A 72,089-nucleotide genomic window follows, 5' to 3' on the forward strand; every position below is an offset into this window, starting at 1 on the left:
ATATAAAATACTTCAAAGTCTATGACATTCTCAAATCACATCAAATTTATTTCTACATTCACTTCGCATTCTAAGCAAAAACTCAATAAGTGGAACAATTTGTCTTAATTGCTATCTCCCTTTCTTTCCAGTATTCTTTTTATATTTGTCATCGCTCCTTCAGGATGAGAACATTTTAAAAACATTTATTAGCTCTAGGTTTGAAGACCTTGCTTTAGATAATGACAATATTGCATTGATAAAAAATAGTAATTCCTTATCAGAAGTGTTGGTAACAATTTCTTACTTGCATATGAGTCAAATTCAATAGATAAGGGTTCTGCATCCCTGTCTGGGAAGTGGAAAAAGACCTTCCCAATTTTCATTTTTATATACAAGTGGGCATAAGATCAATAATCATAGCCATACACATTTTTGTTGTTATTCATTGGGCATACTCATTCTTTCAGGGATCAGAGCTCTATATTGAGTAAAAGATGCTTATATATCAAGTGAAAGATGTTAACATATAATCTTCTACTGGAAGGAAATGTTCTGTTTTGATCTAAGGAACAGAAAAGGCAGGAGCTGCAGTTTTCACTTTTAGTAAAAAGATAATCTATTTATTCATTCTGATTCTCCTTCTGAGAAACAGAACAGCTGCCTTCATCATATTCATTGCATTTCCACCTTCCCAGCCTCAGAGGTGACTGACAATTTTTTCAGACATTTGGATCCATCTGTTTACTTTCCAGTTAGCATAAAGAGGAAGAAAATGCATATAGTTTTTAGCATTCTGTTGATTCCAAGCTGGTAGTTTTTGTCTGTTGCTTGTTTATTTTGGACTAGTATTTGTTTTGTGTGTGACTGCAAGAAGTTCCATGCCATCCAGTCAGGAGAGTTTCTTCCTCATAATTGTCACCTTATTATACTTTCCCTTAGTTAAGGACTTAATTTCTTTTTAAAAAATTATTTATTTATTTTTATTGGAATATATTGCTTCACAATGTTTGTTAGTTTCAACTATACAAACGAAGTTTATCAGCTATGTGCATACATATATCCTCTCCCTCTTGGATGTCTTTCCCATCACAACCCCCATACCAACCATCTAGGTCATTGCAGAGCACAGAGCTGAGCTCCCTGTGCAGGTTCCCTCTAGCTATCTATTTTACCCTTGATAGTCATTTGCAATGATATGGATGGACCTAGAGTCTGTCATATAGAGCAAAGTCAGAAACAGAAAAACAAATATTGTTTATTGACACATGTATGTAGAATCTAGACAAGAGAACAGAGGAAATTAAGTCCATGGAAGGAATAGATGTGCAGACATAGAGAACAGATGTGAGGACACAGAGAGGGGAAGGTGGGATGAATTGGGAGACTGAGTTTGACATAAATACACTACCAAGGGCTTACTTTCTGAATCAGTTGACCAGTCAGTCAGCAATATTCATTCACTTAATAATATTTATTATATAGTAGGTACTCAGCTGGGTCCTACTGATAAAGAGTAAATTTAAAAATGAGACAATCTTTGCTCTGTGAACCTTTGAAGAAGTCAAATTATGGACTGAGGTTGAAAATAGGTGCTCTTTCCTTCGGAAGGCAGGGGAGGCAGCAAAGCCTCTCTAAATAGTTAGTACTTAGGGTAAACTTTTTTAATAAAAGAAAAATGATTTACCAATTAAAATGTGGAGAGGACAAAGAAGAAGAAGATCGTTCCAGGAATAGAGAAGAGTATGTTCAAAGGACCTGAGATAAAGAAAAAAAAAAAAAAAAGAATCATCAAGAAACTCAAAGGAGATAGCAATAGCTAGAGCTAGTTAACTGTGTGAGAATGACCACTTAAATTACTTTAAAATTTTTAAGATGATTAACTCTTTAGGAACAGTATTTTTACTTTAAATGGAGAATGGAAAATGATTTGGAAGAGGCAAGAGTAGAAGAGGAGAGTCCAGGTACGAGGATGATTGCGGCAGGATGGACTCCCATCTAGAGCTTGTTTAGATGTTAACACTGATGACACCACACGCCAGGAGGGTATGAAAATCAGGCAGGGTGAACAGCTGGTTTCTCCCCTGTGGACAGATACTCCAAAAATAGCAGGAGAAAGAACTGAGCCCTGCCCAGATTAAAGATAGAGACCATGTATTTCCAATTCTCAAAGTCAAGGAGAACTTCCCAACTACACATGTGCAGAAAAGCTTCTTGAAGATCAAAAATAGGGGGCATCACCTTATAGTAAGTGATGCCAACCTTCTCATAGGTCTCTTTGCTAGAATCCAACTTTACTAAGAGATGTGTATGCACACAGGGGGGGGCCTGGAGATACACCAAATATACACTCATAACTAGGCAAAGCAAGATGACTGGCCAAAGGAAAGTCAAAAGAAATACCCCTAAAAGTGATACAAACTACCATAATGGTATAACTCTCTCTCTGAGTCCATCTGTTTGTCCGTTCCAATGTATCCTTTCTCCTAATAAAACTTCAGTTGTTTCACTACTATCCATCTCCATGTGGAAATTCTTATCTGCACAGCTGATGGGCCAGGCCTTTGCCACTGGACACTGGCCCCTGATAAGTTAGTGGCTAAGAGTCAGCACTCTCACTGCCACAGCACGACCTCAGTCTCTGTCCGGGAACGCCTGCTTCAGGTTGCTGCAGGTTGAGGCCGCCTTGGATCAAAAAGATTTATTATGCACAAAATGAAGCTTTCCCAGAGGACTGTGTGGATACCAAGCAGCTCTGAAAATGGCTTGAGAAAAAAATGAAAAGAAACTGACCTGTCAGTTTTATGGTATGTTAAGTGATAGAGCCAGGGCAAGGGTTCCTGTGTGTTGTCTTCGTAGTGCTAAAGGGGCAGGGGGAGAAAGACAGGAAGGAACTCAGTCTGCCTTCTTTATCTATAGTAACAAATCTGAAATTTATGGACTTATGGGGAATAGCTAGCTAGCAAAGTCACTTCAGTCATATCCAATTCTTTGTGACTCTATGGAATGTAGCCCACCAGGCTCCTATGTCCATGGGATTCTCCAGGCAAGAATACTGGAGTGGGTTGCCATACCCTCCTCCAACTTGAGGATCTTCCCAACTCAAGGATCGAACCCACATCTCTTACTCACCTGCTTTGGCAGGCAGGTTCTTACCACTAGCATCACCTGGGGAGCCCTTATTAAGGCACATCAAGTATCAATATTGACCCTTTAAAATAGCATAAGCTTTCTTAAAAATAGCATAAGCCCATTTGAACTGGTTTGTGAAACATTTTAAAGATTAAGTGCAATGGCCTAGTAGTAGTCCTCAAAGATTTCCAATCCCTAATCCCCAAACCTGTAATTATGTTAAATTAAATGGCAAAGGGGAACTTTGCAGAGGTAATTAAATTTAAGTCTGAGTTAAAGAGATTAGCTAGAGTTAGCCAGGTGGTTCAAAACTAATAATGCTAATCCTTTAACGTGGAAAATGTTTCCTGTCTGGCATTAGAAAGAGACATGATGTAAGAAAGTGGCTAATTGTGACACAACATTGCTAGTTTAGCAACTGGAGGAAGGATGTCACAAGCCAAGGAATGTAAGAAACTCTTAAAAGATGAAGGGCAAGTGATTTTTTTTCCTCTGAGCCTCCCCAAAAGGAACATAGGCCTGCCAACAGCATGGCTTCAGCCCAGCGACCCCATGTCAGACTACTCAACCATACAGCTATAACACAACTTATGTGTGTTGTTTTAAGCCACTAAATTTGTGATAATTTGTTGCAGCATCAATAGAAAACTAATATACTAAAAAAGAGGAAGATTAAAATGAATCATACTTTACTATTGTCTCTTTACTAGTGAGTTTTAAAAGCAAAAATTGCATGTCTAAATATTTTTGTATATTTAGTAGACATGGAAAAATTGTTTATAAACAACCACAGGTTTTGTGAATTATGTTTAATGGTTTCTTCTCTAAAGTTTTAAAAAATGTTGGAATATGTAAATGGACTTTTAAGAATGCTTATTCTTGCTTTTGCAAATTGAGCCTCATTAAAGCTTTTAACAATAAAATGCACATGAATATTTATTTTCTCAGCAGTGCTTATAAGGAGAGTGTCTCTTGACTTCTACAAACAAAATTTCAAGTCTAAGAATCATTAACACAAAGTTAAAATCCCTTAAATTGCTACTGAAACCTACTTTGAAGCATCTATTTTTCCTTGTGTCTAAACTCCAGGTAAGTGTTCCTCATATGGTGAGGACATTTTTCATCTCATAAACTTTCTTTATAAGTCTAAAACAAAAAAATTAAATAAAATTTTATGTTCTGACTTGATGAAGAGCACAGAAATTTAAAAAAGTTTTAATCAGTCTTCCCAAAGAAAGTCTTTTCTTTCTTCTTTACTCACAGGTTACTGATTCTTCTTCTTCTTCTTTTTTTTTTTTTTTTAACCATTTTTATGGTTTGTTCTCCACTCTCTCCTCTCTCCTTGGTCAAATAATATTTAGTTATGTTTTGATTATGGTTACTTTGTTACACATATAACTGAATATATATCCAACACATTCATTGAGTGTCTATTACACACAGTTCCCTGGTGGCTCAGAGGTTAAAGTGTCTGCCTGCAATGTGGGAGACCTGGGTTCGATCCCTGGGTTGGGAAGATCCCCTGGAGAAGGAAATGGCAACCCACTCCAGTATTGTTGCCTGGAGAATCCCATGGACAGAGGAGCCTGGTGGGCTACAGTCCACGGGGTTGCAAAGAGTCGGACACGACTTCACTTTCACTTTCATTTTCAGGACAAATAGATGCTTTAAGAAAAAAGCACAAAATTCCTTCCATCATGAAACCTGCATCTTAATGACTAGAGAACAAGCCAATACTTAAATGAAACATCTACTTAAAATAAGATGAAAGCTGTGGAGAAAAATAAGGTAGGAGGAGGGGAATGCTGGTGAGAAGAGTGCTTTTGGAATTCTGAATATGATGTTCAGGGAAGTCCTCAATGAGATGACATCTGAGCAAACAGGTAAAAGAGATGAGAGAAAAATCTGTGCACAAGGCTGAGATGCGACTGTTCCTGGAGATCTGCAGGAATATCAAAGAGCCAGGGTGTCTCAAGCAGAAAGACAGGGGAAAAAAGCTTGGGAGCCAGTGCTGCCTGATCGTCAAAGTCACATGACTGAAGCTTCAGAACTCTCACTTTAGGGACGTTTCCAGGATTCTAAAGAATCCCATAAAATCTTTTCAGTATTATTAATATATGCGCTATGAGATTTATGCAATTCTCCAGCTTAGTTGTTTATTTTTGGTTGCACTGTACCTTCATTGTTGCCTGTAGGCTTTCCCTAGTTGGGGTAAAAGAGAGCTACACTCTAGTTGTGTGTTGGCTTCTCATTGCAGTGGCTTCTCTTGTTGCAGAGCATGGGCTCTAGGCATGCGGGCTCAGTAGTTGTCCTGCATGGGCTTAGTTGCCACTGCTACTGCTACTGCTAATTCACTTCAGTCGTGTCCGACTCTGTGCGACCCCATAGACGGCAGCCCACCAGGCTCTCCCGTCCCTGGGATTCTCCAGGCAAGAACACTGGAGTGGGTTGCCATTTCCTTCTCCACAAGGTATATGAAATATGAAATATTCCAGGACAAGGGATTGAACCTGTGTCCCCTGCATTGGCAGGTAGATTCTTAATCTTTGGACCACTTTGGACGTCCCAGCTTTTTAAAATTAGCGAGTTGTGAGTATGGTATCATTCTGCAGATGTATATTTCCTTTAGTATCTAAATTTGTATTTGTAATTGATTATACAGATACTTAAAGAAAATATTCAGTTCATTCATAATCTGGGGACCCCTGCCTAGGAGGTGAGAGACAGGAAAGGGCAAAGATTAGGATAGATAGGGAGCAGAGATGAAGAGGAAGGTATTTACTTTTAAATACTCTGCTTAATGCATCACATGTTGATTAGTGAGTTCTGCGCTCATCCAGTCAGGAGAAAATGATAAAATGATGATGGTAAATATGGTGCCATATGAAACGGGACAGATGTGGCTTTCAACCACAATTTGGAATTAGAAAGTATAATCTCTTATTCACAGAATCTTATAAATCCTTTAAAGAATTGATAGGAATACCAAGAGAACCAATTTAACCAACTTGGCAGTCACTGAGGAGAATACAATGAAAACAATAAATGGTGCTGATTGTAACTCAGAGAATCAGCAAACCTAAATCTTAAAGCGAAAGTTGAATTGAAAAATGTGTTTGATGGTCTCTGTATGTGTTTCTTTTCTTAAAGACAGCAAGCAAGCTGTTTTATTATACAGAAAGAAGCCAGATCCCAAATTTGACCAGACAGTCAGTAAAAAATAATTTGAGAGTTGATTTTCATGACTATGTGTACACAAATCAAATGTTCTACATTCACACTAACAGTGGCTGGAATGCAAAAACAACACATGACTTTGGGGACTTGGCCAGCTTATCTTCTGCGATTTTCAGACATGTGCTTTTTACTTATTTATTTATTTTTAATTTTGGCTTTAAATCCTGTTTACTTCACTTGATTAGACAAGGGTCTGTAAAGGAATAGAAAATATAAACACTACCAAATGATATCGAGTGGGACCATTCTGAGATTTTCAGTGTTATCAAATATAGGAAAGAATACTGTCAGCAACTCAATACAAGCTCTGCCAAGATTAAAATCTCTTCTTATATCAGAGAAAATAGTATAACATAAATCATTTTCTAGATATTAAATTAAGTAAGGAAATGAATCTCTTTATAGACACACACACACATATGAGTTTCCCAGGTGGCCCTAGAGGTAAAGAACTTGCCTGTCGATACAGTATATGTAGGAGATGTGGGTTCAATCCCTGGGTCGGAAGATCCCCTGGAGAAGGTTATAGCTACCCACTCCATTATTCTTGCATGGAGAATACAATGCACAGAGAAGCCTGTTGGGCTACAGTCCATGGGGTCACAAAGAGTCAGACAGGATTGAAATGACTTAGAATGAGTGCATGCATACACACAAATATGCAATATATATCTATTGAGTGACTTATCTTTACCAATTATCAAATATAATGTAAAAACAGGCTCTTAAATTTATTAAACTTTATAAAACATGAGTGTAAACCTAGAATCTGACTTCCTGTAAATATATATTTTAAAAATAAAAAATTAAAATGTATGTTTAATTGAGACAAACATCAAGGAGGTCTCTTCTAGATAGTCTGAGATAATTTAAATAGAAAAATGATTTGTTTTATTATTTTTGGTCTATAGATAATCTACACTTTATTGGGTTAAATTTGACAATTGATATTTTTACAAATAAATTATGCTTTTCATTGTTTTAAATATATATTTGACTGTGTTGGGTCACAGTTGTGCACATAGGAACTTTGCTGTGTCATACGGGATCTTTCCTTGTGGAACACAATTTCTCTAGTTGTGGCACTTGGGCTCAATGGTTGCAGCATGCTGGCTTAGTTTCTCATTGACATGTGGAATCTTGGTTCCACAAACAGGGATCAAACCAATGTGCTTTGCATTGCAAGGTGGTACTTAACCACTAGGCTACCAGGAAAGTCCTGCATTTCATTTAAAGATGTAAATATAGCCCCATATATATGTGTATATATACATATATATATATATATATAGTGGAATAAGAGTTATTTTTCTTTGAGGAAAATGGGATTAAATTATCCTCAAAGAGTTCAATTCTTCCCTCAGATCTTTAACTATACATTCTGTAGTATAAACATGGTAAGAATTCAGCTTCTCTGGTGGCTCAGTGGTAAAGAAAATGCCTGCCAATACAGGAGGCATAGCTTCGATCCCTGGGTTGGGAAGATCCCCTGGAGAAGTAAATGGCAACCCACTCCAGTATTCTTGCCTGGGAAATCCCATGGACAGTGGAGCCTGGTGACCTACAGTCCAACTGATTGCAAAAGAGTCTTACGTGATTTAATGATGAAAGAATGACAACACATGACAAATAATGCCAGAGAAAGATATGATAAAATATTACACCTATACTCTTAACAACAGAATCTAAATGTGCGTTAACTTTAATTTGACAGTTATTGAAATGCATTCATGTGGGCATGCTCTTTTAAGTGAAAGTTGCTCAATCATGGCCAACTCTTTGTGACTCCATGGCCTATACAGTCCATGGAATTCTCCAGACCAGAATACTCCAGGCCAGAAGATTTCCTTTCTCCAGGGGATCTTCCCAACCTAGGAATCAAACCCAGATCTCCCGCACTGCGGGGAGATTCTTTACCAGCTGAGCCGCAAGGAAAGCCCGAGAATACTGAAATGCGTAGCCTTCTCCAGCAGATCTTCCTGACCCAAGAATCAAACCGGGGTTTCCTTCATTGCAGGCAGATTCTTTACCAACTGAGCTATCAGGGAAGCCCGCATGCTCTTTTAAAGTGGTATGGAGAACAGTGTGGAGATTCCTTAAAAAATTGCAAATAGAACTACCTTATGACCCAGCAATCCCACTTCTGGGCATACACACCGAGGAAACCAGAATTGAAAGAGACACATGTACCCCAATGTTCATCGCAGCACTGTTTATAATAGCCAGGACATGGAAACAACCTAGATGTCCATCAGCAGATGAATGGATAAGAAAGCTGTGGTACATATACACAATGGAGTATTACTCAGCCGTTAAAAGGAATTCATTTGAATCAGTTCTGATGAGATGGATGAAACTGGAGCCGATTATACAGAGTGAAGTAAGCCAGAAAGAAAAACACCAATACAGTATACTAACACATATATATGGAATTTAGGAAGATGGCAATGATGACCCTGTATGCAAGACAGGGAAAGAGACACAGATGTGTATAACGGACTTTTGGATTCAGAGGGAGAGGGAGAGGGTGGGATGATTTGGGAGAATGACATTCTAACATGCATACTATCATGTGAATTGAATCGCCAGTCTATGTCTGACGCAGGATGCAGCATGCTTGGGGCTGGTGCATGGGGATGACCCAGAGAGATGTTTTGGGGAGGGAGGTGGGAGGGGGGTTCATGTTTGGGAATGCATGTAAGAATTAAAGATTTTAAAATTAAAAAATAATAAAAAAAAAGGAAAAAAAAATAAAGTGGTCACAAAAGAACTTTTCTATTTAACAAGTGGAAATTGCATTACAGTTTTGGTACTTTGTATATTTTAAGAAGAAGAAAGAATTTCAAGATGTATATCGATTTTAAAATAGCAACTTTGCAATAGGACAACGCAGCATGTCAATAGGAAGGAAAAATCTCCGAAAAATTCGTTCATATTTAGAGTTTCAATGGAAAATAACTGTAACGCTCTTTGAGTCTATATTCTCAACACAGATTTCCCGCTCTCTATTGCAGAAGTGTTCTTTGGTGGCTGCTCTCTGCTGATTAAAAAAAAAAAAAAAAGAAGAAGAAGAAACAATTTGACAATTTGCTCAGTTGTTTCTGGCTCTTTGGGATCCCATGAACTGTAGCCCACCAGGCTCCTCTGTCCATGCGAGTTCCTGGGGCAAGAATATTGGTGGGTCACTATTTCCTTCTCCCGGGGATCTTCACACAGTGATTGGGTGTCCTAGCATTTCAGGCAGTTTCTTTATCATCTGAGTCCCCAAGAAAGCCTAGGAGTCAATTCTGGCTGGGAGTTTGGGCAGGGATCCAAGTCTGCTCAAATATAAAACTATCTGACCAACTTTTGAAAGAAACCAGGAAAACAACACCTTCTGATATGGATTTTGTTCTCAGTTAAATTTGTTCTGATTTGATGGATAAAACAAATCATATAGATATGAATGTAATGCTTATATTATAAATTATGATGTTAATTTCAGAATGTATCTTTGGAACAAGTCTAATAAAAGGGAAATTTGGTACTGAACACTTGAATTAACAAAATGAAAACAAAACAGTGAAGAGTTGAATATATTTTGAGCATTGAAATATGAAGTCACATATATATTATATATATTATAATATTTCACACAATACATCTACCAATAATAAACATCTTTATTCTTCCCTGGTATGGGGGGCCATGCATACTAGATTTTGCTGAAAAACTGTGTGAAAAGCAAAGTCATCAACCACTTTGTCCATGGGTGTATGATTTATTAATTTGAAATTTAGAATTTGTTTCAAATTAGATGAGAGATACTAATAAATATTGTAAATTTTAATCATCTGGCATGTTATTCAGTGTGCTTCAGTATTCCAGAATTGGAATTCCAGTACTCTCAGAATTGGGAGGATTGGCTATAAGTCAGAAAAAATAACAAGAAATAAGGACCTTCTGCCTCTATTATTATAGTCCTTTGCAATTGATACCCATTTCAAGCAATGTTTACCAGAAATTTAAACTGGATTACATATTATTTATGTCCATAACTAAGAAAAAATTGTAATTACAATTCTACTTTTGATTTGAGAATTTCACTGTTTTGTTGGTTTAGTCACTAATATAAACTGCTTTGTTTCTTGTAGTTTGTTTAAAAAAAAGTGTGATTGGTTAATTTCTAGGTGCAAATAAGAAATGAGATTCTACTTCTCAAATTATATTTCAGTTTGAATTAAAGCCTTCATGTTTATTGGAATAAACATATTGGAATAAAAATATTGGAATAAACATGAAATAAAATAAGTCTGAGCCTCCTGGCCAGAGGCCAGTTTTCTTTGTTGTGCTTTAAACCATCAGTATGGGAAATAAGCTATGCAAATAGCTTAAACTCAGGAGGTAGGGAGTGTTTCACTGAAGTAGAGCTGAACTTGATTCCTATTCTACAGAATAACTTTGAAAGTTATTTGGACAGCATTTATTAATATATTTTGTCCTAAGCAAAAAGTCAGTGATACAAGACACTATGTATGGCAAACAGCAAAATCAAAGAAAAAAGAATATGAATAAAAGTGTCCTGGTTTCTTCTTCTGGTAGAAGTAGCATTTTCTAGTGGTTAAAGTGCAGGCTGTTAATTCAGGCTATTTTATTGGTTTAATTAATTTATTTATTTTATTTGGAGGCTAATTACTTTACAATATTGTGGTGGTTTTTGCCATACATTGACATGAATCAGCCATGGGTGTACATGTGTTCCCCCTCATGTCTCGAACCCCTCTTCCACCTCCCTTCCCATCCCATCCCTCTGGGCTGTCCCAGTGCACTGGCTTTGAAACCCTATCCTAATACATACCCCCACCCCCAGCTGTAGGATTTGCTGGTTACCTCACTTCATTTCACTTTAGTTTTCTCAATTGTGGAGCAGGGACAATTGTAGACCTACTTCATTGATATGATGTGAGAACTCAAAAGAATTTACAAATAATTTAAAAAAGATCTGTACTACTCATAAAATGTACTGCTGACCAGTGTTGATCTGCAAACTGTGTGTGTGTGTATGTGTTCTTGCATGTTTGTGCTCAGTCGTGTCCAACTCTTTGCGACCCCATGGATTATAACCCACCAGGCTCCTCTATCCATGAAATTTTCCAGGCAAGAATAGGTTGTCATTTCCTTCTCCAGGAGGGTTACCATTTCCTTCTTCAGGAGATCTTCCACACCCAGGAATTGAACCTGTATCTCTTGTGTTTCCTGCTTTGGCAGACAGGTTACTTACCAGCTGAGCCTTGAGCAAGTACAAAATTTTAGAGTAAGCATTAGAAATTTTACAGAATAATTCTGACTATTGACTGTAGTAATAGCAAAATTAGATTGTATTCTTTTTAAATTTTTCATTTTCTCAAAATTTATGTTTTCTATTTTACAAAAGAATTAGTCTATGATTATTCCACTTTAACAACACTAACAAAAACAAAAAAGCCCTTCTCCTAAAATATTTTGAGAGGCGCTGTCCTAAAATTCTTAGAAAATTCCTTCCCATATGGTAAGTGCTCAATGACAGTATTAACAAAATAAAGAAAAAAAAAGTATGTTATTGATACTAAAACAGGTAAACCAGTAAACAGATCACAAGCCATAGTAGAAACTATCATCATACCATCACCCCCCACATGCATACTTTGATTGCCCATGACATTCTACACAGATCAATCACTTTTTATTCAACTATTCTTCTCAGCTGTCAAATAATTACTAATCTTTCATCACATTCTTATGAATCCTGATATTAGCTGCCTCTTAAAATGTAACAGTTTTTCCCCATGAGTTTTTATCAAGTTAATATTTTGGAGATTACAGATGATAAACTTTAATTATGGAAACTTTAATTTCCATTATGGCATGTATTACATTTTTCTTAGTATGACTTATCTATTATAAAAATAACATATGCTCATAAAATCAAAGTGATACAGAAGTTGGTAAAGATGTAAATAACAGCACCCTTACAACTCAGTCCCATACGTGTCACCACAGTGCCCTATTATTGAGTTCAGTTCAGTCGTTCAGTCATTTCTGACTTTTTTCACCCTTGCTAGCAGTTTGGAATGAATTCTTCTAGTCATTTAGCCAGTATTTAGAAGCTGCCAGTAGCTGTGTTTGGTTTTAATTTAATAAGGAAATCCCCATCAATTTAGTGTAGTTTTTATCAAGTAGAACAATGTATGTATCAGCAACTTAAGTAATTAAATAAAAGGAATGTTCCTGGAAGAGTTTCTGGTAAAGAGTTAGTAATCAATGTTGTCATGATAGAGTCCGTTCCTAGTAGGTTGTTAAGAAGTCTAGGGGTCCCCAAGGAGATAGGGGTCTGGAATTGTTAAGGAGGAAGAAAGTTCAGTTCAGTTCAGTTCAGTCGCTCAGTTGTGTCCAACTCTTTGTGACCCCATGAATCTCAGCATGTCAGGCCTCCCTGTCCATCACCATCTCCCAGAGTTCACCCAGACTCACGTCCATTGAGTCCATGATGTCATCCAGCCATCTCATCCTGGGTCGTCCCCTTCTCCTCCTGCCCTCAATCTCTCCCAGCATCAGAGTCTTTTCCAATGAGTCAACTCTTCGCATGAGGTGGCCAAAGTGCTGGAGCTTCAGCTTTAGCAACATTCCTTCCAAAGAAATCCTAGGGCTGATCTTCAGAATGGACTGGTTGGATCTCCTTGCAGTCCAAGGCACTCTCAAGAGTCTTCTCCAACACCACAGTTCAAACACATCAATTCTTCGGCCCTCAGCCTTCTTCACAGTCCAACTCTCACATCCATACATGACCACAGGAAAACCATAGCCTTGACTAGATGGACCTTAGTCGGCAAAGTAATGTCCCTGCTTTTGAATAGACTATCTAGGTTGTTCGTAACTTTTCTTCCAAGGAGTAGGCGTCTTTTAATTTCATGGCTGCAGTCACCATCTGCAGTGAAGAAAGGACAAATATTTTTTTCCCCTCTACATTCTTTAGGATTATACACCAACAATGTATCCTGCTTGAGGACAGTTTCTCCTTCCTGAAAATCTTCTGGCTAATCCTGTTATCTTAAAATGTAAATTATGGGGAGTGGGTCTGGTAAGATCTTTACAACCTCCAGAGATTCTTTTGATTCATTGTAATAACTAATTAAAAGGTGAAGTGAAATCTCTCAGTCATGTCCCACTCTTTGCGACCCCATGGACTGTAGCCTACCAGGTTCTTTCACCCATGGGATTTTCCAGGCAAGAATACTGGAGTGGGTTGCTATATAACTCCACTGCTAACACTAGCAAGAGGGTATTCTTTCTGCCCCCTTCTGATATCTATGTCAGAAGCTTTCTCTATCTCTTTTATACTTTAATAAAAACTTTATTACACCAAAGCTCTGAGCAATCAAGCCTTATCTCTGGCACCAGATTGAATTCTTCTCCTCCAGAGGCCAAGAATCCCAGCATCTTTCATGGTTCAGCAACAAACTTTCAGTCATTTCTTATGTTATTCATATGATGGTTATTACTATCATTATGTTTGTTTTTATTGTAGCTCTTTCACTATCAAAACACATGAACATGCTAGCATTTTTCCTATTCTTCATGTATCAGACATCGACACTGGAAATTATCCATCTTATTTAAATGTATATCAATATAATTGATAATCCAGTTAGCTTTGCAGTCTTTTTCTAAAAAATATTTTTATTGGAGTATGGTTGACTTGCAATGTTGTGTTAGTTCCAAGTATACAGCAAAGTGATTCAGTTATGCATATAAATATATCTATTCCTTTTCAAATTCTTTTTTTTTTAATATATATTCTTAATGGTCATTTTTGTTACCTTATTTTTCTTCTGTGTCTAGCCCTTTCTATGGATCATGTTATTAGTCTATCTTTAAAATTCTTTCTCCTTTGTTGGTTTGTCCTCTCTTTACTCCCTTCTGTTTCTTTCTAATCTTTCTGTTTTTCCTTTCTTTCTAATCTTCCAAGGAGATCCAACCAGTTAATCCTAAAGAAAATCAGCCCTGAATATTCATTGGAAGGACTGATGCTGAAGCTGAAACTCCAATACTTTGGCCACCTGATGCGAAGAACTGACTCAAAGACACTGATGCTGGGCAAGATTGAAGGTGGGAGAAGGGGATGACAGAGGATGAGGTTGGATGGCATCACTGATTCAAAGGACATGAGTTTGAGAAAGCTCTGGGAGTTGGTGATGGACAGGGAGGCCTATTGTACTGCAGTCCATGGGGTCGCAGAGTCGGGCATGACTCAGCGACTGAACTGAATTCCTGTATCCTGAGTAGGGTGTGAGGGAGCCATGCTTTGAGTGTATTTTTACTGTTGCATTTAAGGAAATTTTCAAGATAAGGGTTTCTGTAATGCATGAACCAGTTTCGCCACAGTGATTGATCTTAACATGATTTTTAAAAACAGACATATCGTGCCTGCTGGAGATATGCAATAGAAGTATACACCTCTGCTTAGCTGATATTCTTGCCAAAACAGCCTATGCATCATGAAGCGCCTAAATTTAACTACCAGTTTATAGGAAATACAAGGAACCGATGAATATATATTAAGTGATGCTTCATGAAACAGAATACATAATCAGGAATGTCTATGGAGTCAGTCACCTGATTACTTCAGAAACTGTTATAGATATTAATTTATAAGCAATATAGCAATCAAATATAAGCTGTAGGGATTTTTTTTTTTTCATTTCATCTTGATTTAAACAAACTAAATACCAAAAGTGTGTGAGACATTTGATGAAATATGAACAGTGACTCAATATGAAGTTACATTAGGCATGATAATGGTTTCATGACCAGATTTAAAATATTATCTCTTAAAGATACATATTAATAAAAACTTATGGATACAATGACAAAGGTTTTGGGATTTGCCCTGGATTTGGAGGAGACAAGGGCAGTGGTGACAACTGAGTAATTGCAGGTGGAATATACCGAATATAAATGATCACATTTTGATGATTGTTGAAGCTAGGTGATGAGTACCAAGAATTCCACTGCATTATTGGTCACTTTTGGTAGACATTTTAGAATAAAAAATTAATAAATCATTACAGAAAAGCTGGATTATTTGGAGGATAAGACAGGTTTACCATATAAAACTAAAAATGAATATCACTTTATGCTTATGTATAAAAATCTCACACAATAAGGACTTAAATGCCAAAAGTAAAAGTATCAATACAAATAAGATGAAGGGGAAAGTTTCTATTACATAGATAGGGAGCATTCTAAAAAAACAGATGGGCTGATGGGCTTAGATAGTATGTCTAATGAAAAGATTTCAGTTTAACTAAGAACACTGAACAAAATTAAAAGATAAATGACTGTGTGGTAATATTTGTAATGTATCAAACTGACAAGAATATAAAAGAATGTAAAAATAATTCTTTCAAGTCAATAAAGAAGATGTAAGAAAATTCATGATAAAATTTGTTATACTAGACAGAATTTTAATAATTTTGAAGAGAATGTAAAAAATACTAATGCAGGATTGAAGAGAGTGTGTGTTTAAAAATCTGCTGATAAAAAGCATGTTTGTCAATATATTTGCTTGTGTTGGGCTTTTTAGAGGATGGGCAGGATTTGAACCAAAACAGTGTAATTTTAGGCACCAAGAAAAACTGACAAGCTTACTGAAGTGAAATTAATATATGTTTGTGTGAAAAAGGAGTTAGTGATATGACTGGGCTTGATTTATAAAATCGTTTATAGCCCTGAGCAGAATATAAGAACGTGGTAGAGAATAGATCTGGGGGATGAGGGGAAGAGTCAAGGGCATAATCTTTACTTGGTAATATATCTAGTGAACAAGAGCAGATCAATCCATTAAAAAATGGCAAGCAAGCTGATAAAGCATGTCAGTCTGGTTCTGGTCCATGTCCCAAGTGCAAGTAAAGTTTCAGCAAGCAAAGATGATTACCTTGACAGTGAACTGACCCTAGATAACCTCTGGCACCACTTATTCTGTAGGACCATAAAGGTATGCAGGCTTTTGTGGCCAAATATTTGAGGAACTGTCAGCATATTATGTGAGTTAAGTATTACATTTTACTTTTTGGAAGAAAACCATAACTACAAAAATTATTGGGCCAGTAGGTTGAATTTTCTTTCTTTCTTTTTTTTAAATTTTTTATTTTAGACTTTAGAAGCATTCTTCTGTATCTGTTATAATTTTTTAAAGCTTATATATATACTCTACATATATTTGTAGGCATTCAGTTGAAAAACTTCATTTTTATACAAGAGGAAGCAGATTTCCAGATAGACAGAAAAATTTCTACAGGGTCATAAATCTAGCCAGTAGGAGATCATGATGTAAGTGCTTGGCTAAGTCCAAATGAACAGGCCATAACACAAAGGCCTCCCATGATCATGACATACTTTATATTCTCTTTTTGCTATAGTTTCACAGGCTCCTTAGAGAAGCTGAAATTATAAAAGACTTCTTAAAATTGAACATATTGCAAAGTTGTAGCCTACACTGAAATAGAGTAGCTGTCAGTGTACATTTTAGATCAGCTATAACTCAATTTGCTCATAACTATTTTTCAGAAGCACAATTGTACAGGGTATCAACTACACACAATGCTCAAACCCAGAAAGCATCTAAAACAGTAGCCAAGTTTGATACATAAGAAAAAAACACCTCCTAAAATGTGCATGTTAAGTGTCAGTTCAATTCAGTGGCTTAGTCGTGTCCAACTCTTTGCGACCCCATGAATCTCAGCATGCCAGGCCTCCCTGTCCATCACCAACTCCCAGAGTTCACTCAGACTCACATCCATCGAGTGAGTGATGCCATCCAGCCATCTCATCCTCTGTCATTCCCTTCTCCTACTGCCCCCAATCCTCCCAGCATCAAAGTCTTTTCCAACGAGTCAGCTTCGCATGAGGTGGCCAAAGTACTGGAGCTTCAGCTTTAGCATCATTCCTTCCAAAGAAATCCCAGGGCTGATCTCCTTCAGAATGGACTGGTTGAATCTCCTTGCAGTCCAAGGGACTCTCAAGAGTCTTCTCTAACACCACAGTTCAAAAGCATCAATTCTTCAGCGCTCAGCCTTCTTCACAGTTCAACTCTCACATCCATACATGACTACTGGAGAAATCATAGCCGTGACTAGATGGACTTTAGTCGGCAAAGTAATTAATGTCTCTGCTTTTGAATATGCTATCTAGGTTGGTCATAACTTTTCTTCCAAGGAGTGTCTTTTAATTTCATGGCTGCAGTCACCATCTGCAGTGTTTTTGTCAAAACAAAGTTTGACACTGTTTCCACTGTTTCCCCATCTATTTCCCATGAAGTGATGGGACTGGATGCCATGATCTTCACTTTCTGAATGTTGAGCATTAAGCCAACTTTTTCATTCCCCTCTTTCACTTTCATCAAGAGCCTTTTTAGTTCCTCTTCACTTTCTGCCAGAAGGGTGGTGTCGTCTGAATATCTGAGGTTATTGATATTTCTCCTATCAATCTTAATTCCAGCTTGTGTTACTTCCAGTCCAGCATTACTCATGATGTATTCTGCATATAAGTTAAATAAGTAGGGTGACAATATACAGCCTTGACATACTCCTAACAACAACCAGTCTGTTGTTCCATGTCCAGTTCTAACTGTTGCTTCCTGACCTGCATACAGATTTCTCCAGAGGCAGGGAAGGTGGTCTGGTATTCCCATCTCTTTCAGAATTTTCCAGTTTATTGTGATCCACAAAATCAAAGGCTTTGGCATAGTCAATAAAGCAGAAGTAGATGTTTTTCTGGAACTCTCTTGCTTTTGTGTTGATCCAGCGGATATTGGCAATTTGACCTATGGTTCCTCTGCCTTTTCTAAAAGCAGCTTGAACATCTGGAAGTTCACGGTTCACGTATTGCTGAAGCCTGGCTTGGAGAATTTTGAGCATTACTTTACTAGCATGTGAGATGAGTACAATTGTGCAGTAGTTTGAGCATTCTTTGGCATTGCCTTTCTTTGGAATTGGAATGAAAACTGACTTTTCCAGTCCTGTGGCCACTGCTCGATTTTCCAAATGTGCTGGCATATTGAGTGCAGCACTTTCACAGCATCATCTTTCAGGATTTGAAATAGCTCCACTGGAATTCCATCACCTCCACTAGCTTTGTTCATATGATGCTTTCTAAGGCCCTGTTGACTTCACATTCCAGGATGTCTGGCTCTAGGTGAGTGATCACACCATCGTGATTATCTTGGTCATGAAGATCTTTTTTGTATAGTATTCCTGTCACCTCTTCTTAATATCTTCTCCTTCTGTTAGGTCCAGACCATTTCTTTCCTTTATCGAGCCCATCTTTGCATGAAATGTTCCCTTGGTATCTCTAATTTTCTTGAAGAGATCTCTAGTCTTTTCCATTCTGTTCTTTTCCTCTATTTCTTTACATTGATCACTGAAGAAGGCTTTCTTATTTCTTCTTGCTATTCTTTGAAACTCTGTATTCAGATACTTATATCTTTCCTTTTCTCCTTGGCTTTTCACCTCTCTTCTTTTCACAGCTATTTGTAAGGCCTCCGCAGACAGCCATTTTGCTGTTTTGCATTTCTTTTCCATGGGGATGGTCTTGATCCCTGTCTCCTGTACAATGTCATGAACCTCATTCCATAGTTCATCAGGCACTCTATCTATCAGATCTAGACCCTTAAATCTATTGCTCACTTCCACTGTATAATCATAAGGGATTTGATTTAGGTCATACCTGAATGGTCTAGTGGTTTTCCCTACTTTCTTGAATTTCAGTCTGAGTTTGGCAATAAGGAGTTCATGATCTGAGCCACAGTTAGCTCCTGGTCTTGTTTTTGCTGACTGCATAGAGCTTCTCCATGTTTGGCTGCAAAGAATATAATCAATCTGATTTTGCTGTTGACCATCTGGTGATGTCCATGTGTAGAGTCTTCTCTTGTGTTGTTGGAAGAGGGTGTTTGCTATGACCAGTGCATTTTCTTGGTAAAACTCTATTAGTCTTTGCCTTGCTTCATTCTGCATTCCAAAGCCAAATCTGCCTGTTACTCCAGGTGTTTCTTGACTTCCTACTTTTGCATTCCAATCCCTTATAATGAAAAGGACATCTTTTTTGGGTGTTAGTTCTAAAAGGTCTTGTAGGTCTTCATAGAACCTTTCAACTTCACCTTCTTCAGCATTACTGGTTGGGGCATAGACTTGGATTATCGTGATATTGAATGTTTTGCCTTGGAGATGAACAGAGATCATTCTGTCGTTTTGAGATTGCATCCAAGTACTGCATTTCGGACTCTTTTGTTGGCCATGATGGCTACTCCATTTCTTCTGAGGGATTCCTGCCCACAGTAGTAGATATAATGGTCATCTGAGTTAAATTCACCCATTTCAGTCCATTTTAGTTCGCTGATTCCTAGAATGTTGATGTTCACTCTTGCCATCTCTTGTTTTTTGCCTAGATCATGGACATGACATTCCAGGTTCCTATGCTGTATTGCTCTTTACAACATCGGATCTTGCTTCTATCACCAGTCACATCCACAGCTGGGTATTGTTTTTGTTTTGGCTCCATCCCTCATTCTTTCTGGAGTTATTTCTCCACTGATCTCCAGTAGCATGTTGGGCACCTACTGACCTGAGAAGTTCCTCTTTCAGTATCCTATCATTTTGCCTTCTCCTACTGTTCATGGGATTCTCAAGGCAAGAATACTGAAGTGGTTTGCCATTCCCTTCTCCCGTGGAGCACATTCTGTCAGAACTCTCCACCATGACCTGCCCATCTTGGGTTGCCTGCATCTCCCTGTCTTTGTAGGTGGGTTCTTAACCACTAACACCACCTGTGAAGCCCTCTTGAAAACCTCAGCCAGACATAAATGAGATACTGGGGCTCCCAGTATTTTTGTTCTGAAAAAGACCTAAACCTATAGGCCAGGCTCAGTGGTTGCTAGTAAAGTTTTTGGGGGATTAGTGAGTTTTTCTAAAGTAAAAAAGAACAGTGAAAGGTTAACTTTCAAAAGAAACATTGCAGAAAATAAAAAATACTGAATTCTAAACTCTGATGGTGAAACAAATCTCAGATCCCACTTGGAATGTTGCATGATGGGAGAGTCCAAAATTGTCACCATTAGTGTAGAAATAGACATATTACATGTTTACTGTTTATGCGATTTTAAAGTTTCTTTCTTTATGTTTTTTCTTAGTTGATAACAACCTTATTTATTTATTCTTTTATCATTATTAAGATATAATTGACATACATTATTTAGGTTTACGGTATGCAACATAACAGTGACTTAAATGCATCATGAAATGATTATCAAAGTAAGTTTAGTGAATATCCGTATAGATACAAAATGTAAGATTAAAAAAAAAAAGTCCCTGTGATGAAAACTCAAGATTTTCTCTCTTACCAATTTTCACACATAACATATAGCATTCACATTGGGAGTTATGACTTCATTGTGTGATTTTGGGGGGCATAAAACAGTCAATCCACAGCAGAAAGCTAGACCTTGAAAACAGATTTGATTGTTGTTGGTGGAGCTTTTAGTCTATTTGTTTATTTGTCTGAACTCCTCTAATAGACAAATAATAAGTCATTTATCTATTATTATAGTAAACACATAATAAATTGTTTGTCTGAACTCCAACTAGACACTGTGTTAATAAACTAGAGCTACATGTATTAGAAGTTTCTGTTGTAAGGGAAAACGCCACCTTCAGTCTTAGCAGTGATTCAGAAGGGGAAATTAAAAGAGGCATATACATGGAGACTTGTGATTTACCCTCAAATCTGATCTAATCATTTAAGATTGGTGGAAATGGGGATGTGGGTCTTGAGTTTCAAAAAGTAAATTGTTGTGCAATAAGGACACTACCATTTCTGGTGAGTGAATTGTCTCTCATAAATTGATCTGTATGAATTTTTTAAATCAGTGAAATCATTGATTAATTTACAGTTTCTCTGGCAAAGATTTATTGGGGAAAGGATAAAACCAACTAAGTGAGGTTGACAAAGGTGATCTGAAATCTTATTGAAGCCACTTTGGCATGTGTCCTTGTTTTCATTTTAGTTTTAAATGTATATCTTTCTTCCTTAAAAGGTGTAGAAATTTACAGCAGGCAACTCATAGGTATCAGGAAGACAAGAAAAGCTATGAATTTCTTAATAGAGGGATAACTGTCCATATAATGTCTCTTAAATACAAAACCTTTTGCTTAACAGTCCTTTTCTTGGAATATAGATAATGTGGGAAAAACTTCCTCAACAGGGAGGAATAAATTTTAGTATTTCTCATGTTTTAATAGCTGTGTTCAAAGCCTCAAAAGCAATGCATTCACTGTTATGCTATACACCGTAAACCTAAATAATGTTGTATGTCAATTTTATGTTAATAAAGATAGAAGAATAAATTAATAATATTCTTATCAACTAAGAAAAAACATAAAGAAAAAACTTTAAAATCACATAAACAGTAAACATGAAATATGTCTATTTCTACACTGACAGTGACAATTTAGGACTCTCCCATCATATAACATTCCAAGTGATATCTGAGATTTATTTCACTATCAGAATTTAGAATCTCAAAAGCAATACAAAACATTCAAAACATGTTAAAATTTTAAAGCAATATCTTTAATAAGAATGCTTATCTATTGTTAGCATCCTGACAGCACTAAAATAGAAAATAAATGCTAGAAATTTTAAAAATCCCAAAAACTCTAATAGGCTTAAGTGAAGTGATATGAATTTACTACCACACATATGAAAAAGTGAGGTTTTGCTGAAACAAACTAGAATATCGAAGTCTAGAGAAATTATGTTCAAATGGGTTTGTAACTAGCAAATTGTGAATGTCAATGACTGATCTCCACTGGTAAAAAGAATTAAACAACACAGTTTTTAATAGGTGAATTCAAATCAAATGACCTTCTTAATAGAGATGATTTAGATGTCTGCTCTTCCATGTGGTCAATATGTCCATGTTTTGTCAGAACCTAAAGATTTTTAACATCTTCACTACAAAAATGGGAAGAAATCACACAAGCTTTCCTACCAAGATGGTGCATAAAACAAAGTCCCTTCATTTAACTTCACCTTTGCACATTCATTGTATTTTTTGTTTCCATGGTTCAAACATCAATATTATGTGGTGAAGAAACTATTTAATGGGACATTTGTTTGATTAGAAAGGAATAGTTGAAAACTCCCTTAAGCTATTTTGGTTTTTAGTTTCCTTATGATATGGAATTTGTGGTGAGAGTAGTTATTACCCTACAAACCCTCTAGTCAGACAAGGACTAAGAGAGACAATCATAAAGTGTACTGCCCAAACCAGTTTATCCCAACTAGTGACACAGATCTTTTTAGTAGTGTAAGGACAGTTCTTGGGCTTCCCTGGTGGCTCAGACGTTAAAGCAACTGCCTGCAATGTGGGAGACCTGGGTTCAATCCCTTGGTCAGGAAGATTCCCCCGGAGAAGGAAATGGCAACCCACTCCACTATTCTTGCCTGGAGAATCCCATGGACAGAGGAGCCTGGTGGGCTAAAATCCATGGGGTTGCAAAGAGTCGGACACGACTGAGCGACTTCACTTTCACTTTAAGGACAGTTGTTACATTTTTTAAGTTTACCCATTTATTGGTTCCCAACCTCCCAACCAAGACACTCATTTAAAAATCCACCTAATGGAAATGTTAAGGAGAATTAAAGAGGAGAAACCTGTATGCAGGTCAGGAAGAAACAGACAGAACTGGACAAATAGGAAAGGAGTACGTCAAGACTGTATAATGTCACCCTGCTTATTTAACTTATATGCAGAGTACATCATGAGAAATGCTGAGCTGGAGGAAGCACAAGCTGGAATCAAGATTGCTGGGAAAAAAATCAATAACCTCAGATATGCAGATGACACCACCCTTATGGCAGAAAGTGAGGAAGAACTAAAGAGCTTCTTGATGAAAGTGAAAGAGGAGAGTGAAAAAGTTGGCTTAAAGCTCAACATTCAGAAAACTAAGATCATGGCATCTGGTCCCATCACTTCATGGCAAATAGATGGGGAAACAGTGGACACAGTGGCTGACTTTACTTTTCTGGGCTCCAAAATCACTGCAGATGGTGATTGCAGCCATGAAATTAAAAGACGCTTGCTCCTTGGAAGGAAGTTATGACCAACCTAGATAGCATATTGAAAAGCAGAGACATGACTTTGCCAACAAAGGTCTGACTAGTCAAGGCTATGGTTTTCCTGTGGTCATGTATGGATGTGAGGGTTGGACTATAAAAAAGGCTGAGTGCCGAAGAACTGACGCTTTTGAACTGTGGTGTTGGAGAAGACTCTTGAGAATCCCTGGGACTGCAAGGAGATCCAACCAGTCCATCCTAAAGGAGATCAGTCCTGGGTGTTCATTGGAGGGACTGATGTTGAAGCTGAAACTCCAATTCTTTGGCCACCTGATGTGAAGATTTGCCTCATTTGAAAGCTGACTCATTTCCCAGCTGATGCTGGGAAAGATTGAGGGCAGGAGGAGAAGAGGAGAAGGGGACGACAGAGGATGAGATGGTTGGATGGCGTCACTGACTTGACGGACATGGATTTGGGTGGACTCCAAGAGTTGGTGATGGACAGGGAGGCATGGCATGCTGCAGTTCATGGGGTCATAAAGAGTTGGACATGACTAAGCGACTGAACTGAACTGAATTAAAGCTGATATAGAAATGGTTAATCTTGATAATGCCAGGATAACTTTAGAAAATAAACATATAGGCAAACCAATCATGTTATTATTGGTTTTCTAAAAGTGACCGATATCTAAGAATAAGCAGTTGGAAACATCTACTTACCAGAAGATTGCAAGAAAGAGAATTTCAAAGGATGGAATTCTTTGGTGGAACAGACCTACTCCCTAAGCCTTCCTTCTGTTTCTATCTTTATCAGTTTCTTGCACTGAGAGAGTTTTCATATTTTCCATGAAATAAGCCCACTTTTGAACCTCAGTGTCTGTTACTTAAGAGTTTGTCTTTCTGCCTTATGGGAGGAAACTCTCACACATGGGGGGAATAAAAACTCTAACATCTTATAGAAAGACAGCATCCTCACCAGTGAGAGTGGTTTCTGAATGTTGCATGGCCTTAGGCATGAATGATAATGTAAAGAATGGAGCCATCCAGATTTCGACTTCATAGAGGATCTCATTAAGTCACCCTTGTTAGAAGTTCTGGTTCTATCAGCTGTCTGGTAGACCTGACAGATTGCAATGCTTGATTTTTCCCAGCTATTTTCAGCAGGCATATACCTGCTTTCTATGAATGACCCACTTAAATTTGACTGTAAAATAAATATATATGAAGTCATTTCAATAATATTGTAATATCTAAAATAATAATTTTTGGTATTATAAGGCCCTACAATTTTCTTTAATAAAACTCTGGAATACTATCACCTTGAAAATCTTTTTCCTCTTTACTATGCCTGAATGATTTTTGAATTAAAGTCCTAGGGTTTAATGGTATTTTTCCTCTTATATTTTATCATCAATCACAATCATTTCTCCATTTCTCTGCTTCGTGAATTTAAATGCCATGTTAGCAATTGCTGTTTATCTTTCTTCCAAGATTTAGTTTCCTTTTTATTAGCAACTGTGCATTATATGAATAACAATACATATGTAATTGCTCAGAAATCTAGACCTTAAATCACAGTAAATTATCAAATTTAAATTTAAATGAAGCTTACATTTAATGAGAGACTATCGCATATGCATATACGGTTATAAGATGCTCTCTGCAATGTATTTTGTGCATGTTTGCTTGTATTTACCCTCTAAAAGCATAGTGAGAAAGGATAGCTCGATTCTAAGAATATTCAGCAACAAATATATGCATGTTCCTCAACCAATTGACAGGCATATATTTTAAAATTCTCAACTGGAGAAATGAATTATTAAGCTAAACTTTATTCTGTATATATTTATCTCTTCCCATTTCTTTCCTTTTCCTTCTACTGCAACTGAGATCTAAGACTTTTGCCTAAAAAGTCACACATATTTTAAAATGCAGATTCTAATCTGTTGTATTACTTTGAGTTAGTGGACATATTCTGACTATTGAAATTTTATCTTTGAAGTAAAGAAAAAATTCTTAGCAGTATCAAGGGGAAAAATAGACTTTTTTCTGCATAGAGAAAATATTTGAGTAGTAACAATCTGATACTTGAAATTTCAGAAAGCTGAGTAATGAAAAATGCAAATATCTTTGTAGACATAACCTGCTGCTAAATTATTCCCCTTACATTTGACTTTTACAGACTTATGTACTAAAAGCTCACAACATCCACATAACGGATTTATCATATCCACACATATGTAAACACCCTCTATTTAAATAATAAAATTGCAATTCCCATAAAGGTGACAATTTATAATATATAGATTTAATAATGGCAAGTATTTCCTTATGTATTAGAATATGACATAATTCATTAAAAATAAAAGTGATACAGTTAAATAGATGGGGGTGTGTGTGTGTGTATGTGTGGTTAACAATGCATTGTAAACCTTATAAGAAAAAGATTAATGATAGATGGCAATTAACAAGAATATACAAACACACTTTTCATAAAAAGAAGAAAAGGTGTTTCCATAGTATATGACAATATTTGAAATACAAACTCGGTAAAGTTTTCAGTAACCTCTCTACTAACTTGTTCTTAATTCTTCAGAGGGATGCTGTTGATTAAACTTCAAAGACTTAATAATCTGTTCATCCCTTAAGTCTCAGATAGCATGACGGCTTCTTGATCCTCCTCCCCCCAAAAATATCTAACTGCCCTTCAATTCTCTCCATTTTTTCCATTGGGTTGTCCCTACTTAAGCATCACAAGAAAGGTAGAAGTTATTACCATAAAAACAAGGTCAGGATGAAGTTCAGGGTGACCTGATCATCAGGTAATCTATGAAGATGGCTAATGTCCCAAGGGGACAAGATAGATGAGCACAGAGGTAAAAACAGAGGTCTTGTTTCATATTTATAGTCAAATGTAATGAAGAATGGAAGAGCAGAAAGTGAAGTCAAATTCTGTTAATGGACACTCATCTTTTGTTCAATTTTCAAACAGGAGCCAATTTTCAAACCCAATTCTCAGACACACTGAGAGAAAGTGGGGCCTTGCGTTCCCATAAGGAAGGTGTCTATAACACTACAGCAAGTACACACAGTAGAAATCACTTTTTTTTTCATTCTACAAAAGGACTTAAAGTCGTTGTTTATTTATCTATTTAACTTGATAGGAATGTGCTGAAGAATAACGAATACACAAATATTGGGAAGGTATCGGATAAAGCTTTGTATACACCCCAGGTACAGTTTACTTTTCCTGCCTCCAGCATCTCAGCCAGTCTCAGTATCCATGTTTATTTATAAAGGATCTCTTCTATTGATATTTTTTTAACTTAGTATTGCTTCCCACTAATGGAAGTATAACATCAGACACATGGACCTGAGATTCAATGATTCACCATACACTGCAGTTTTCCAGAATTTGCCAGGCTCACAGAGTAATGAGCAGCCTCTTGAGATGTAGTTGAGATGCCAGCTTGATAACGATGCCTGGTAAGAACAAGGTGCCTTTAGAATGTGGTAATATCTAAAGCCAATAGTCACTTCACGGCGTTGTGTTGTCAGCAGGTAGACTACACGGGGACAGGAGCCAAGGGGTGGCGGGTGGAGCGCCAGTGGTTCACTAAACTATGTGCTTCCCGCCTCTGCAAATGCAGAGGTGTTGGTCCAATAGTCCAGTTCACAGAGAGGGAAAGCTTATATGAGAAGACAGAAAACAAAACAGAACACTCCACAAAAGAAACCTAAAACTACTGCCTACTCACATGTAACTTCTCTTTCCAGGCCAGAAAGCAAAGCAATGACTTACCAGACCAGAAAACATTGATTACCCTGATCACTATAAAGAGTTCGGATAGCTTGTACATAATGAAGGCAGGAGGGATTATGTTTGGCATTCAGGAGATTCAGTGAAATAACATTTTTTCCTTCATGCACATAGTTACTAATAAAAGGACAAGAAGAGCTCTAATAACTTGAGAGTCGCATTTCAACCTGGACTTCAGATTCTTGAAGAATAAGGATCTGGTCCAGATCAACAGAAAGTCACCCCCTTGGCAAAGGTGCTAGCCAAGGGGGAGTGGAATCAAAAATGAGCAGTGAAAAAAGATGATGACTATCTTTTAAAGGCTTGGAACCAACTAGAACAGTTCTCTAACTAAGTTAGTTCTCTTCACTAACCTTTTTCTCATAACTATATCTTGCTGTTGTTATTTAGTTGATCCTTTGTGACCCCATGGATTGCAACATGCCAGGCTCTGCTAAGCACCACTAATACCTGGAATGTTCTCAAAATTCATATCCATTGAGTTGGTGATACTATCTACTTATCTCATCCTCTGCTGACCCTTTCTCCTTTAACCTTTGATCTTTCCTAGAATCAGGGTCTTTTCCAATGAGTCAGCTCTTTGTACCAAGTGGCCAAATTATTAGAGGTCAGCTTAACATCAGTCTTTGCAACAATTATTAAGGGTTGATTTCCTTAGGATTGACTTTTTGGATCTTCTTGCAGTCCCAGGGATTCTCGAGTCTTTTCTATCACCAAAATTTAATAACAGTGTCAATTCTTTGGTGCTCAGCTTTCTTTATGGTCCATCTCTCACATCTGTACATGACTACTGGAAAATTTATACCTTGGATTATTCAAATCTTTGTTGGCAAAGTGATATCACTGCTTTTTAATATGCTATGTCATAGCTTTTCTTCCAAGGAGCAAGTGTTTTTAATTTGATGTCTGTAGTCACCATCAGCAGTGATTTTGGAGCCCAAGAAAATAAAATTTTTCACTGCTTCCACTTTTTTCCCTTTTGTTTGCCATGATGTATGTAATTAGATGCCATGATCTTGGTTTTTTAAGGTTGAATTTCAAGCTAGCTTTTTCACTTTCCTCTTTCATCCTCCCTGGTGGCTCAGACGATAAAGAATCTGCCTGCAATGCGGGAGACCTGGGTTCGATCCCTAGGTTGGGAAGATCCCCTGGAGGAGAGCATGGCAACTCACTCCATTGTTCTTGCCTGGAGAAATCCCAGGGACAGAGGAGCCTTGAAGACTACAGTCCATGGGGTGGCTAAGAGTCAGACAAGACTGAGTGACTCAATACAGCACAGCTTTCACTCTCATCTAGAGGCTCTTTTTTCTTCACTGTTTATACCTAGAAATTGAAAATAAATGGAATCTTGAAGGAGTTGTGATTGAATGGAATAAACCTAATATGAAAAATGGTGTGTTTCTGAGAGATGTAAGAGTATATTATTATTTAAGCCCCATTCAGATCCCCCTTTTAACTCTTCTTCTGTTCCTAAGTGCTGTGAGCCTAAATTGCTAAGAGCTCTCAATTATCTTTTCCAAGACAACTACCTGCATATGTGAAGAGCCTCATAGGCCATATATTTATGAAATGCTAAGCCTTTATCATTAGGCAGCCCACTTGCTTGCTTGCTAAGTCGCTTCAGCCATGTCCGACTCTCTGCGACCCCATAGATGGCAGCCCATCAGGTTCCCCCGTCCCTGGGATTCTCCAGGCAAGAACATTGGAGTGGGCTGCCATTTCCCTCTCCAATGCATGAAAGTGAAAAGTGAAAGCGAAGTCGCTCAGTCATGTCCGACTCTTCGCGACCCCATGGACTGCAGCCCACCAGGCTCCTCCGTCCATTCGATTTTCCAGGCAAGAGTACTGGAGTGGGGTGCCATCGCCTTCTCCGAGGCAGCCCACAGTCAGTGTTTTAGTACTACAAAAGTTCGCTTATCTCAGGAAGGTACAACTCGACATCATTCTTCCTCCAGAGCGCTCCCTGAAATCAGCAGAATTTAGACTTCAGCTAAACTTACGAGTGTAACTTCTTCCTTTGCCTAATCTTGTTTTTCTCATTTCAGTACAGGTCTCCCTTTTTTGCCCTTCCTCAATAAATCCTTTACACAAAATCCCTACTAAAGCTTCTGTGAAGCTCAACCTGAGACAATGTACCTCTTTACATAAATTCAACTCTAAGTGCTTTAAAAGAAAAACCAGAAAAGTAAAATCAAAACAGAAAATGCCTAAAAAAGAAGAGCAAATTTTAAATATTTTGTCAAATTCTGCTATCATTTTATAAATTATCTCAGTACTCTGGATGTTCTGCCAGGAGGTGTCAGGTATCCTAAGATGTATTTTTCTTATAGTAGTAATTTCTATGCCCAAGTCATAAAGTTTAGTGAAAGTGAAAGTCACTCAGTTGTGTCCAACTCTTTGTGACCCCATGGACCGTTGCTTGTGTCCATAGAATTCTCCATGCAAGAATACTGAAGTGGATAGCCATTCCATTCTCCAGGGAATCTTCCCAACCTAGAGACTGAACTCAGATCTCCCACACTGCAGGCTGATTCTTTACCATCTGAGCCACCAGGGAAGCCCAGATATGCAGATGATTCCACTCTAATGGGAGAAAGTGAAGAGGAACTAATAAGCCTCTTGATGAGGGTGAAGGAGGAGAGTGAAAGAGCCAGCTTAAGACTAAATATTGCAAATGAAGGTTGTGGCATCAGTCCCCATTACTTCATGGCAAATAGAAGGGGAAAAGGTGGAAGCAGAGACAGATTTCCTCTTCTTGAGCTCCAAAATCACTGTGGTGACTGCAGCCATGAAATCAGAAGATGATTTCTTCTTGGCAGGAAAATGATGACAAACTTAGACAGTGTGCTGAAAAGCAGAGACATTACTCTGATGATAAAGATCTGTATAGTCAAGGCTATGGTCTTCCCAGTAGTGATGTATGGTTGTGAGAGCTGGACAAGAAAGAAGGCAGAACATCAACGAACTGATGTCTTTGGACTGTGGTGCTGGATAAGGCTCGCAAAAGTCCCTTGGACAGCAAGAAAATAAAACCAGTCCCCATCCTGAACCCCCCTCCCACCTCCCTCCCTGTACCATCCCTCTGGGTCATCCCAGTAAAGTAAAAAAGAAAATAAAATAAAAAAGCAAAATAAAAAAAAAAAAGAAAAGAAAACCAGTCAATATTCACTGGAAGGACTGGTGCTGAAGCTGAAGCTCCAGTATTTTGGTTACCTAATACGAACAGACAACTCATTGGAAAAGTCCCTGATGACGGGAAAGATTGAGGGCAGAAGAAGAGGGTGTCGTTAGAGGATGAGATGGCTGGAAACATCACCGTTGCAATGGACATGAACTTGAGCAAACTCAGAGATAGTGAGGGATAGGGAGGTTTGTAATACTGTAGTCCACGGGGTTGCAAAGAGTCAGATGTGACTGGGTGACTGAACAACAAGAACAAATCTATTATTTATAGATACAGTTAATAGCCTTCATTGCTTATGTATAATAGTTGTCAGATTTAAATCCAAAAAAATGAAATTTGTTTCTTAGTAACTAAAAATTTCATACTCACAAATGGAGAATTTCCTCAGAGTTTCCATTTATTCTTGTGATTGTCCATTGTATCTCTGTCCTGTGCATCATTCATATTTGCTAAAATAGAATTTTGTCTTTACAAATGCCATCCTCTCTTAAGTCAGCTAGTAAAGAGAAAATTATTAATTTTATGAACATTTCAGTCTCTTCTAATGTTTGCATATAACCTTTCTGAAAAAGACTGTCATCAGGTTTTGCATTGCTTATATTGAAACACATATGTTTGGAAAGAAGGAAAAAAAATAAAACTTCCCCAAGATAACTTGGTTTTATAACTGGCTTTAAAATTTTAAATTATTAATCCCATCATAGAAATTTTCAAATAATTAAAAGCAATCTCTCCCAGCAAGAGCTTCATTCTATGTACTGTGAAATTGCCTCAACTAAAGACCTGTATCAAATGAACTTTCCTTACTAATTAATTTGATAGTTACTTATTACATTGAAATTTAAATGCACTAATCAAATGCTTAGTTTGTAATTGCATTACATTAAACCTGATTAAGGATGTATTTATCACTTCAAGGATTACATTAAAATGTAAATTCTACAACTGTTGATTGATGTTAAATTTTATCTAATAAAGCAATTACTAGTGAACAAAGGCAATGGATATAGTCTTTTTATGTTATGAATTTATGACTTCTTGTATAGTAAGTGAATATACTTTCTTAAAAGAAAAGCCTTACACTTGGAATATTATGTAATATCTATAACATAATTTCAAATTTCTTCTACTTGAACATCAATAATTATATTTAATACAAATGCAGTACATTAAAAAAAATATATTTAGTGGAAATTGACACAGAAATCTGGAACAAAAGTCTGATTCCCAACCCAGGTATTTAGATCCTTTTTGCTTTAAGAAGCAAAGGGTTACCTAAGGGTAACAAGAAGAGGGAATAAAAATTAGAAAGTGTTTGAAAATGCATCATCTTAGCTAATGATGTATAAGATACTTGAAAGAATTTTAAAAATACCTTCTAAAATCCAATCAAATGAATCTTAAAATAGCACTCTAGAAAAATCTGTACTATCTTTGTAGTTTAACTGTTTTGATGATAATATGAGAGTTTTGTTGCTAGTCCCATGGTTCTGTTCATCCTAAAATTTGAGTGAGTAAGTTGCCATAAATTCTCATTTGTTCATTATAAAAAAAAAAAAAAAATCAAAAGGAAACATTTTTTTTAAGCCAGAGCTAAAAATTAAAAGTCTGTTATCTTTGGTAGTCAATAATGTCTTCATTTCAGTTCAGTTCAGTTCAGTCACTCAGTCATGTCCAACTCTTTGTGACCCCATGAATTGCAGAACGCCAAAAAGTATTTGTAACTCATGGCTAATCAGTTATTATTTCAACTTGAATTTGGAGCTCTGCTTGTAGTTACACATTTGTTTAGAATTTTTTCTTGAAAAATTGAGTCCCTTTATCATTTTTTAATGCTTTCTCACGTAATGTTTCACTAATATTTCTTGTTCTAAAGTCTGTTTTGTTTATCAATATAGTTACCCCACTTTTTTTCAATTGATATTTGCATGATATACTTTTTCCAGTATTTTGCTTTTAACCAACCTATTCCTTTGTAATTAAATTGACTTCCTTGTAGAAAGTGCATGCAATTGACCCATGAACAGTATGAGGGTCAGGGGAATAGACCCTCCATGCAGTAGAAAAATCCATGTATAACTTTACAGTCAGCCCTCTGAATACACCATTCTACATCTGGGGATTCAACCAACTGTGGATTATATTGTACCGTAGTTTATATTTACTGAAAGAAACTTGCTATAAGTATATCCACACTATTCAAACTTATTTTGTTGAAAGGTCAACTGTCACTGGTCTTGCTTTTTTTTAGTCCATTCTGAAAGTCTGTTTATGTTATTTCCTTAAATCTTTCATATATTACATTATAACTGATATAATTGAATTAAAATCTGCCACATTGCTGGCTAGTCTCTATTTACTTCATATGTTCTTTTTCCCCCTCTATTTAATTCTTCTGTATTTTTTATCTATATATCTATAATGATTTTGAAGTTAGTGTTCAAAAATATAAATTTTACTAATCAAAGTCAAATTTTAAATAATAGTATACCTCTTTTTTGTTGTGCAAAGATCTTATAATAGTATTTTCCTATTTCCTCTTTCTCTTATTTGACTATTTCTGTCATTTATTTTATTTACACATTCTATGAATATGCATTGTTACAGTTTGAAGAGCTCATTGAAGGCATTCCTCATCAAGTTTACTGTATCTTCATTTTTAGCCTTTCATTTGATTTTCCTTACAGTTTTTATCTCTCTTCTGTAATTACCCATCTGTTCTTACATGTTATACATCTTTTCCATTACAGCCTTTAACATATTAATCAGTGATTTTGTATCCTTTGTCAGGCAGTTCCAGAATGGGTCTGATTCTGTTGCTAGAACTGTATATTGGGGATATGTTGATTTTTCTTTCCTTCTATATACTTGTAATCTTTATTTAAAAATTGAATATTTTGATTAAGACAGTAGATACTGAGGTGACTAGTTTTATGCTTGGAAATGGCCACATCTTTTCTTCTGTTTTACATCTAGCGGAGAGTTACATTATTTTCCTAAGAGGATGGACCATTGCTATAAATATAAACCACAGGGTTCAAATTCTTATAGTAGTACTTTCAATTTTGGGTGGTGATTGGTTTGCCAGAGGGTCTCTCTCAACATCTGTTGTACTCTTAGCAGTAACTCTTTTGTTCACCTCTGCCTAGGAGTCTTTCTACATCTATCACTGCAGTAATTTGGCTTGATATTTGCTTGCCTGGTGAGGGAGGGGGCGCTGCAGAGAAACATTCTCTAATTATCTGAATAAGCCTGAATTTAAGCAGGCATTGTGTCCTTCTTGAGAGTGTGGTTTTCTCAAGTGTCCTGTTCCTCCTCCAGTTCTATTTCTGAACCGCCTCTTCCCCAGAGGTTAGTGGCTTTTTTTGTCTTCCCACCTCTCAACTTTCCTAAAAGCATCACTTGTGTTGTCATTTTTTACCCACCCCCAGCAGATCAGTGCTTTTTTAGCTTTGGAGAGATAAGGGAGAAGGGACAGGGAATAATTTTTTGTTTCTTCCTCAGTATCTGCTATTTTCCTCTCCCATGTCTTCAATTTATGGAAATGTTTTCAGAGTCTAGTCTTTCCTGATGGATCTAGTAATGGGAATAAGTTTCTTCACATTGTCTGCATATACCACCCTCAAACTCAACCAATACTTCTGTTATTCTAACTCAATTCTTCTAAGTTTCCAGCTGCATTATCTCAAGTTAAGCAAATTTTGGATCCCTCTCTCACTTTGATGCCTATCTCTCCAAGACTTCAAGTTAGCCCATCTCTCTAGGTTTAAAAAATCTATGATAGCTTATCTAATTTGTTTCTTTTTTATTGGAGTATACTTTCTATTAAAAAGCAGAGACATTACTTTGCCGACAAAGGTCCATCTAGTCAAAGCTATAGTTTCTCCAGTAGTCATGTATGGATGTGAGATTTGGACTATAAAGAAAGCTGAGTGCTGAAGAATTGATGCTTTTGAACTGTGGTGTTGGAGAAGAGTCTTGAGAGTGCCTTGGACTGCAAGGAAATCCAACCAATCTATCCTCAAGGAAATCAGTCTTGAATATTCACTGGAAGGACTGATTCTGAAGCTGAAACTCCAATACTTTGGCACCTGATGTGAAGAACTGATACACTGGAAAAGACCCGGATGGTGGGAAAGATTGAAGGCAGGAGGAGAAAGGGACAACAGAAGATGAGATGGTTAGATGACATCACCAACTCGATGGATATGAGTTTGAGCAACCTCTAGGAGTTGGTGATGGACAGGAAGCCTGGCATGCTATAGTCCAAGAGGTTGCAAAGAGTTGGACATGACTGATCGACTGATCTGAACTGAACTGATAGTTGCTTCCTGATGTTTTGATGGTTTCTGCCATACAATAAAGTGAATCAACTATCTGTATACATGTATCCCCTCCCTTTTGGACACCCCTCACTCCCATTCCACCCTCCTAGGTCATCACAGATCACCAAGCTGAGCTCTCTGTGCTATACAGCAGTTTCCACTAGCTAGCTAGTGGGATGTGAATCCCAGACTCAGTTCATCCCACCCTTCCACTGTGTTCACACATCCATTAGATATATCTGCGTCTCTATTCCTGGCTTGCAAAAATGTTCATCTATACCATTTTTCTATATATGTGTTAATATATAATATTTATTTTTCTCTTTCTGAATTACTTCACTCTGTAGGACAGACTCCTGTGGTTAGCCACTGATCTTTCCAGCTTTTTACACTCCCCCGCAGAACGACTGATTTTCAAAACCATATAATTCATTATTTTAAAAAACTTAAAGTAGTGAAACAGAGGGACACTAACATTTATTGGCTTCTGCGATGTGTCAGACACAGTGCAAGCTAAGTCATTTGCATATGATATGTGTAATTTTTATAACATTTCCACTTTACAAATAGGACACAGCACTCTGTGGAGGTGAGAATACTGTTAAGATTCTCAAGAGATAATTGTGCTTGGAGCCCTTATTTATCTAACTGGGAGGCCCCTTATTGTTATTTTAATGTACTAAAAATTGGAGGGATCAAGAAAAAGTTTATCCAAAAAGAATGTGCTGTTAAAACATTTATATATAGCAAATAATACACTGCTGCTAATTGTATTAGAGCATTTTCCACTAAAATACTATACATTGAAGGCAGAAATGATGTGGGATTCAGTGTAGGGTTCAGCCAAAATGACTCACATAGTAATGTTCTCTCTTCACCTTTCTCGTGTAACACATGTAGTTATCAATTCTCTGCCTACAACAGTAAAACACAAGGTGTATGACTTAAATCTTATTAGAGACAGTTAGATATTTCCATGTTATGGTTGCAAAACATTTTGTGAGCCAATGAATCATACACTGACTTTTTAGTTAGTTACTTCTATTAAAAATTCAATGGTGTTTATTTACAAAAAAAATGAACATTATGCTGTGTACTTTATCATTTGGCTTTAAGCTCTAATAGAGCTGTTTATGTAACATGCATTTGAGAATACATTACTATTCTTTCAGCATACTTGAAGTTAGATAATTCTCAGAGATTTTTCTCTAAATCTGATGCAATTTTTATAACCTAACAGTTACAGTATTTCTGTTCTGAAGATGGACAAATTTAGAAATGTTCCAGCTGCTTATGAAGCTCAAATTGCTTATTGGAAAGAACTATGTGACTGGATTTTTCTTCAAATTCATATTTAGGATATCAGGCATTGACATATCTTAACAAATAAAGACTTTTAGCATACAGAAACATCCTGACATTATATTGAGTGTTAACATTAAGAATAAAAAATCTTCAATATTTTCCAGAATCATAAAGTTAACACACCATATTTAGTAGTATCTAAGTTTAAAGAGTCAAAAATTCTAAGAATTTTCTTCATCACTACTTATGATTGGCTGAAAAACAATCCCCTAAAAAATATTCATATTCTAATCCCTGGAACAGATGTTTGTTATTGTACAAGGCAAAGTCTTGCAGATGTGGTAAAGTTAAAGGATCCTAAAATGGAGATGCTCTGGTCTCAATTTTTCTGAGACTTATGTGTTGAAATCCTAATGCCCAATGTGAAGCTATAAGGAATTGGAGCCTTTAGAAGCTTAGATCACAAAAATAAAACCTTCATGAATAGGATTATGTTCTTGTAAAAGAGGCGCCACAGAACTCCCCACCCCCTTCCACCATATAGGACACATGAGAAGTTGCTCTCTACATACCAAGAAATCAGTCCTTACCAGTGACAACATCACATCCACTGATGTCATGAAGTTAGACTTGCCAGCTTTTTGAATTGTGCAAAATAAATTTATATTGTTTATAAGTAAGTCAATCTATGGTATTTTGTTATAGCAGCCATCACAAACTAAGGAAGTCAGAGGCAGACTATCTTGGCCTATCCAAGTGCATCATAAACATAACCATATATATCTTTGCATACAGAGGTAGAAGATATAATATACTGGCTCACATCTGCAGGCATGCACACACACACATACTCAGTACCTGACCCCATATACTCATGAGAAGACCACCTCAATACAAGGCCAAAGGATTTGAAGATGCTGGCCTTGAAATATAGACTGATGTGGCCAGAAACCAAGGAATGCTGGCAGCAACCAAAGGGGAGAAGAGCCAAAGAATTTCTCCTAATTCTCCTCTAGAATCTCTGGAGGCAGAATGTTGATTTTGGCCTAGAAGTATTGATTTCATACTTCTAGTCTTCAGAAGTGTGAAAGAATAAATTTTTAACCCCAAAGTTTGTGGTAGTTTGTTACAGAAGACAAAGGGAACTAAAATACTGTTTTAAAACTAGCAAGTATTTGAAGTACAGTTGACTACAAACACTGTGAAAAGTACCACTGGCCTAAATTCTCTTGAAATACTGGCCAGCTTTTGTTTTGGTAAGGAAGATTTATACACTTAGAATATTGCTATAAGCATGCATATGTTTCATAGGTAGTTGATTGGACAAAGTAACAAAGTTTACTTCCCACAAGAATTGCCTTGGATTTTATCTCAGGTGGAAAAATGGAATCCTACTGCCTTTAACTATAGTTAAATAATTACATAGTCTCATGTACATGAGTGCTAAGTCACTTCAACTGTGTTGGACTTGCACCCCCAAGGCCTGTAGTCCAGCTCTTTAACTACTGCCACCTGGGAAGCCCACATAGTCTCATATTGGTTCTCAAACACTTTCTTCCATAAAAAGTTAACCCTATACAACTACAATGTCAATATTTTCCACTCCCCTTCACAATTCATGAACTAAAATTGTGTATAGAATTATAATAAAGATGAAGCTTACACAGATGTTATTAAATATCACATTAAACATGAAAAGAGAATAGTGTAATAGGAATATACACTAAATGGTAAGTAATAAAGAATTAAAATCTCTGACAAAATGACAAAAATGACACAACTTTTAATGATGTCTATCTGCAAAAATAATTGGTAGTTATATATAAATAGTAATCTTCAAAATTGTGTGCAGAAAATATTAAACAAATCTAGTTAGTTTTTCATTATCCTTTCAAAGAAATAGAGGTAACTATAAATTAGGTTTTGTGTGTGTGTGTGTGTGTGTGTGATCAAGAATCATTTTGCTTAGCTGTTTAACAGAAGAAATGTATCCAAAATCAGCTCATTCATTTATTAAAATGTTATTTATTAAAACAGACTGTCATGGTGCATAATGAATAGCTCAACCAAATGGCTAAGCCATTTCTGCTCCTCTAGTAAATTAGATTTTCTTATATTTAAAGAAGGATAAAAATATATATATATAATGATGAAATATAAGGATAAATATTTAATTTAAAAGCCTTCAGAAACAATGAAAATCGCTCAGTGTCCTCCAACTCTTTGTCATCCCATGGGTTCTACAGTCCATGGAATTCTGCAGGCCAGAATACTGGAGTAGGTAGCCTTTCCCTTGTCCAGGGAATCTTCCATACCCAGAGATCAAACTCAGGTCTCCCACATTGCAAGAAGATTCTTTACCAGCTGAGCCACCAGGAAAGTCCAGGAATACTGGAGTGGGTAGCTTATCCCTTTTTCAGCGGATTTTCCCGACCCAGTAATTGCACTGGGGTCTTCTGCATTGCAGGTGGATTCTTTACCACTGAGCCACTGGGAAATCCTCTCAGAAATAATATCTGATATTTATTTTAAACTGTTTTGGAACCCCAATTAAACAGGGCCTCAGCAAAACTCATACTTTAAAGATAACATAAAATATTTTGATGAGAACATCTTACAAAATTATGAAACCATTTTGATAGATGTTAATTTTACAGAACAATGCTAAAAGTAGGAAATTAAAATGATGGCAAATAATTATAAAAATTACATAGAATAAAATGACAATATGATGGTGTTAGGAAATTGTAAGGCAATGAAATTCTTCTGAGCGTTTTTTAGAGCATTGCTCTTCAGACCTGAATTTGAACTCAGCTCAATGAAGATCAAGTTTCTAGGTCAGTGGGACCTGAGATTTCTGTATTTCTAACTAACTCCAGAATGATGTTAATGCTGCTGGCCTGTGTCCCAGGATTTGAGTAGAGAAATGCTCAAGAGATGAGAAAGAGGGGCTCTATTTATCCTATGTTACCTCATGACCTAAACTCAGTTTGGAAATACCCTTGCATTTCAGATTAAACGGAGCTTCAAGTGGAATAGCACATAATCAACACCCAGGAAACTATGTAACGAGTGTTAATTGACTCAGTTCTCCTTATGTGAATTAAGATGCAAGGGTATTATTTGATTTCAAGAGAACAGGTCTCTATAAAGCTTTGTGAGTCCCCACAGCCTGAAGTGAATTTTTAGGAACTTTCCCACTGATGTGTAATTGAACAGCCCTTGGGTGTGAAGTGAAGGAGGACTCCAACCAGGCCTCTGTATGTTGCAGACTACTTAAATTCGTAATGGTTATCCCAACTTGTTATTAGTGTTAACACCGACTTTCTTTTGAGAGTCTGAAATAGAAAAGGGGAAGAAAGAAGCCTTTACATTGTTTAATAGCAACTTGGTTTACAGATTTTTGTTTTAATTGTCACTCTGAATTTGGCACAAATTACTGCAGTCTGAATTTAAGGAACAGAACATATTATTTCACTTTCATGAAAATAAAATAATAAGACATAAGGCACTAATGTTTTGTCATACTTTCAATATACCTTGTTAGACAAGTATCACAGGCATGCTAAATATTAATGTCAAAGAAATTTAAAGACAGCCCAGATAAGGCAGTATTGGCCAAAGAGATGAATTAATTGATTCTCCCAGAGAAGACCATACATAGACCTGCAGAACCAGGAATAGATCCCAGTTATTCTGTTAATTGTTCTTGAGTACCCGATTTCTGAATCATACGAAAACTTCAAATTTGATTATTAGTTTGCCTCATCTCTAAACTGACACATGTCACAGACACATGTATATCCACAGCAGATACAGATTCATAAGTATCAACTGATTGTGCTAACAGGGCCCAAACTCCAGCTCCCCTTTATATATCTACATGTGGTAGTATATTTGGAAATAAATTATGGAAGATGAGTATACTTTAAAAATAAAATTATATAATATTAAAATACAAAATGTGATAATGTTTGTAACAACATTAGAAAACAAAAGAAACATCTTGTTTACTATGTTAGTGTACAAGTGTATCAGAAATTTTGAAAAATGTTCACAAACTATTGAAGGGAGATGGGATCAAACTGATCTATAGTCAAAACCACATCATAAAACAGAGTAAAGAAGTTGCTATCACAAAATCTGAGCTCATTCCTGTAATAGCTGACCAACCCATGAACATTATACTTTTTCTAGTAGCCACATTTTCATAAGGCCCTTAATACATTATGAACATTTTCAGACATAATTTTAATAATAAGATAGGATGAGAAATTCTTCTGTTAACAAATTAGTGCTGATATGTGAGCAGCTTCATGAGGCAAGTTTATTTCTCACTTCTACAAATTCTCTTATGTGTCACATAAAAGAGAAAAAGGCTATACTAGTTGCCTTTTGGATTTAATTATGTATTATATTTAGATCTGTATTCACTGTAGTTGTGTTTAACCTTTGACTAGTTGAAAAGACAGGAAACAACTGAAGTATAAGGGGCAGATCTACTAAACCCATTCTGGTTCATTGTATTACAGCTGGTAATAATATTATTTCACTAGGAAAACAAAACAAAGCAGAACAGACACATGACAAATGCCAAGCTGAATGGTATGCCAGAATAAAAAGTGCAAATTGGAACTCTCTAGACAAACTAGAATGCTTATCCTTTAAATCATTGAAGATAGTTTTAGTTTTCAGTAACTATAGCAATAGTCAAGTATCCATTCCTTATTCTTTGTAACCAGTATTGCTTATCTTCAATTATAATTATTGTTACTTCTTCCCTCCATGTAATAAATATCTTCTTTGTGATCACTTCTTGCTGCATATGTTTCCCTTCTTTCCTAGCATCTCCTTTTCATGATACAAATGCTTCTCTTGTAGCTCAGCTGGGAAAGAATCTGTCTGCAATGCAGGAGACCTGGGTTTGATTTCTGGGCCAGGAATATCCCTTGATGAAGGGAATGGCTACCCATTCAAGTATTTCGACCTGGAGAATTCTATGGACTGTATATCCATGGGGTCATAAAGAGTCAGACATGATTGAGCGACTTCAAAAAAAGCCTTTCCCTGAGGGGAGGAGTACAACTTTCATATTCTTCCTTTGGAACCAAAATATTTTGCCAGGGTATAGAACTTAAGAAGACAGAAAACATTCTCACTTCCCCCCAAAGACAATTATGCTCTTCTTTTTACCCATAACCTCAACTGAACACTCAAAACAATAACTAAAAAAATAAAAATAGCAATAAAAACTTTTGTGCCTCTAGTCATTAGACCACAAAACCTCTATTAAAAAAAATGTAAACTATAGAGTGAAAGGTTCATGAAATAGTTATAACTTAACATATTTCTTTCTGTAGAAGTGTACACGAATATAGTTATCCATTCCCAAAATTCATAAAAGCTTATTTAAAACTTTGTCAATTTTTTTAGTCTAAAGGTGGTGCTACTCAGTGTAATAACTTTTACTGTTTATTAAAAAATCTTTAGTTAGATAAAGGAAAAGAAAGATATAAAAGTGACTATGAAATGTCTAATTCCATTCCCATGAGACATATATTTTAAAAACTCACTATGGAAGACATCTGTTCATATTATTCAACTATCTGGGAAGTTATAGACTAGAACATTCTATTGAGAAATAAACTATGCATAATGCTAAGAAATGCTTTTAAGAAATGACTTGTTTCAGGAAGCTTCTACCCTGATTGTCATAGAAGTACTGTCTCATAAAGAGACTTTACTAACACAAGTCCTGGTCAGCCCTCTTCTAGAGTTAAGCTTTGATGAAATTGATGAAATTGGGGAAAAGAGTTCATGGTGACTTGGGTTTCAGAGCCTAGGGGTGATTTAAAGATATTATCTGCACCAGTGTCTGTCAAATTATTAGTTAGGCAACTTGAATAACACAAATTTGTACGACTGCTCCTAAAGAAAATTTATACCAAATTACCAATAGGGTGAGTTTTAAAGCATACACATTAGAGAACTAATTTACATTTAACAATTCTTGAATATTGCCTGCTTTGGTAAATATTATTATTTATGAAAGTATTTTCTTGTAAGCTCTCAATGTTATATTTCACTCTCATTCATCATTAAAGCTTTTCTGCCTTTTCTGAAATGAATTCTGACATGTGTATATGTATGTGTAATGTGAGTATGCAGCTTGATCTTTCCAGTGGTCGTTGCTTTGTGTATTCGTATCAAAAATGAATTTAATACCACAAAATCAGATCGCAAGAAATCATTCATCACTTATAATCTTCCAAAGACACTGATAAGAGAGTAAAAAGACAAATCACAGACTGGTAGACAATATTTTAATCTCATATATCTGATATATAAATTATATCTAGAATATATGGAAAGCTCTAAAAATTCAGCAACTAATAAATTGTTGTCTATTGTTCAGTCACTAAGTCATATCCTACATTTTGCCACCCCATGGACTGCAGCACACCAGGCTTCTATGCCCTTCACTATCTCCTGGAATTTGTTCAAACTCATCTTCATTGAGTTGGTAATGCCATCCAACCATCTTATCCTCTGTCACCACCTTCTCCTCCTGCCCTCAATCTTTCCCAGCACTGGTATCCCCTTCAATGAGTTGGCTTTTTGCATCAGGTGGTCAAAGTATTTGAGTTTCAGCTTAGCATCAGTGCTTCCAGTGAATATTCAGGGTTGATTTCCTTTAAGATTGACTGGTTTGATCTTCTTGCAGTCCAAGAGACTCTCAAGAGTCTTCTCCAGCACCACAATTTTAAAACATCAATTCTTTGGTGCTCAGCCTTCTTTATGGTCCAACTCTTACATCCATACATGACCACTGGAAAAACCATAGCTTTGGCTATGTGGACCTTTGTCAGCAAAGTGATGTCTCTGCTTTTTAATATACTGTCTATGTTTGTCATAGCTTTCCTTCCAATGAACAAGCATCTTTAAATTTCATGGCTCCATTCACCATTTACATTGATTTTGGAGCCCAAGAAAATAAAATCTGTCTTGTTTCCACTTTTTCTCCCATCTATTTGCCATGAAGTTATGAGACCAGATACCATGATCTTAGTTTTTTGAATGTTGATTTTTAAGCCAGTTTTTTTCAGTGTCTTCTTTCACCCTCATCAAGAAGCTCTTTAGTTCTTCTTTGCTTTCTGCAATGAGTAGTTTCCTTCTGCATATCTGAGGTTGTTGATATTTCTTCTAACAATATTGATTCCAGATTATGATTCATATTTTGTATGCTGTACTCTGCATAGAAGTGAAATAAGTAGGATGATAACATACAGCCTTGACAAGTGAATAAGCCAATTTAAGATGAACAAAAGGTGTAATATGGACAGAAATATCAGCAAAGAAGAGGGAGAAATATGCATAAAAGATACTCAAAAATTTTCCACAATAGAGAAATGCCAATTTAACCCACATTGAAATACAAATGTGCTGGGGTCCAGCCCCAGTGGATCCAGGGTGATTCGAAGGTGGGGACAGTCGGCATCCTTGGAAATAACTTATTTAATTACAGATAGACAGGGATTAGAAAATTAGCAGAGAAAAAGATGCTGAATGACTTGGTTTACATGGAATACCAATCACCACCTACGTAGGCCGCAGGCGTCTTCCTGTTCTCCCAAAGGAGAGAAGGCACTGAGGCCCCCCTTGTCCAATCTTAGAAGCCCAGGCAAAATTAGCAGGCTTGGTGGGTACCCATGCACCAGATGGGAATTCGTCCAGAGAACAGTAGGAGAGAAAAAGAGGCTAAATAACTTGGTTTACGTGGGATACCAATAAAATTCCAAGACAAGGAATTTGCACCATCTACGTTGGGCCACCAGCGCCACTTGAATATCAGAAGGTGCCCCTCCTTGGGTTCCTTCTTGCATGGGCTTGAAAAGCAGGGACAAGTAAGTAGACATGGCGAGCACGCTCCAGATAGGAATTCAGCCAGAAAAATGGGGAGCAAGAAATAACGACATGGGGGAATCAGTCTTTCCAGAAACTGATCTGATTTCTTTATTTTTGGATTTGCTTATATACCTTTTGTTACACATAGGGATGAATACAGAGTCACTTGGGGGTCAGCAGTCCTGACCTTTATCAAAATCAGGTGCTTTACATAAAAAAAAGATCTTAGGGGTTTTACATCATCTTCTGGCCATGAGGCCTGATGACATTTTATGACCCTTTCTTTCTGATAACCAAAAAACTTATTTTTTCCAAGGGTGTTTTTTCTTAAACCAGGTACCACCCTCCAAATAAAGTTGCATTCCTATAGGGTGAGGGTGTAGTGAGTTACAATCAAGAAAGGAATTTATTTAACCCAAGGTTAACATGATTAATCTTAAAGGTTAATACTTATTTCTCCTATATGCTTAAAGGTAATACTTACTTCTCCTATATGCTAGTTACATTCATTATAAGGGCAGGGAATACAGAGATTTAGCAGCAAACATCAACCCAACAAATGAAAATCCTTTCACCAATGTTCCCCTTAAGATCTATTTAGTCTTAAGATAGTGATAAAGTTACATTTATACATAGCAAGGACACAGTGATTTATAACAAAGTACAGTGATCTATTACAAAAGAGAAAATTCATTAACTCAAAAAGTCTAGTATTGCTAACCTTAAAAACTACTATATTTCCTTTTCTATATTCCAAATACATTGATTAATATATTCCCAGGTGCCTAAGGATACGGAGGCCTGGTGGCAATCATTGACTCAACAATGAGAAAAGCCCTATACTAATTAAGACTCTCAAACTACTCCAAAACTCTGTGCTGTTTATGGTTGAGAGGTAGTAAACAATCATGTGTGTAGTGGCAGGAGTATGGATAATCCTGTCATACAAGCTAGTTTGTCAGCAGAGAGGTGTGACCTGAGACATCCTTGTCCCACCCAGGACAGGGAATTAGCAGCAATTATTGGCACAACAAATGAAAAACCCTTCACCAATATAATTCCTAACCAACCCACTATACTAATAATTTCTAACTTCCCAAAAGAATCTGCCTTTAGTAAGTCTAAAACATCTCGTGCCTCTCAGGTTGGGAGGCTGTAAACAATCAAATGTGGCCAGACGAACCTATACAGGTGGGCTAGATAACCTTCAGAGGAGTTCATAAGTTGAAACACTCTTGTCACGCCCAGGAATTTTTATTGACTTGGAGCTGCACGTTTACTCCTTCTCCGAGAGAACCGGTGGGGAACAGCCCCCCATAAAGTCAGAGGTGTAGGCGAGAGCATTAAACAGTAAAGTAGATAGACTCTGGTTTTGGGGGTAGATGCTCAGGAACAGGGGGTTTCCTGAGGCTTGATCACGCCTTTGCATATGCCACGCCTCCTTCCTCATGACCTTTGCCATGGGCGGAGTTCCTCTGGCTCCCAGCACAAATGCAATCTTAATAGAAAGACTAAGTTTAAAAAAGCCTGATCACATTGAATTTTGAGGATGAGGTGATGGCACTAAAATTCTCTTATGTTGAGGTAACAACGTAAAATGACTCAAAAACTTTGGAAAATAATTTGATAGTTTTCTTGAATGTACACTTACCATATGATCCAATCATTCTACAACTGATTTACTAAAGAGAAAGAAAGCATATATCCACACAAAGTTGTTGCTGTTGTTTAGTTTCCAAGTCATGTCCAACTTTTGTGATGTCATGGGCTGTAGCCTGCCAGACTCCAATGTCCATGGGATTTCCCAGGCAAGAATAATGGAGTAGGTTGCCATTTCCTTCTCCAGGGGATGTTTTTGACCCAGGGATCGAACTCGCATCTCTTACATTAGCAGGCAGGTTCTTTACTATCTGAGACACCAGTGAAGCTATCCACACAAAGACCTGTACCTAAACATCCAAAGTAACTTTATCTTAATACCCCAAAACTAAAAACAAATGGTAAGTTTATAAATAGATAATAATAAAAATGAAATATTGTTCAACAATAAATTAACTATTAACATGAATAGATCTCATAAATAGATCTCAAAATAATTATAAAACTGAATGGAAGAAGCCAGCGACCTCTCACCCCACTTTCCATGAAAAGTACATACTGTATTATTCTATTTATGTAAAATTCTAGAAAAAGACAAGATAATCTGTAATTGTGGCTCAGCTGGTAAAGAACAGCCTGCAATGTGGGAAACCTGGGTTCAATCCCTGGGTTCAGAAGACCCCCTGGAGAAGGGAAAGGCCAACCACAACAGCCTTGAGAATTCCATGGACTGTATAGTCCATGGGGTAACAAAGAGTCGGACATGACTGAGCGACTTTCACTTTCACTTTCTGGAGGAGGAAATGGCAAGGCAGTCCATTATTCTTGTCTGGGAAATCCCAGAGACAGAGGAGCCTGGTGGGCTACAGTCTATGGAGTTGCAAAGAGCAAAACATGACTGAGCACAGCAGACAACATGAGAAAGTATGTCAGGTGTTGGCTATGGATGGTGGAGGCAGAGAGATACAAAAGTGAGGGATTAGAAAGGAGCATGAGGAAACTTGGGGCGATAGATGTGAGAGGGTAACAGGCAGGAAGGCCAGGGGTTTCCAAATGGAGGAAAGTTTCAGATGTTTTTTATTTCTCTCTTAAGCGGCAGGAGAAAACAAACTACAACTGTCAGACTTTTTTCCCTTCTCTATACAAAACTAAGAGGAGGTTTCCTTTAAAATTTTGTGTTGCCATGATGACACCTGGTTCCACCTGAACATAACTTTTCTCAAATCTTGAGAGGAACCAGAGATCAAATTGTCAACATCCACTGGATCATCAAAAAAGCAAGAGAGTGCCAGGAAAACATCTACTTCTGCTTTACTGATTGTGCCAAAGGCTTTGGCTGCATGGATCAAAACAGACTGTGGAAAATTCTTAAAGAGATGGGAATACCAACCACCTGACCTGCCTCCTGAGAAATCTATATGCAGGTCAAGAAGCAACAGTTATAACTGAACATGGAACAACAAACTGGCTCCAAATTGGGAAAGGAGTACATCAAGTCCGTATATTGTAAGCCTGCTTATTTAACTTATATTCAGAGTGTGTCGTTGCTGAATGCTGGGCTGGATGAAGCACAAGCTGGAATCAAGATTGCCGGGAGAAATATCAATAACCTCAGATATGCAGATGACACCATCCTATGGAAGAAACTGAAGAAGAACTAAAGAGCCTCTTGATGAAAGTGAAAGAGGAGAATGAAGGAGTTGGCTTAAAACTCAACATTCAGAAAATGAAGATAGTGGCATCTGGTCCCATCACATCATGGCACATAGATAGGGAAACAATGGAAACAGTGAGAGACATTATTTATTTATTTATTTATTTATTTATTTATTTATTTTTTTGAGGAGGGGATCCAAAATCACTGTAGATGGTGGCTGCAGCCATGAAAGTAAAAGATGCTTGCTCCTTGGAAGAAAAGCTATGACAAACACAGGCGGCATATTAAAAAGCAAAGATATTACTTTGCCAACAAAGGTCCATGAGTCAAAGCTATGATTTTTCCAGTAGTCATGTATGGATGTGAGAGTTGGAACATGAAGAAAGCTGAGCACTGAAGAACTGATGCTTTTGAACTATGGTGTTTGAGAAGACTCTTTAGGGTCCCTTGGATTGCAAAGAGATACCACCGGTCCATCCTAAAGGAAATCAGTCCTGAATATTCATCGGAAGGACTGATGCTGAAGCTGAAACTCCAGTACTTTGGCACTTGATGTGAAGAACTGATTCACTGGAAAAGACCCTGTTGCCGGGAAAGATTGAAGGCGGGAAGAGCAGGGGACAAGAGAGGATGAGATGGTTGGATGGCATCATCGACTCAATGGACATGAGTTTGAGTAAGCTCTGGAATGTTCAGGGTGATGTCCTTATGGATGGGGAAGCCTGACATGCTGCAGTCCGTGGGGTCACAAAGAGTTGAGTGCCAGAACTGAACAGAGCTAACCAATGCATTTTTTTGTATGGAAATGTTTTTCTTAAGCTATGTTAATGGACTATGCATTTTCCCTACACTCTGTCTTTCCTTAAGTGGGGTTCCACATAGATGCAGAACCCACTTGACAAACCAGTATGCTTTACTCATGCAAATATTTTCTTAAACTATGTTATTGAGACTATGTATTTGCTTGGAAACCAGCCTTTCTTCAAGATTCATGTTAATCGTTTTATGGCCCAGGACAACTCAACTTGTGCAAATGTTTTCGCAAAATGCATGTTGTGGTGAGGGGCCTGGTGCCAGTCTCTGAGCTTTGAGACATTCCCTTTCTCTATCAGCCTGCTAGTAGCTATATAACATCTGGCTAAAGACTACAGGAGGGAACTCTTTCTGCCCATTCTGATGTCTATGTCAGAAGCTTTGTCTATCTCAAAACTTTAATAAAACTTTATCACACAAAAGCTGTGAGAGGTCAAGCCTCGTCACTGGGCCCGGATTGAATTCCTCTCCTCCAGAGGCCAGGAAGCCCAGAGTTTTCACAGCTCAGCAACAACCTTTCAGATGTATGCTTATTGTTTTGATTGTAGTGTTTGTTCTGCAGATCAATATCAAATTGTACCGTTTAGATTCAGTTTATTTCATTCAATTATATCTCAATAGAACATATCATTAATTATTTTTTTTCCACCCAATAGCCCACGGGAAAATTCAATACCACTTATTACAGCCACTTGACCCGGACATGGAACAAGAGACTGGTTTCAAATAGGAAAAGGAGTACGTCAAGGCTGTATATTGTCACCCTGCTTATTTAACTTCTATGCAGAGTACATCATGAGAAATGCTGGACTGGAAGAAACACAAGCTGGATTGCCGGGAGAAATATCAATAACCTCAGATATGCAGATGACACCACCTGTATGGCAGAAAGTGAAGAGGAAATAAAAAGCCTTTTGATGAAAGTGAAAGAGGAGAATGAAAAAGTTGGCTTAAAGGTCAACATTCAGAAAACGAAGATCGTGGCATCTGGTCCCATCACTTCATGGCAAATAGATGAGGAAACAGTGGAAACAGTGTCAGACTTTATTTTTTTGGACTCCAAAATCACTGCAGATGGTGACTGCAGCCATGAAATTAAAAGATGCTTACTCCTTGGAAGAAAAGTTATGACCAACCTAGATAGCATATTCAAAAGTAGAGACATTACTTTGCAAACAAACTTCGATATAGTCAACGCTATGGATTTTCCTGTGGTCATGTATGGATGTGAGAGTTGGACTGTGAAGAAGGCTGAGCGCCAAAGAATTGATGTTTTTGAACTGTGGTGTTGGAGAAGACTCTTGAGAGTCCCTTGGACTGCAAGGAGATCCAACCAGTCCATTCTGAAGGAGATCAGCCCTCGGATTTCTCTGGAATGAATGATGGTAAAGCTCAAACTCCAGTACTTTGGCCACCTTATGTGAACAGTTGACTCATTGGAAAAGACTCTGATGCTGGGAGGGCTTGGGGACAGGAGGAGAAGGGGACGACCGAGAATGAAATGGCTGGATGGCATCATGGTCTCGATGGACGCGAGTCTGAGTGAACTCTGGGAGTTGGTGATGGATAGGGAGGCCTGGCGTGCTGCGATTCATGGGGTCGCAAAGAGCTGGACACGACTGAGCGACTGAACTGAACTGACAGGTATCATCACTGATGGCTCATATGGTAAAGCATCTGCCTGCAGTGCCGGAGACTGGGGTTCGATCCCTGGGTCAGGAAGATCCCCTAAAGAAGGAAATGGCAACCCACTTCAGTACTCTTACCTGGAAAATTCCATGAATGGAGCAGTCTGGTAGACTATAGTCCATGGGTTCACACAGAGTCAGACACGACTGAACAACTTCACTTTGAAAAAATGGTTTGAAGTAACTGGATCGACTTTCCTGGCAGCTCAGAGGGCAGAGCTCAGAGATCCCCTGCAATGCTGGGTCAGGAAGATTCCCTGAAGAAGAAAATGTCAACTCAGTCTAGTATTCTTGCCTAGGAAATCCCATTGACAGAGGAGCCTGGTGGACTACAGTCCATGGGTTCGCAAGTGAATCAGATACAACTGAGAGACTAACACTGTCACTTTCTTGAAAAAAGTTTAACAATTTTATCCATCAGTCTGTTAATTGGGCTTCCCTAGTGGCTCAAAGGTTAAAGCGTCTGCCTCCAATGTGGGAGACCCGGGTTTGATCCTTGGGTTGGGAAGATCCCCTGGAGAAGGAAATGGCAATCCACTCCAGTATTCTTGCCTGGAGAATCCCATGGATGGAGAAGACTAGTAGGTTACAGTCCACAGGGTCGCAAAGAGTCGGACATACCAAGGGAACATTTCATGCAAAGATGGGCTCGATAAAGGACAGAAATGGTATGGACCTAACAGAAGCAGAAGATATTAAGAAAAGGTGGCAAGAATACACGGAAGAACTGTAAAAAAAGATCTTCACGACCCAGATAATCATGATGATGTGATCACTAATCTAGAGCCAGACATCTTGGAAAGTGAAGTCAGGTGGGCCTTAGAAAGCATCACTACGAACAAAGCTAGTGGAGGTGATGGAATTCCAATCGAGCTGTTTCAAATCCTGAAAGATGATGCTATGAAAGTGCTGCACTCAATATGCCAGCACATTTGGAAAACAGCAGTGGCCACAGGACTGGAAAAGATCAGTTTACATTCCAATCCAAAAGAAAGGCAATTACCCCAAATTGCACTCATCTCACATGCTAGAAAAGTAATGCTCAAAATTCTCCAAGCCAGGCTTCAGCAATACGTGAACTGTGAACTCCTTGATGTTCAAGCTGGTTTTCGAAAAGGCAGAGGAACCAGAGATCAAATTGCCAACATCTACTGGATCATCAAAAAAGCAAGAGAGTTCCAGAAAAACATCTATTTCTGCTTTATTAACTATGCCAAAGCCTTTGACTGTGTGGATCACAATAAGCTGTGGAAAATTCTTCAAGAGATGTGAATACCAGACCACCTGCCCTGCCTCTTGAGAAATCTGTATGCAGGTCAGGAAGCAACAGTTAGAACTGGACATGGAACAACAGACTGGTTCCAAATAGGAAAATGAGTACGTCAAGGCTTTATATTGTTACCCTGCTTATTTAACTTCTATGCAGAGTACATCATGAGAAACACTGGATTGGAAGAAACACAAGCTGGAATCAAGATTGCCGGGAGAAATTCAATAACCTCAGATATGCAGATGACACCACCCTTATGGCCAAAAGTGAAGAGGAACTAAAAGCCTCTTGATGAAAGTGAAAGAGGAGAGTGAAAAAGTTGGCTTAAAGGTCAATATTCAGAAAATGAAGATCATGGCATCTGGTCCCATCACTTCATGGGAAATAGATGGGAAACAGTAGAAACACTGTCAGACTTTATTTTTTCGGACTCCAAAATCACTGCAGATGGTGACTGCAGCCATGAAATTAAAAGACACTTACCCCTTGGAAGAAAAGTTATGACCAACCTAGATTGTATATTCAAAAGCAGAGATATTACTTTGCCGACTAACATCCGTCTAGTCAAGGCTATGGTTTTTCCTGTGGTCATGTATGGATGTGAGAGTTGGACTGTGAAGAAGGATGAGCACCGAAGAATTGATGTGTTTGAACTGTGGTGTTGGAGAAGATTCTTGAGAGTCCCTTGGACTGCAAGGAGATCCAACCAGTCCATTCTGAAGGTCAGCCCTGGGATTTCTCGGAAGGAATGATGCTACAGCTGAAACTCCAGTACTTTGGCCTCCTCTTCCGAAGAGTTTACTCATTGGAAAAGATTCTGATGCTGGGAGAGATTGGGGGCAGGAGGAGAAGGGGATGACCGAGGATGAGATGGCTGAATAGCATCATGGACTTGATGGATGTGAGTCTGAGTGAACTCTGGGAGATGGTGATGGACAGGGAGGCCTGGCATGCTGCAATTCATGTGGTTGCAAAGAGTCGGACACGACTGAGCGTTTGAACTGAACAGAGCTCCAGAAAGAATGAAGAGAAGGATCCAAAGCCAAAAACCCTCCCAATTGTGGATGTAACTAGTGATGGAAGTAAAGACTGATGCTGTAAAGAACAATAGGAACTGGAATATTAGGTCCATGAATCAAGGTAAATTGGAAGTGGACAAACAGGAGATGGCAAGAGTGAGCATCAACATTTTAGGAATCAGTGAAATAAAATGAACCAGAATGAGTGAATTTCATTCAAATGATCATTATATCTACTACTGTGGGCAAGAATCTGTTAGAAGAAATGGAGTAGCCCTCACTGTCAACAAAAGAGTCCTAGATGTACTACTTGGGTGCAATCTCAAAATGACAGAATGAGCTCTGTTTATTTCCAAGGCAAACCATTCAATAGCACAGTATGCCCACTATAGCGCAAATCTAGATGGTGATTGCAGCCATAAAATTAACAGAAGCTTACTTCTTGGAAGGGAAGTTATGACCAACTTAGACAGCATATTAAAAAGCAGAGACATTACTTTGTCAACAAAGGACTGTCTAGTCAAGGCTATGGTTTTTCGAGTAGTCATGTATGGATGTGAGAGTTGGACTATAAAGATAACTGAGTGCCGAAGAATTGATGATTTTGAACTGTGGTGTTGCAGAAGACTCTTGTGAGTCCCTTGGACTGCAAGGAGATCCAACCAGTCCATCCTAAAGGAGATCAGTCCTAGGTGTTCATTGGAAGGACTGATGCTGAAGCTGAAACTCCAATACTTTGGCCACCTGATGCAAAGAGCTGACTCATTTGAAAATACCCTGATGCTGGGAAAGATTGATTGCTGGAGGAGAAGGGAACGACAGAGGATGAGATGGTTGGATGGCATCACTGACTCAACGGATATGGATTTGGGTGCATTCAGGGAGTTGGTGATGGACAGGGAGGCCTGGCATGATGCAGTTCATGGGGTCGCAAAGAGTTGGACCTGACTGAGTGACTGAACTGAACTGAACTGATGCCCCAACAGTAATGCTGAAGAAGTTGAAGTTGAATGGTTCTATGAAGACCTACAAGACCTTCTAGAACTAACATGAAAAAAAGATGTCCTTTTTCATCATAATGGTAGGAAATCAGATGCCTGGAGTAACAGGCAAATTTGGCCTTGGAGTACAGAATGAAGCAGGGCAAAGGCTAACAGAGTTTTGCCAAGAAAATGCACTGGTCATTGCAAACACCTTCTTCCAACAATATAAGAAATGAAACTACAGATGGACATCACCAGATGGTCAATACTGAAATCAAATTGCTTATATTCTTTGCAGCCTTTTCTCTATACATATCTTCAATTGCAAGCATGGTACCAAAACGCTGTGTTCAATAAACACTACTTCTTCATCTCATGTAATATGAACTTTTCCATGAAAATGACATGAAATTCTATTTGTATAAGTACCTCAAATTTCTTCATTTGTGATTTGTTTTGGAAATATAACATCTAAAATGCATTGTTTACCTTTCATCTATCCAGAGTGTGTGTAACTTAATCTAGCCATTTACTGAGGATACCAAGCTATGTGCCAGAATCTATGCTAGGTATGAGCATGTGTTATATCCAACCTGTAGAATTTTAGTAATAAATAATCTGAAATATTCATAATGATTTGGTAGCTTTCTGCAAAATTTGTAAAGCTAAAATGTAAAGAGAATGATCTACATATAGGTGTGTCAGACACAAAACTTTCAAATCCACCCTGCTCCTTCTGCAAACTGAAAAAGTTAAGTACAATGATACTTATATTTTCTTTCAGTCAAATATTATTTGGAAAAGTTGATGTTGGAAACAATGAATGTTGAATGCTGAAACTGACAGAATAATTCCATAATTATTTAACTACACAGGTAGAATCATTCTACAAATATACTCCAGTTAGCAACTAGAAGTATGTATAATGTTAAAAATGTTCCATCCCATAAAATGTCTAAACAATTAATGATTTGATAATACACATACAACATCTACATAGGAAATCAAGTACTAGTTAATAAGCATTATCCTTAATTCTTTTAAAATATTTGTTTGTTGATTTATTTCCTTTTGAAGGTCTTTTGGTTAATAACTGACCTTTTCAAAAGAAATAAAGCAAGTTTGTGTTTCACTTTTTTTAAACTTTCTTTCTGTGAATTTTTCACTAAATATGGAGTATCTCTTATGAATTAGGTGATGGGCTTTTAATTTACTACAAAATGCACACTTTCAATACCTTTTCTCATCTCAAGCTGAAATCCCTTAGTTCTGAAGCTTAAAATCATGACACTTTTTATGAAATGACCGTTTGTCCGCATTAGTTTCTTAGGTTAAAAATAAAATATCTTGCGAGGAAATCCCCTGCTTTTGGTAAAGCGTTTAAAGCTTTGTTTGGAATCCTAATGAGTGACTTTGATTCTGGGTTTATTGATTCCTCATGATTAAGGTACGAACAAAGCTAGTGGAGGTGATGGAATTCCAATTGAGCTATTTCAAATCCTGAAAGATTATGCTGCGAAAGTGCTGCACTCAATATGCCAGCAAATTTGGAAAACTCAGCAGTGGCCACAAGACTGGAAAAAATTAGTTTTCATTCCAATCCCAAAGAAAGGCAATGCCAAAGAATGCTCAGACTACCCCACAATTGCTCTCATCTCACACACTAGTAAAATAATGCTCAAAATTTTCCAAGGTAGGCTTCAGCATTACGTGAACCATGAACTTCCAGATGTTCAAGCTGGTTTTAGAAAAGGCAGAGGAACCAGAGATCAACTTGCCAACATCTGCTGGGTCCTCAAAAAAGCAAGAGAGTTCCAAAAAAACATCTACTTCTGCTTTATTGACTATGCCAAAGCCTTTGAATGTGTGGATCACAATAAACTGCGGAAAACTCTGAAAGAGATGGGAATACCAGACTGCCTAACCTGCTTCTTGAGAAATCTATATGCAGGTCAGGAAGCAACAGATAGAATTGGACATGGAAAAACAGACTGGTTCCAAATAGGAAAAGGAGCATGTCAAGGCTGTATATTGTCACCCGGCTTATTTAACTTACATGCAGAGTACATCATGAGAAACACTGGCATGGAAGAAACGCAAGCTGGAATAAAGATTGCCAGGAGAAGTACCAATAACCTCAGATATGCAGATGACACCACACTTATGGCAGAAAGTGAAGAGGAATTAAAAAGCCTCTTGATGAAAGTGAAAGAGGAGAGTGAAAAATTTGGCTTAAAGCTCAACATTCAGAAAACTAAGACCATGGCATGTGGTCCCATCATTTCATGACAAATAGATGGGGAAACAGTGGAAACAGTGTCAGACTATTTTTCTGGGCTCCAAAGTCACTACAGATCATGATTGCAGCCATGAAATTAAAAGGCGCTTACTCCTTGGAAGGAGAGTTATGACCAACCTAGATAGCATATTCAAAAGCAGAGACATTACTTTGCCAACAAAGGTCCGTCTAGTCAAGGCTATGGTTTTCCAGTGGTCATGTAGAGATGTGAGAGTTGGACTGTGAAGAAAGCTGAGTGCCGAAGAATTCATGCGTTTGAACTGCGGTGTTGGAGAAGACTCTTGAGAGTCCCTTGGACTGCAAGGAGATCCAACAGTCCATCCTAAAGGAGATCAGCCCTGGGTGTTCATTGGCAGGAATGATGCTAAAGCTGAAACGCCAGTACTTTGGCCACGTCATGTGAAGAGTTGACTCATTGGAAAAGATTCTGATGCTGGGAGGGATTGGGGGCAGGAGGAGAAGGGGACGACCGAGGATGAGATGGCTGGATGGCATCACCGACTCAATGGACGTGAGTTTCAGTCAACTCCGGGAGTTTGTGATGGACAGGGAGGCTTGGCGTGCTGCGATTCATGGGGTCGCCAGGAGTCGGACACGACTGAGCTACTGAACTGAACTAACTGACTGACATGGTTAAGGTCCAGTGTGGTCAAAATGTACTGGATTGCTGCTCCAAGGCAAATGCCCATGTTGCTCTATACTTCGATGTCTTTTCTGGTGAACTTTAGTTTGGCTTTCAAGCAACTTTTTAAGCTTCCCCCCCGCCTCATTGTTTTGACTTTTCATTCCATTTCGTCCCTATGAATGTGTACATGTATTGTGTGTGTACGTGCTTTCCCTAGGGAAGTTTTATGTGATTCTTTACATAGAGAATATCTTATATTTACCTATTAAGTTAAACATATTTTACTTCAAATGTCGATAATTTATATTTGAGTCCACATATACATTTATGAATTCTAATAATACTGTACTTTTCTAATTTAATTTTGAATTATTTTAATTTTTGCTATTCTCCAATGAATAATAGCAGAGGAACCTGAGAATAAATATAATTTTCACTCTCAGCTATATAAAATTAGGAAAACTAGTTTGTTTGTTTGTTTGTTTTTTCCCATGGCTTATAAGGCTTAATTCCCTGACCACATATCAAACTCATGCCCTGTGAAATGACAGCCTGGAATCGTGAACTGCCAGGAAATCTCCTACAAGATTTCACTGGTGGAAGAAAGATGTGAAAACTCAATTAAGCAGAACTAGATTCATTGTGACAATAACAAAACAGCTCAGCAACCACCAGACAATTAAAAAAATACATAGCAGAAATATAATATTTACTATGTCACAGCAAAAAACAAAATGAAAGAAAACAACAAAAAAGGAATGGGGTCATGCAGATTTCTGGAGTCTGTAAAATAACTGAAGTGTATATAGTGTTGGCCCTACCAAGTTTCACTAAGTTGCACCCATCTCTGCTGATCTATAGGTTTCATCACTGAGATCTAAGTGCATAGAATGTCACTTGGTTTTTATTTTTGCTTCATCCATGTTATAGCTGAAGAGGTGGAGGGAGAGGACTCAAGTGGGGAAAAATGAGACAGAATAATGAAATATGTTTAGAGAAAATAATTTTTCAGGAATAGAGATAATAAGGAGAAAGCTTCTAATATCTGAATTGTGTGTCTCACAGATGTATAATCAGCATCTAAAGAATATGCCCTGCTTTAATGAATTAACATAAACAACTTTGTAAAGTAAACATCATTACACAGTTGAAGAAAGTAAATACATAGTGCAAAATAAAGCACATAAAATTTCCTATGATATGACCTCAAATCTTCTCAAAACCACTGTTAATTTTATATATTGCTTATTTTCTTAAAAGATTATAAAATCTTTAGTAGCATCAGAGATTTAAAATATACTAACTTGTCTGATACAATATATTTTTTCTCGAGCTAACTGGTTTGGTTTCTACTTCACTCATGTATTCATTCAAAAACCATGCACTGAATGGCTATTCCCTTATATCTTGTTCCATGAAGACATAAGGGGTTTTAGAAAGATACAAATCACATATCAAGATGAAATAGTACTTAATGGATAGCTGTTTGTTTTTTGTTTGTTTTTTTTTTTTTAAACACTTGGGTTTCTAAATCCAAAATAAGAAAAATGAGGCAAAGAAGATGCATTGAATAATGTGTGGACTGATGAGTGAATAACACACAAAATGTATCAAAATGTAGACATTTTTATACAATTGTTAGAGACGGAGACTAAATTTGTTTTCAGGTTCAGTTCAGTCACTCAGTCGTGTCCGACTCTTCGCGACCCCATGAATCACAGCACGCCCCGCCTCCCTGTCCATCCCCAACTCCAGGAGTTCACTCAGATTCACGTCCATCGAGTCAGTGATGCCATCCAGCCATCCCATCCTCTGTCGACCCCTTCTCCTCCTGCCCCCAATCCCTCCCAGCATCAGAATCTTTTCCAATGAGTCAACTCTTCGCATGAGGTGGCCAAAGTACTGGAGTTTCAGCTTCAGCATCATTCCCTCCAAAGAAATCCCAGGGCTGATCTCCTTCAGAATGGACTGGTTGGATCTCCTTGCAGTCCAAGGGACTCTCAAGAGTCTTCTCCAACACCACAGTTCAAAAGCATCAATTCTTCAGCGCTCAGCTTTCTTCACAGTCCAACTCTCACATCCATACATGACCACTGGAAAAACCATGGCCTTGACTACTAAGAGGGAAAAGATGACAATAACAACAGCAACAAAAAACTACTCAAGAGTCACTGGCTCTATGCTAAAAATAACTTGCCTGCGTCTTCAAAATACAGAAACTATATAATATGATCTGTATGAACACCATTACTTCAGTAAGTATGGCTACCGTCTCATTGCTTTCTTTTTTTTCTTTAATACAATTTAAGTAGTGGCTTCTCACCAATATGGATTGCAGACACAGTGAATCTAGGGACTCCCATAAGAAGCAGTCAGATATCTGGATCCATTGCCTGAATTAATCCACAAATAGATTTCAGGTTAATTATATAAAAGTATTTTCCTTTTTAAAACTTCTTATTAAGGTATAATTGATGTTCAAAAAATTTCACAGAATGTATACAATCTGATGTTGGACAAATGAATGAACCAGTGAAACTAGAACCAAAATCAATGTAATATGTAATCATATCCATCAATTTCAAATCTTCCTTGTGTCTCTTTGATTTTTGTTTGCTTTGGTTATTAATTCTGTGAAAGAACACAACATACCTTCTTAAAAAATTTCCAGTACTAATATGTATGGTAATGGCATAAATAAAGCCATTCGACTTTGTAATATAAATGTTTCTATGACTTTTTCTTTTCTGTTTGACATAATGGCTTATATTTAACAGCAACTTTGCGTGTCAGATTGATTTCATTTTACACAACTAGTCTCTCAAATTTTCACACCAAATCTTAAGAATGAAACCTATTTTAGCTTATTTTTATTACTGATGCCTCCTGCCACTACACCAATGTCTTGTTATCTCTGTCTGTGAACTTCCATGATGATTCTCTATTTACTGTCTCTTGGTATAGCATTAAGCGTTGCTTTCTTTAGTCTACTCTAGGAATTTGGAAAATATAGCTTTAATCAAGTAGTAAAAGTATGTTTTCACACCTGGAAAATACCAAAACAGCATGCAGATTTTATATTTAGCCACCATTTACTTTTCTTCTTTCCCAATTTATAAAGGTATATTTGTTATAAAGGTATCTTTGTAATACATACCTATTATTTTATTATGCTTTGTGACAATTAGTTTCCACTTTTAATTCAGTTGTAAATCACCTTTTTTTTCCCTTAAACCTCAAATGCATTATATTAAATTAACCTGTTACAACATTCAGTTGCAATATATCTCTTTTATGTCATTATTTTCCTTTCAGTCACTATTACCATGTGCTTCCATAATTACTCCCACGTATTTGAAATATATTTCGGATGTACAAAATCAGATTAAGAAAGAAGTTTTCTTAAATTGAAAAAAAAATTTTTTTAACTTTTTTACTCAATGATGTGTTTCTGTTTGTCCACTTTACTTTTAAGGCTTTGTTTCCATCTTCTTTTGCACTAATTGACTGTATTATAGAATTTCACTGTCTTAGCTCTAGCTCATTGAATGATTATTTAGTGATCAATCAATATTCATCTTTAATTTTATACAATCTACTTCACTTTACATTCATTATAAATAATGCAATATATAATTTTTGCTTAAAATAAATATTAAAAAGAACAAAATATTTTTATATTTTCCTTCATGTTTACGTTGCCCAGAATCTTCATTTTTTCATGAAAATGTGACATGTCACCTGATTTTTCCTTTCAGTCTTATAGGCCATCTTCAGTGTATTCAGGGCTATTGTTTTTATCTGATGAAATCTCAATATTTTTTTTTTTCAGTAAAACTTTTGTTTCTATTTTATTCAGTACTTCCATGATATAGTCCTAGTCCTTTACCCTCCATTGTTTCTGGTGAGATAACAGTGATCTTTTGAAAAATGTTCCTTTGTATGTAGCATATTCTTTATCTTCAGTTATAGCCTTAGTTATCATCAGGTTGAATATGATACATGTGGATATAGTTTTCTTTGTATTGTTCTTATATATAGGGCATAATGATCTACAGGAGTCTTTAAGCCATTTTCTTTCACAAAATATTGACTGTTTTAAACCTGACTCATCATTTTTTATTTCCTTCACTATCTTCAATCTCATGCATGATTTTTGACTTATCTCACAAGTATCTGAGGCTTTGTACATTGTTTTTAATATTTTTTTTTTATCTCTCATCTCACAGTTGACAATTTCTACCGATTTCTCTTCACATTTTCTGACTATTTTGGAATGTCTAATCCTCTATTAAGCTCTTCCAGTGATTGATATTTTTCCTTTTTACATTTCAGATATTGTACTCTTCAACTCTAAAATTTACATTTGGCATTTCTTGCAGTTTTATTTCTCTGGTAAAGTTTCCTCTTTCTTAAATCAATTATGAGCACAATTTCATTTATATCCTTGAATGTATTTCTAATAACTGCTTAAAAAACACTGTCTTCGAATTCCAACATCAGAATGATCTCAGGGCTGGTTTCAGTAGACTGCCATTTGTCTTTACTGTCAATCACATTCTCCCATTTGTTTGTATTCCTAGACAGTTTGAATTAGATCTTTAACATTATATATGATTCATTGTAGAGATCTTGGATTCATATTTAATTATATTCATCCCAAAAGAATGTCTTTTTTATTTTAGTAGTCAGTTAACATGGATAAATTTAAATTACAAACTCTTGAGTCTCAGTTCATTACTTTCAGCCTTAGCTGAGCTACTGCAACTTTTTCATATTCACTCTTGGTGAAGTGTCAGACATGATTTCAAGCACTTTGTAAGCAGAATATAGGACTTTTTCTCTATGATTTTCTCATAGGTGGGATTTCCCACCTCCCTTTACAGTTGATATAGTTGCCCTAGACCAGTCAAGGCCAAAGAAATTCAATCCTGAATATTCATTGGAAGAACTGATGTGAAGCTGAAGCTCCAATACTTTGGCCACCTGATATGAATAGGTAAAGAGTCTGATGCTGAGAAAGATTGAGGGCAAGAGGAGGACGGGATGACAGAGGATGTGATGGTTGGAGGGAATCACCAACCCAATGGACGTGACTTTGAGCAAACTCTGGGAGATAGTGAAGGACAGGGAAGCCTGGCATGTTGTAGTTCATGGGGTCGCAAAGAGTTGGGAACTATTTGGTGACTGAATAACAACTGATTCTTTAAGCTAGTAAAACTGCAGGTGTTCTCCACATGATTTTGCCACTTTCATCTGCCCTCAAATCAAAGAATGGGAAACTTACACAGTGGTCCATTCTCCTTCCAGTGTCAATCCCCTCTGCTAGCTATTTTTCACTTTCTAGTTACTTCAGATAGATTTTTTTTCTCCCTAGAGTTTGCAGTTGTTTATGCTGTGATGGTTGGTTGATAAGAATTACTCACTCATTGCTGGAAATGGAAATGTTGATTTACCTGCCTGTATTTTGGGGATCTGTCCAAATTGTTGTATGTACATTTAATATTTTCCTTTTAAGCTCTGAATAGTGTTTCATAGCATATATTTACTATTATTTATTTTTTCCTCTAGGATTGAACACCTGTAATATTTGCAATTTTTGGTCTATAGTTTTTCTAAAAATGTATTTATATTTCTCTATATCATTTGGAAATATATGTTATATTATTTATATATATACATAAATAATATATGAATTTGAACAGCTGGAAAATAGTTACTAGATTATATATATTTCACTAAATATTTCCAGATTGTTTTCAGGAACATTCAGTAATTTTACACTATCACCATCAGTACTACAAATCCTCAATTAAAAAATCATTATTATGTTTCTAATTTTTGCTCATCTTCTGGTTGTACAGTGTTAACACTGTTGCAATTTGCATTTTCCATTTGAGTTTAACTTTGAAAATCTCTTTAATATATGTTATTCATTAAATTTGGCTTTTTTATGAATTGTCTCTTTGTATGTTTGCACACTTGTAATTCGGTTTCCTGTTTTGTTTGTTGTTGTTGTTGTTGTTGTTGTTGTTTCTGTTGTTATTGTTGACTTTCAAGAGTTCTCTCTTGGTAACTACATGATTAGGAATTACAAAATATTTTCTCTTGACCTGTCATCTCTCTGAGAGCTATGTCAATGGTGTCTTTTACTGAAAATACTTTTGTTTTTTAAAATTTTGAAGGTTTAATGTACTCTTTTTAAAATTTTTTACTTTAGAAGTTTTATTTAAGAAAGGTGTCTCATGTATCATCACACACATATGCGGACATTCAGCACTATTTAAAATTCAACATTTTGGTCTTTAAAACTTCTGAAATTAAAATTTGAATGTAATACATTATTATTGATCATGATATATTTTTCTCAGCTTTATAAGACTTTCTGTATATTGGAATTATTTCTTAGCTCTCTATTCTTTAGTAACAGACCAAGGATTCTCATATGGAGATGATCTGCATTTCTACAGCATGTTTCAATGTCTAGAATAAAACATCTCTTAAAAAAAGTTGACTACATTGGTGTATATGTGTGTGTATGCTTAGTTTCTCAGTCATATCTGACTCTTTGCAATCCCATGGACTATAGCCCACCAAGTTCCTATATCCATGGGATTCTCCAGGCAAGAATAAAGAAGTTGGTAGCCTATTCCTTCTCCAGGGGATCATCGCGACCCAGGAATTGAACATAGATCTCCTGCATTGCAGGCAGATTCTTTACTAGTTGGCTATCAGGGAAGCCCATATTGGTGTATGAAAGTGAAGTCGCTCAATTGTGTCTGATTCTTTGTGACCCCATGGACTGTAGCCTAACAGGCTCCTCCATCCATGGGATTTTCCAGGCAAGAATACTGGAGTGGGTTGCCATTTCCTTCTCCAGAGATCTTCCCAACCCAGGGATTGAACCCAGGTCTCCCACATTGGAGGCAGACGCTTTACCATCTGAGCCACCAGGGAAGTCATACATATTGGTGTATATTAATCCATAAATATTAGAACAAGCATGTCAAGTTCCTCAACAATTTTATCCAAATGTATTTCATACAATGAAATACATTCATTGTATTTCATTTCTAAATTAATTTAAGAAGAATTGATCTTTTTACAATTTTAGTTGTTCCATTCAGAAAAACTGTGCAACTCTTTAAATATTCAGTACCTCTTATGGCATAATGTCATTAAAATTTTCCTCCATGATGGTCTTATGATTTGCCTTAAAATAATTAATACAATAATGTGAAGTTTCAGCTTCTATAGTGAATAGCTTCTACTTTTCACCATAATTTTGCTTTTTACTTCTGTTGTAAATATTTAACCTAGTACTGGCTATCACTCAGTCGTGTCCGACTCTTTGCAACCACAGGGACTGTAGCCCACCAGGCTCCCCCATCCATGGGATTCTCCAGGCAAGAATACTGGAGTGGGTTGCCATTTCCTTCTCCAGGGGATCTTCCTGACCCAGGGATCGAACCCAGGTCTCCCGCATTGGAGGCAGATGCTTTAACCTCTGAGCCACCAGGGAAGGCAAGTACTGGCAGCGTTGAATTATTTTATTAATTCTAACAACTCATTGTTATTGGGTTTTCAAGCAGTTTTATTGAAATCTTTCCATTCTTATGTTACTTATTTCTTTTCTTATCTGTCTATAGAATTGTTTTGGTTACTAGCATTCATAAGGTTGAACAAATAATTTTTAACAAATATATTTAAGTTATATATAATTTCTTCAGATCAATTTTTTTACAAAAATATGAGCTCTATTTTAGAAGATTTTTTTTCTTATGTGAGAATGAGATTAATGCTCATTAAATTTAGATTTATTTTCCCATTTTAGATATTTGAGGATAACTTCAAAATCACAGCAATATCCATGATAAATCATAATTGAAATTATAAAGGGGATGGAAAAAAAAAGTACACAAAAGCACATACCAGTTTTGTTTCACTAGTCACACTTCAACATCGTAAAATTTGTAAGAATGCTTTTAATTTAATTGTTTGTATTTTTGAATCTATCTAGGCTAAAAATTACCAATTATTGCCATACATCAATATTTGAAAGTGACAAATCTTAAATTTTCCCCAAATTATGAATTATAAGTACATTTTTTTCTTTACATTATAAAACACTTCTCTCTGAATTCCAACATGATGTCCCCAAAGAATTTAGTGAGATCATTAAAAATTTCTGTTTGTATTTTAAAACCAGAGATTTGGAAATAAATAAAAGTGGAAGCCTCTTGCTACTTAGCAATACAGTGAATTAATGATAATTTCAAATATTCTCACTTAAGAAGAAGTTTCTAGATATCTCCTACAACTAATGATATTTGTAAATATTTACAGAATAAACACTCAGTAAAGAAAAGTAAAATACAATTGCCACTGATAGTGAAAACAACTATGGTGAAAGCTATAAGCAATTTAAATTAATCACATAGACTATTGTGGAAAGCACTATGGAGGTTTCTTAGAAACTAAAAATGAGACTATCATATGACCTCACATTTCCACTCCTGAGTATAAAAAAAAAAAATCAAAAATACTAATCCAAAAGATACATGCACCCAATGTTCATAGCAGTATTGTTTATAATAGCTAAGATATGGAAGCCACCTAAGTGTCTACTAACAGATGAATGGCTAAAGAAGACGTGGTTTCCCATTGTAATATCCCATTGTATGTGGTACATGATATCAGTCGTAATACCTAGAAGGATCCTGTAGGTTTCCCAGCCACAAAAGCCTTTCTCTGTTTCCCATTGCTTTGATTACAGGAAATAGGTTTGATTCAGCCTCCCTGCCCTCCCCTGAATACAATAGATAGGTTCAATCAGTTGTTAATTAGGCAAGAGGAGATTGGAGACAAGGGAGGAACTGTGAAGAAAAATGATAGTGCAGGCTTGGGAAATGCCCCGATTTCCCATCAAGGGATTAACACAATGTCTCTGAGCTGTTTTACAGTGAAACAGTTGTACACTGTTTACACTGAAACCCATACCAGGTGAGAGAAGTTAACAGTATGCTGCCCGCAAGCACATGGATATCAGATTGGTTGGAACCAGAAGGTTGATGATGCTGACTCCCACTTACCTCACCACCAACTAATTAGAAGAATATGCATGAGTTGATTATGCCCTCTTTGAATGATTGCTATTAAACTTCTCACTACCCTTTCCAGGCTGTGAAAATTGTTCAGTCGTTTCCAACTCTTTGTGACCCCATGGACTATACAGTCCATGGAATTCTCTAGGCCAGAATACTGGAGTAGGTAGCCTTTCCCTTCTCCAGGGGCTCTCCAGGTCACCCACATTGCAGGAGAATTCTTTATCAGCTGAGCCAAAGGGAAGCCCAAGAATACTGGAGTGGGTACCTTCTCCAGTGTATCTTCCCGACCCAGGATATATTTTAAAACACAAGAAATATTAGCCACTATTCTATAATAGCTATAAATGGAGTATAGCCTTTAAAAATTGTGAATCACAATTTTAAAAATGTGCAGTTTCCATAGTATTGTATATCTGTGGCACTTCCATAAAAATAAATGAAAGATAAATGAATCACATAGCATATTTTGTTTGCACTCTTCAGTTGTATTGTCAGAATTTAATATCCACAGTAACACAGATGATAGAATTGCTATCCATAATCAGAAAGATAATAGGTGACTTTCATAATTCCTCTTCAGTCAAAAACACATTTATTATGTACAAGGGATCTTGGAACTGTGTTTTCATACACTCAGAGAAAACATTAACACAATTTGGAACTTAAGATAATATGTAATATAAATGCTGTTTGAACAAAAGAAAATCTTAACATTACTTGTTGTCCATACTAATACATACCTACTTTATAGACATTACTAACAATTACAGCTGTTTGTAGAGAAAGTAGTCAAAATACAAGGTTAAAGAATGTATTTTTAAAGAAATTCTATGAGGTTCCAAGGATATTCAGAAATATTAGAAAATATATATGTAAATACATAAACACATATTTATCTCAAATATTTGTTGGTACAAACACATATATATTCATGAATACATATACATGATTATTATGAGATATTTTATTTATCTGTGTATATAAATATTGTTGTTTAGTTGCCAAGTCATGTCTGACTCTTTTGTGACTCCTTTCAGGCTCCTCTGCCTGTGGGATTTCCCAGTCAAGAACACTGGAGTGGGTTGCCATTTCCTTCTCCAGGGGATCTTCCAGATGCAGGGATTGAACCCTCATCTCCTGCAATGGCAGGCAGATTTTTTACCACGGAATCACCTGGGAAACCCATGCATATAAATATATATATACAAAAGCATACACACACTATCAGTGAGAATGATAATCTTAAAACTGCTCTGCAAAATATTTATATGAACTATCCTTTTAAAGCTTATCTGTTTGTTATTTTAGTGATACATGTCACTCATTGAAATATACATTTTTGGTTTTTATATTTGATTTATTAATACCATCCTTTGAGGCAATTTGGGCTTCTCTGATAGCTCAGTTGGTAAAGAATCCACTTGCAATGCAGAAGAACCTGGTTTGATTCCTGGGTGGGGAAGATCCGCTGGAAAAGAGATAGGCTACCCACTTCAGTTTTCTTGGGCTTCCCTTGTAGTTCAGTTGGTAAAGAATCCACTTGCCTGGGTTTGATCCCTGGGTTGGGAAGATCCCCTGGAGAAGGGAAAGGCTACCCACTCCAGTATTCTGGCCTGGAGAATTCCATGGACTGTATTGTCCCTGGGGTCACAAAGAGTTGGACACGACTGAGAGACTTTCACTTTGACACAATTTAGTTCTACATCCTTTCCTATGTGTATTTATTTTAATATTAGACATATTACTAATTTTTTTACCTACCATATCAATTGAATTATTTTCTGTAGCATTTACTACAATGAGTATGTATATTTAATTTTTAACATGTTTAAGTTCCACCTTTCTAAATAAATTTTTTTAAAAATTTTGTATAGAAGTATAGCCAATTAACAATGTTGTGACAGTTTCAGGTGAACAGCAAAGGGACTCAACCATACATATACATGTATCCATTAACATGTATATATTTAATTTTTGTATTTATAGATATACTACTATATCTTTATTTGCCAGTTGGTGTTTTGAAAATAAAATTCATGTTACTATCAGATATATGGATGCTTATTTATTATTTATTTTCTATGAACTGTTGGGTAATTAATTTTTTTTCTTTATTCATTAACTTTTTTTCTTTTCTGGGGTAACAGAAATAAAAAACAAAACCTTTTTTAGTCACTGTAACTATTGCTGTCAATCATCAACTTTAAATCAACCAAATATATGATTTACTTATTACAACATGTATTATTTTAGTTAAAGTTTTTTTTATTTCTTTATTTCATTTCTTTATTATTTCTTTATTTATTTTACTTTCCCCCAGTCATTAATATCACCTTACTTAAATAATAGAATATCATTAGATTAATTAAATCTCAGTAGATTGAGCCTCAATAGCTTTTCTTTATCCTCACCTTTCAATTGTTAAAACACAATGAATCCTTATCAACCAGAATTATAACTAGAGTCTTCAGATATACATATTCCATTTTAGTACTAATTTCAGTATTTTTTCTCTTTCCCAAAGCAGAGTAATCACAGACTTCTCTGGGAAACTAACCTTACAAACAAATGTACTTTTACTTTGTCATTATAAAAAATAGCTGAATTCATAACTAATCATGATGATCTATTTAGTTTTGCCAACTCATTTAAGTTGAGAACCCAGCCTCTGTGGTCACCTAGGCATTTCTGCTGGCTCTGTATAACATAAGATGTGAATCTTCATATCCTGAAAAGACAGCCTTCTTCTGTTTACGGTAAAATTCCAAAGAAAATTTCCTGAACTTCTCCAATTTAAAAAAACATAAAATATTAGGGGTTTTTGCTTATTTTACAAAGGCCTATTTATTAAAAAGCAAATTAGGACATAGGCTTTCATTCCTGCTTTAAATTAAAGGGATAATTAACATAATATTTGAAAGGTCCTCAAAACAATATTTTCAGTAATTATGCGGTATGCAATATAAGTTATATGATTGAATGTTTATTTCCATATATTACTATCACTTTTTAAATTATTTCCATTTTTAGTATCATTTTAGTATCACTAAGTGATTACTTAGTATCATTTTTTCTATCAAAACCATGTAACCTGAATACAAAAATAGACTTATTTACTGTGTTTTGAGTTTGTAAGTGTTTGTACATGGATACCATGACATTGGTCTTCTTTTTTCAATCTATTAACTTCAATTAATATACAATATCTAGGGAAACCTAAAAAGAGTAATCTAATTTTTAAAATAAATATCTACTAAGTAAAAATGATGGAATTTGGTTTGGGTAGTAATATCCAACAAAATACCTTTATAATATAAACACTCATATTACATAATTATTTATATAAATAATTTTGACTTTGACATTGGGCTCTTCATCATTTCATGAATTCCCACAAAATATTTTCTTTCATCTCCACTTCATTCCTGTGTGGTAAAATGTTATACAAGTACGTAGTTTACTTTGCAACACATTTACATTCTGAGTACAAGGGTGCTTGGCTTACAAGATCCTGTTTTCCTGAATACTGAAAGCATGTACTAAGAGGCTCATCTGCTACTGGAGAAAGATTTAATTTAAAAATATTCAAGGAAGTTCTCTTAAGCTAACTTCTACAGATTTTATCTTGAAGGTTTGGGGACTTTTGCAATGTAGCAACAGCTTAGATAACATAAAGATAAAATTGTATTTTTTAATTCATTCAGAAAAGCATGTTTTGGTCAAATTTTAAGAGATGAATCATCTAATCCATGTTCATGCCTCCACGTGAGAGGATGCTATGACTAGCCATGTTTCAAATCATCATAGAAACATATGCATAAAAAGATCCCATGTATATAGGCATTTGAGTGAGATGAGGTTTGCTTTAATGAATTCCAGAGAGCCCAACTAGAGTTCTGAAAACTTATAAAAAAGGAACTAGATTTTCGAAGACAGAACAGAGTTCTTTTCTTTCTTTCTTTCTTTTTTTATTTTTTTTTAATGAGAGTTCCAGAGCATTAAAAAGAAACAGTAAACATTAACAGTGATCATGGAGCCTAGGTTAACTCATAAATTTTACATTTTTGTACAGTGTGTTAGTCATACAATCGTGTCTGACTCTGCAATCCCATGGACTTTAGCCCTCCAAGTGCCTCTGTTCATGGATTTCCCCAGGCAAGAACACTGGAATGCATTGCCAGTTCCTTCTCCAGGAGATTTTCCCAACCCAGGGATTGAATGTGGGTCTCCTTCATTGCAGGCAGATTCCTTACCATCTGAGCGACAAGGGAAGCCCTTTGGCATACTAATTAAGATAATTTACTGATTTGCATATTATTACAGCCATCAATTCAGTTCAGCTGCTCAGTCGTGTCTGACTCTTTGCGACCCCATGAATAGCAGCACACCAGGCCTCCCTGTCCATCACTAACTCCTAGAGTTTACCCAAACTCATGTCCATCTAGTCAGTGATGCCATCCAGCCATCTCATCCTCTGTCGTCCCCTTCTCCTCCTGCCCCCAATCCCTCCCAGCATCAGGGTCTTTTCCAATGAGTCAGCTCTTCACATGAGGTGGCCAAAGTATTGGAGTTTCAACTTCAGCATCACTCCTTCTAATGAACACCCAGGACTGATCTCCTTTAAGATGGACTGGTTGGATCTCCTTGCAGTCCAAGGGACTCTCAAGAGTCTTCTCCAACACCACAGTTCAAAAGCATCAATTCTTTGGCACTCAGCCTTCTTCACAGTCTAACTCTCGCATCCATACATGACCACTGGAAAAACCATAGCCTTGTGTCGGAGTCCAGCTCCAGCAGCCAGGGAATCAGCCTGAAGAGATGAGTGGTGTCAGCAGAGAATGATGCAGCCTCTGACTCAAGGTGGGGACTACATGTTTATTTCAAGCATCAGGTCTTCTTTTATACTTTGACAAAAGCATTAGGTCAGAGGTTTTACATTTTCAGCTCCCCCTCACCCAGATTTATTATCTCCATAAATCATTGTTGCTCTTTAACCAGAGTTTACATTGTAACTCATGCTTATGTCTGGGCTGCATACCACATTCCTCAGTTTATTTCTTATCTTTCTAAATCCTGTTTGCCCCTAGCATCCTAAGCTCACTATCTCCTAGAAAGGCTTCTCAGTTCAGTTCAGTTCTGTTCCATTGCTCAGTTGTGTCCGACTCTTTGCGACCCCATGAATCACAGCACACCAGGCCTCCCTGTTCATCGCCATCTCCCGGAGTTGACTCAGACTCATGTCCATTGAGTCCGTGATGCCATCCAGCCATCTCATCCTCAGTCGTCCCCTTCTCCTACTGCCCCCAATCCCTCCCAGCATCAGAGTCTTTTCCAATGAGTTAACTCTTCGCATGAGGTGGCCAAAGTACTGGAGCTTCAGCTTTAGCACCATTCCTTCAAAAGAAATCCCAGGGCTGATCTCCTTCAGAATGGACTGGTTGGATCTCCTTGCAGTCCAAGGGACTCTCAAGAGTCTTCTCCAATACCACAGTTCAAAAGCATCAATTCTTCGGTGCTCAGCCTTCTTCACAGTCCAACTCTCACATCCATACATGACCACAGGAAAAACCATAGCCTTGACTAGACGGACCTTAGTCAGCAAAGTAATGTCTCTGCTTTTCAATATGCTATCTAGGTTGGTCATAACTTTTCTTCCAAGGAATAAGCATCTTTTAATTTCATTGCTGCAGTCACCATTTGCGGTGATTTTGGAGCCCCAAAAAATAAAGTCTGACACTGTTTCCACTGTTTCCCCATCTATTTCCCATGAAGTGATGGGACCGGATGCCATGATCTTCATTTTCTGAATGTCTATTCTTAATTATTCCTAAACCCTATGCTCGGAAAATTTCCTTTGCCATAAACATTCCCCTTACAAACAGGTTTCAGATAACAATCCTTCCCATGGCCTCAAGCTGCAGCCTATGTGCTCATCCTGGAACATTCTTTGTAAAGATCCTTGAACAAATGTCAATGGTTACATACTAGATTATTTTCTGGGCACAACTGCAGAAGGCTTTGTGCTTTCTCATGTTTCTCTCAAGAATAATAAGCACCTTAACATTCTTTTCAGCCAACTCAACTGAAGAAAGGAAAGAACAAGTCAGAATCACAAGGGGCCGTGCCTGAGGGATGAGGAGAGGGAGTTGGGGCCGTGCCTCCATTTTGTCAGTAATGCCTAACGCAGCTCCCGACAGCCTTGACTAGATGGACTTTTGTTGGCAAAGTAATGTCTCTGCTTTTAACATGTTGTCTAGGTTGTTCATAACTTTCCTTCCAAGGGGTAAGTGTCTTTTAATTTCATGGCTGCAATCACAATCTGGAGTGATTTGGGAGCACAGACAAAATAAAGTCTGACACTGTTTCCACTGTTTCCCTATCTATTTCCCATGAAGTGATTGGACCAGATGCCATGATCTTACTTTTCTGAATGTTGAGTTTTAAACCAACCTTTTCACTCTCCTCTTTCACTTTCATCAAGAGGCTTTTTAGTTTCTCTTCACTTTCTGCCATAAGGGTGGTGTCATCTACATATCTGAGGTTATTAATATTTCTCCCTGCAATCTTGATTCCAGCTTGCAATTCTTCCAGCCCAGCATTTCTCATGATGTACTCTGCATAGAAGTTAAACAAGCAGGTGACAATATACAGCCTTGACATACTCCTTTTCCTACTTGGAACCAGTCTGTTGTTCCATGTTCAGTTCTAACTTTTGCTTCCTGACCTGCATACAGATTTCTCAAGAGGCAGGTCAGGTGGTCTGGTATTCCCATCTCTTTCAGAATTTTTGCTGATTCCTGATTCTAGGATTCAGCAAACTAAAATGGACTGGAATGGGTGAATTTAACTCACATGACCATTGTATCTACTACTGTGAGCAGGAACCCCTTAGAAGAAATGGAGTAGCCATCATGGTCAACAAAAGAGTCTGAGATGCCATACTTGGATGTAATCTCAATAACGACAGAATGATCTCTGTTCGTTTCCAAGGCAAACCATTCAATGTCATGGTAAT

Source organism: Ovis aries, chromosome 1, assembly GCF_016772045.2.
Source record: "Ovis aries strain OAR_USU_Benz2616 breed Rambouillet chromosome 1, ARS-UI_Ramb_v3.0, whole genome shotgun sequence".
NCBI lineage: Eukaryota > Metazoa > Chordata > Mammalia > Artiodactyla > Bovidae > Ovis > Ovis aries.